This window comes from Thunnus maccoyii, chromosome 16 (assembly GCF_910596095.1).
Source record: "Thunnus maccoyii chromosome 16, fThuMac1.1, whole genome shotgun sequence".
NCBI lineage: Eukaryota > Metazoa > Chordata > Actinopteri > Scombriformes > Scombridae > Thunnus > Thunnus maccoyii.
Window position 1 is genome coordinate 17,289,540 of NC_056548.1, and position 67,287 is coordinate 17,356,826.

Sequence of the window (67,287 nt, forward strand, 5' to 3'; positions counted from 1 at the left end):
ACGGCAAGGTCAGTGTACAGGTTCTACTTCAGGGCTCATCACAGTGGTGTAAATGTTACTAGGAAGGTTTCTTGTTATCTAAATAGCTGCAGGGAACATGTTGCAGATGTTGAGTGTTGGAGAGGCATGCAGCAGGAAACTGCAGTGGGAAACAGCCTCAACAAGGAGTACAGTAGTGTCAAGATGTAACATGAACAACAGTGGTCAGTTCAACCACCGACAAGTTTCCTTCTTCTGTCCTTACGCCCCTGTGTTTGTACGTATTGGCGTCTTTATGTGTCTGAATGTGTATGCAAGAGCTGCTCAAACTGACGAGTAAGAGAGGACAGTCTTATCCAGCTCTCCAGTGTTGACAGTATTACTAATCCCCTCCACCTGCTCAAACACCCACCCCAAAAAACACATCCCTCCCCCTCTTCCATGTGCGTGCGCTGGGAGTCCCTGGGGCCAGGCTGTGCCTCTGCCTTCGTCTCCACACCAGTTATCGTCCCTGGCCCGGCTTCGCCCCCCCCCAACCCCTTCCTGCGCCGCGCACATTAATCGCCGCAAAAACAAATAGTTTTCAAATGTTTGGAAAAGACCCACTGTTTGCATCAGGGCCTAACAAAATAATTTTTACAAGCTATCCAGTTGTGATTAGGGCTGAGAGAATTGAATTTATGTGGCATTGATAATATTAATATTAGCCTAATTAATTATGTTGTTTGAACTTGCACAGCACTGTGTGTACCTTCTACACAACACTAACCAGCCGGAGCTGGAACTGAGCTCTCAGGCGTCTCTATCTCCCCGGCTCTCCCCAGTCCATGACTACTGCACACAATTCATCAACTCCTAGATATCTAATCCCCTCTGGCTCTGCTCACTTCCTGAAGTCTAAGAAAGAACTTTACTCTGGTGGCAAGAATTCCCATGAATACTTGATGACTTCTATAGAAAGGAAGACTGTTTCATCTCACTTTGAAAGTGACATTCACAGAGAGAGCTGGCCTAACTTTTGATTCACAGCTAAAGGATATTCATAGGAGGGACAATGATAAAATGCAACATCTTTTTAATGAGTCACAACAGCAGTACAGTGGGAGCAGCTTTGCGTAGCAGACATTTTCAGGCATCGGGAACAAGATCCGTCTTTTGTCTTAAGAGGAGAAGACAGTGACTGTGAACTTCCAATAAGCCCTGTGTGAAGAAGTCCCCGCTAGTTTGTTTCCTTAATCAGCAGAGGTCAACATTTCAATGTCCCCTGACCCAGAAACACAGCAGATCCAGCCAACAATGTCTTTGGACTGTGTGTGTCGCTGGATGAGCAAGTGTTGATCTGTGCAATTACAGTGACACATATTCACTGACCCATTACACCAATCATCTGAGCCTAAGAGGGACCACCCAAATCTCCAGAGAGGTTCTCAGACCTGTTTATAGTTCAGATCACACTTCTCTGCGATGGCCTCTTGACCTCTACTTTGTGGTCAGAGGTCAAAGGTTAGAGAGGTGGTCATGTGTCTCTCTTATCCAGACAGAGCTCTATCTCATGCTTGGTCGGGCTGTCTCTGTTGAGTCCTCTACAGTTCATTACAAAGGGATAGCTGTTCCCAATACAGTGCTACTGCAGGCCTGATGTCTAACTTTACAGTGTGATTGTTGACAATCTCCCTTTACAGCAGCTTTAGGGTATATTCCTGTGCAGCCACAGAATGTATATATATTTGGCACAATCAAAAAAAGTTTTTCTTTTCCTTACATAAGCACAGAAATCAATGTTGTCCATTTACTTATGTCTGAAATCTTAGCCATGTATACTGGTGATAGATTAGTATTTAAAAACAAATTAAATCTTAAGTCAATACACATTTAAACTTCTTCAGCTTGGAGAAATCAACATGAAGAAAAAAAAAGAAGGTAAACTGCACATTTCCCACATTCAAAGAGCAGTGGCCTTTATGTCCATGATGTACAAAGCAACCCTGGAAAGTCTGTATGCTGGGGACAGACAGACGCATTCTCTGAATGAAGCAGGGGTGGCCATCTCCAAGGTGCATCATCTTATGAAAGCATGGGCATGGGAGGGAGAGGGGAAGGGGGGGGAACTGCGTTACTGGACGGAGGGCAGCCAGGTATTGAATCAGTCATTAACTGAAGTGTCGGCCCAATCTGGCTGAACGGTAGTCCACTCTGAGCTGGACGAAGGCATGCAGGAGGTTCCGGTCCAGATTGGTGAGCTGCTCACCTGAACAAACCTGCTTCAGGTTGTCAGGGGCAACGACCAGGAGGTTACAGAGGGCGTGGAGTGTGTCGAAGAGCTGCAGCACGAGAGGGACCTGGAGGAAAGAGGCACAAAAACATTTACACCTTGTAAAGTAACACATTTATTCCCTGCATATATGGAAGCCTCTTATGACAAACGCTCCACATGATAAATCGCAGATTTCTAAGGAAAACTTGTATTGCTTTTAAATGCACCGTTATATCTAACATCCACAAAAAAAAAAAAAACTACCCTCATCTCTTTTATGAGTCCATTCACACTTTTATGTATTGCTTAAAGTATTAGTTGATTCATTGATTGGTCGATCAACAGAAAATGTATCACATATCAAATAAATATGTAAAAAAAAAATCTAACTTCCAGCTTCTCCAATATGAGAATTTACGGCTTTTCTCACATATCATATCATTATAAACTAATTCCCTTTAGGTCTTTTAAAAGCTGTTGTGATAAAATAGGATGATGAAACCTAAGGCTCTGGGATACGTGTATGTCCTTATTTTCTAACGTTTTATGCACTAAACATTTAATTAAAAAAAAAAAATTATGAAAATAAATACTTAGGTGCAGCCCTTCAAGTATGCAAGGATTAGAGCATTCAGCTGACCAGTTTATTTAATAAAATCACAGGCAGAGCCTTTGTAGGCAGAGCCATGTTTTGCCCTGTGACCAGTGTATCCTGGACCTATGCCCCCCGCTCACCCTGAAGTCCTTGGCGCATCGTCGGTATTCAGCCACGTCGCAGATGGCCAGCATGCCTCCCATTGAGCTGTAGCTGTACTGCTGTAGGTGCTCGTGGATGAGTCGGTGGAAACGAACGCCCAACTCAGTCAGCACTGTATCCACATTTTTCCCATCCATGGACTTCCGAACATGCTCCACCTGCCGACTGACGTAGGCACAAACCTTGGAGCAAGCCTGCCAGACGGGGGGAAACACAGGGAAATTAGATTAACAAGAGATACCGCTTTGTGGTTGCATGCGTCCGCCAACCAGTCAAGTTGCAGTTTACATCCGTGTCTTTCCAGACTCATAATATTTGTAGTGAAGACTTTGAAGAAATTTAATAAAAAGGTATTAATTGTATTTTCTTTGTATGTGTTCACATATTTGGCCAATAAAGCTGATTCTGATAGAACACAAAATTGTGGAAATGACAGTAGACAGACATTGCTGCAAAGAAGCTACAAATTCTAAAATGTGGATGCTTCACACACATTTTCAACCCAGAAGCACAGATGATCAATACAGTCAGCACAGTTTCAAAGTGGGCACCCAAGATTAGTGTCACCAATTCAGTATCTGACTAAATGTGAATTATGGTCACAATCTCCCCTTTTGTTCCTGAGTTATGGGGATGAATGATGGCCAGAAAAGTGTTTTTGCAGAACATTATGATGTCACAGTGACGTTGACCTTTGACCTTTTGGATATAAAATGTCATCACTTCATGATTTTATGCTTTTAGACATTTGTGTGAAACTTTGTCATAATTAGCGTATGAATTCTTGATTTATGGCCAAAAACGTGTTTTGTGAGGTCACAGTGACCTTGACCTTTGACCACCAAAATCTAATCAGTTCATCCTTGAGTCCAAGTGGACGTTTGTGCCAAATTTGAAGAAATTACCTCAATGTGTTCCTGAGATAAAGAATGGGACGGACAGACAACCCAAAAACATAGCTCCTCTGGCCATGCCTGTCACCAGCGCAGAGGCATAAAAACAACAAACAAAAACTAAAAGCCAACTTTAGTCAAAGAACAAGCAAGTTATTTGCCAGTTGACTCTGCAGATTTGTTTGTTTTGCATGTGAGCTCAGCGGCAGAGGCTGAATCTCTTACTGTAGTGTACTGGATCATGACGTTGTTCTCGTCCTCAGGCCTGAAATCAGTCTTCTTCTGCTCTGTTGCCAAGATGTGCTTCATTTGCCCCACCATGCAGTTTAGTGTTCTGAGTGTAACAGAAAAGACATGAATTAGAGAATGAATGAGTCATGACTCATTAATGAACATTTATTGTTCCATTATGTCGTTTTGCTTGCACATAGTATAAATGATAAAACACATCATATGTAAGAGTAGCTTGTTAGTTATAAACATACTAACCTGTCGATTCCTGTGTCCAGTTTCACTTCCATCTGTTCAATCACCTCTTTCTTCTTGTGCAAGCACTCTGCTAACTTTGGGGATGAGCTGGAGACACAGATTTTAAAACAGTAAATTCAGAGGTCTCCCTTTGATCTGAAAATGAAGCTATTTAATAACTGAATATCGTGGAATATGGAGGATTTTGACCTTTAACTGACCTTATAAGAGGCATGAGTTGGTCATTGAACTGCTTGTCAAACAAGTGAAAGATAGAGTTTGCCTGCTGAACCACATCCAGGAAGTACAGGTTGGCATTCTTGGCATCTGATGAGGGAATTGCTGTAGATCAAAGAGGGAGAGAAAAAGTCCAGACCATAAACTAAAAGATAGATGAAAAGATAAATCAACATGTTCACACATGGAGGAAAACTGCTGCCACCCGCTCTTCATGGATCGAAACCACATAAACACAAAATATAAAACAGATTCTCATTCACAGCAACACTCTACTTCAGCATCAGACAGTGAGGACAAAGTAAGTCTCCGAGGTCAGCTCAACACAGGAAAGAGAAGTTGTGGTTACAATGAGCTGAGTTGAATATACCTGAAAGGCCAATCTCCAAAGCATAGTCAATGTGCTCCACACACAGATGTTCAACCAGCAGCAGGAAGATTGAGAAGGCATTCTTGGGCAGGTCAGAAGGATCTGAAAGCTGAGTCACCCCAAACAAAAAGACAGGGAACATGTTTAACTCATTTAACCCAGCAGGAGTTTTCTCTCACAACAGAACGAAAATTAGTTCTTTCTATTTGTAGCTGCCGTTACCACACGCCCCTCCAGTCTATAGAAAGCACAAAAGGCTCACCCTGTGGCATCTCTCAAAGGCATGACGTGTCTCCTGCAGCAGGTTGACAACCAGCTCAGGGGACAGAAAGGTCTCCCCATGGGTGTCAATGATGGGGCCCAGGGGAAGGTTGGTGCGCTGTCGGATCCGCTCCTTCAGCTCTTGGATACTGTAGAAAGACATAAATAACGATTGTTTGTACTACATTTTATCTTTGTGCATAACATGTTCAAATAATCAAAACAGTAGGAGAACTACAATCTGACCTGCCAGTGCCAATTGGACGTTTCTGGTGGTTCTTGGAATCATAGTAGCGCTGTAGAATCATAGCGCCTCGAGTGCGAAGGTATTCCCTCTCCATGTCAATGTAACTCTCCAGGTAGGAGGAGAAGATGCTCTTTATCAGCTTGGACAGGAAGGTGTGCTTGTCTGAGCCCAGGTTGAACTCTGTCAGCTTGGTGGCCAACGCTGTGGTCCTGGAGAAGTCACAATACACCCAAAATGTAAGGGTGAAGGGTACTGTGTATACAGAAGGTCAATCAAAAGTGAACAAGCTAATTACCTGGTGTAAAGGTCATAGAGGTTCTTGAGGTACTGTTCCACATCAGAGTGTCGGGTCTCATCCAGTTTTTCCCTTACATGTGCCTGTGGACATAAAGTCAATCAAATATAACGTGACAGCTGAGGCCGGTCTTGATAAGCCTAAACAAATGGGAAACAGTAGAAATACCTGTAATTTGTTTTCAAAGATGTTCTGGATGAGTTTGGCCATGACAGTCTCTGGGCTGCTGAAGACTTCGCCCACTTGTTTGTTGACCCTCTGACAGAGGACTGCCGTGTCCTCAAACACGTCATTCCTCAGGTAGGCCCCCTAGGAAGACCAACGAAGGGTTAATCCAGAAGCTAAAGGTGATATAGTCTTATAAAAAAGTGTAACATTAAGTAAAAAAGAAACTTAATACACTTACTTCCTGACACTGCTTGATATAGACGTCCACACAGTGTGCATAGCCCTATTACAAACAGACAGAGGTGTTACTTTCCTGCAAACATTCATTCAAAGAGCAGATTTAATCCAGCATTTAAAGACAGAAGAAAACTTCAGTGATACTGAACTTCTATGTTATTACATCATGTATGAATTGAGTGGCAATTCTAATTATAACATAACTGTATATAAACAAAAGATTAAGATTAAATGTAGACATCAAACATGACTACTTTCCGTCACCTTGAAATGTAACAGAACTGCTGCCACCTCCCGCATACGTCCAATCTCACCCCTGCGCTGGGCAGCAGTGAACTCCTGGATTAACTGCCGCTCCAGGTCATGGTACTTACCTGCAAACACAAACAAAAACACACAAAATATTATCGTTTGTAGCTAACTGTTATTGTATTTGTATTGGGGATTACTGTATCTAGTACAGATTATCATAGGTGATGAGTTTCGTCACAAACTTACTTGCAATTTTTGCTTTGACATCTGCAAATCTGTCAGAGAAAAACATAATTAACCATCGAGGAGACAACTACTAATGATATGCCACTTTAAATTCTAAAAGTTAATGTGTTTTATTTCTTGAAACCTTGTAATATACAGACTTCAAATACTTAATATGTTCTTCGATGGGCTTACACTGTGAGGAATAGTCTACATCACTAATACACTACCTTCCCCTTGTTTGTCAGTGCTCTTGTCTAAAGCTGCCTCCAGGATGCCTGACTTACCTGTCAAATGGCAGCTCCTGGGCAATGAGATGCAGCTTCTGAATGATATCAGCAGCCTCCTTAATCTGAAGGAGAGAGAGAAAGTGTGTGTGTGTGAGAGAGAGAGAGAGAGAGAGAAAGATGTCAAGAGAGGGAAAAAGAGAGAGCACGACAGGACCATGAGAGGTGGACATCCAGACAGAAAAGTGGGCAGGCCACCGGCAGTGTCTCCACTTGGGGGATCATCACCTTAAAGCAGCCCTCCTCCACCTCCCCGTGTTGAACAGGGAGCTGATAACAGACAGGCTGCGCTCACCTGGGCATCGGCAGCAGCAACAGCAGCAGTCCTGACTTAGCAGCACATCCAACTCTTTATTGGCATGCCTTTTCTGAATGGGCTGTAATCCCACAGGAGTCTAAATCGCCTTCAATAATCTGTCCGGCCAGGGATATCTGTCTAAAAAAAGGGGGCCCTGTCGAGAACCCCCCTCCCGCCCCCCCCGCCCCTCCTGACATACACGCTGGCTGAAAAAAAAAACCCAGACCTACGAAAGGCCCGCCGTCCGCAACTCCTCTGTTCCCGCAGATGCCTGCCTCAGCTAACATCATTACTCTGCTCCCGTGAGGAGGATCCAGCCTTTCTGCTCGGCGAAGGTTTTCTAAGTATCTGTCCCCCAGCTAAGATTAGCTAAATCCCATGTAAGTAATGTAGCCGTCTCCCTGCAGTCAGGGTTTAGCAGCACTTGTCTCCACGCTGGCGGCCCAGCCCTCCCTTTCAGAAGGATTAGCAAAGCCATCCCCCTTCAGCTATTCACTTGCAGCTTTCCTCTTTCCCCCTCATCTGGAGGTATGCTCAGGAAAGGGAATCTGGCCATATATTTCTGCATGCCTCTCCGGAAAAACTAGCTCCATCTCCAGCTCCCGTCTCTGGGATTGACCCCGAGACTCACTGCTCTGCATCCACTAATGATGTTCCTACTAACAGGAATTAATCTAAAGCATCCCAATCTGTTACTGTACTTACAAAACTGCAAAATCAAACTTTCAGGGGTCACTTGTCTAACATCATCATGGCCTCTTTGTAGGCAGGGAACTAAGTCAAATGGGCTTTTCATCTACTCGCCTGTGTGTTATCACCTCCCTTACATGTACCATCATGCCACAAGCTCTTTCCTGTTGTAATGCCACACAAAGCTGAGGACCAACCAAATTCTCCCTCCCAGACAACATACTGTAAATGCAATTAGAGTTGACATGAGCATGTTGACATCCATGCTAGTCAATCAGCCAGCTATTGTGAGACAGCAAATGACAGTTTATTAATCCAAATTAGCCGAGGGATCCAACTAAAGGGATAAACTTGACAAATTAATATGGATGGTTTACCTCATAATCCTGTTCATTCTCACCTCCAGCAATATCACAGCTGGGGTCCTTGTCAATGGTCTCTCACACACACACACAAACACACACACACCTCTCCACTGAAGTGAATGGAGGGAACATGTGCAGCATGCTCACCTTGTCTGGGTTATTGAAGACATCACTGCGTAGATCTCCATCCAAGAACTCATTGAAGTAGGTCATCAGACGCTGAGCTTCCACCGCCCTCTGCCGAGGTGTGTTCACCCCCTCCAGCTGGTCGCCAAGGTGACAAACCTTGGTTGCCACGTAGCTGATATGCTCATCAAGCTCCTGGAAATGCTGAAAGGCCACCTGAATTGATAAAGAACAGAGGGGATGTGAAGAATTCATGTAATGTGACGAATAAATCATCTTTTAAAGCTCAAAGACATTCAAGTGGGTGTCTTTGGGTGAATTTGACCATACAACACACCTGGTTGCTCCTCTGCAAGTCCTGCACTTTGTGGGCAAATTCCTTGGCCTCACGATGACACTGATGTTCAAGTTTCTCCACCCGCCGTTGGATCTTCTCATCTAGTTGCTTCAGTTCCTCTATGTGGTTCTCAAACTCTTCCAACAACCTATCACAGCAGAAAGAAGGTATGTAGATGCAGAACTTCACATACTGATCTAAATAACAACAATCCGCAACATACAACAGGTAAAACACGCAAAAAATAGCTGGAGTAATTAGGTACCACAAGGTTAAATGTGTCCCACTGACCTCACAGTTATACAGTAGTTAATAGTAACAGAATAGTGCCGGATGCTTAATTCCTGGGTCCCCAGACTTAAGAAGCTCTGAAAACTAGCAGCTTCGTCAGCTGCATTTTAAGTGCCATCAGGACTGCAGAGCAAATGTTCTAAGTCAGCAGCACATTTCATAGAGTAGGAAACATCCCAAAATGATGAGTGTATAATCTCTTGACTAATTCCCTCAGCACTGGCTAGAGCTTAAAGACATCTCCCAGCCCTTCCCAATAGACACTCATTCCCTGGCTGGTGACTCACAGTATGGTGGCCTCCAAAGATATGTTGTCTCCGACTCCTCACTAAGAGCTTCCGAGGAGGTGGTGGCAACAGTTTTGTGGAGGAAATAGATAAGGCAGGATGGATCTACAGTATAGTTAAACTGTTATGGCATTTTTGCTTACGAGAAATAACTTGGTCCCCAAGTGTAAACATAGCTACAAACACTGAAAATGCCATGATGAGTTATATACTTATACCCTCCAACCAAACCATCAGAAAACACCTCAATAACCGCGTGAGAGTGAGATGAAGTTTGGTACATGCACAACTTTATTTAACTCGAACAGTATTCAGCAAGTTAATATTGACAGTTGTAGATAAATGTATAAATAATGTATCTTCAAAAATGTCTAATAAATTTAAAATGTTTGGTTTCTGAAGCCAAAGCTGATTTGAAAGAGGGCATCCTTGCTCTTGACCATATCGGCAGTTCCCACAATGTATACAACAACAGCTGCAGTAAGAGAAAAGAAAATGCAATGTTGGGAACATAAGGGCTGACATTTTTCTGGCTTACTAGGATATCTTGATTAAATAGAGAAAAAAAAAATCTTAAAAACATGAGGGGTGAATTGTGGAACGGGCAATGAAGCAAGACTGAATTCTAGTGAGGAGGTTGCATTGTTATACAGCCGAACAACTGAGTTACATTCACACTGAATATGAGTTTAAAAGCTGCATTGCACATATAAAAAGTAATATTTATGTGGAAAATATACAATTTGTATCAGAACCAAACTTTTCATTGTCAAAAAGTGATTCCCATACCAGAATTTAAAGTTCAATTAATACGAGAGTATTTTAAACAGTATAATCTGTTTGTTGTCAATTTAATGGTGTGAAAAATCTTACTCTTTTTTTATATGTATATAAGACTGCAAAAATGCATTCAGGAGCTAAGTGACCCACTGGTAGTGTTACATTTTGTCGTCGAAGTTAAGGTTAAAACCCGGAGCTCTGGACTCTACTGGATTTCTTTGGTTCTTCAGTTTATGATAATATCTATTCTAACCCTAATGATAAGGGGGAGGAAGATGTGTGTGTACTGTAAATGTGAATGACAAGCTCCTACAGTACCGTTTAGGGTCAAATGCTTCAGCTCCTCCTTTGGAGCCTCCTCCAGGAGTCCTCCATGCCAACCTTTCAATGTACTCATCTGCGTCAAAGGGCTCCTGTGGGTAACGTTAGAGCAAATAATGAGGGTAGTGAAGATCACCACACACACACACACACACATCAGCAAAACACCAGCTAATAAATAAACACCGTTAAGATACAAGAACAGACTTAGTATGTTGACGCTATGCTGTACTTGTGTTGACGTTACTGCACATTAACATTCAATAACATTGACGTTTCCCCCGAATGACTCAGATAAAGTACACAAGTCCACCTTTAATTGTAGCTAATAACATGAAGCAAGCATATTCCCAGCTGTTTGAGCCATTACTGATTAACAATTACACACAGATGATCAATTAAGCAAGAACAGGACCGTTAATGATAGTTAGCCGCCTAGCTAGCCTGACAGCTATCATCGAGTCATTTTACCTCGAACAGCTGAGCAGTTGTCGCCATGTTCAACATTCAGCTGGCGGAGTAGTGAGATGCAGTTTACACGATGGAGCTCAGAGTCGGCAAAACCGCCGACTCCCACATGGATTTGCTAGATTTCAAGCAGTTAAGCCCCTTTGTTGACAGCTAGCTGGTTAGCAGCCCAGCTTCCTGTATGGGAAAGAAGGGTGGAGATAGTTGTTTGCAAGTGCGCATGCGCGTGTGTCGGCTGATCGGCGGCTGTTGTCACATGAAACAGTAGCAGGAAGCTCAGCTGCTGCGTTAGTGAAACAAATGCATGACAAAATGTTAATATGTTGTAAGTCACAGAATTTTCTGTAAATTGAGAGACTGAAGTGCGCCTGGACAAATGAGTGTGCGTGCTGTGTGGATTATTTCTCAGGAGAAGGGAGAAAATGTGTCAATACGCTTTTCGAGGTTTGTAACCGACTTGTAATTGTTTTCATAAATACACTTCCCGTTTATGTAAGTGTAGATGACTGCAGCAGCGTTATTATATCATGAAACATCTGCTGGCACATTGCTTTGAGCACACTGTGTTTACTAATGTCTTGTGTCTCCCCACAATAGGAGGTTTTCTACTGTGGAGCACCGTGCAAAGAGCCTGGCAGGTTCCTCATATGTAGCAGTCCCAGAAGAAAGCACTGTGCTGCAGCTCCTGCTCTCTGAGCTGGGGCTGTCAGACTCACACAAGTCATATGTAGCACTCAGAGATGATTGCCTCCACCGTCAGCGGTCACCAGCCCTGGAGCTGCGTGTGGATGGTCCTGGAAAGGGAGCACTTTGGCCAGTGTTGGCCATCTCTCAAGGGCCTCTTATCCTAGCTTGCCTGCCTTTAGTGGATGCCCCTGCTGAGCCACGGCCACCTCTGGCCAGCCTGTTGTCAGTCTCCCAGGGCCTCACGCTTCTGGCAGGCCTACAGACTTTTCTACTCGGCTCTGCGAGTAAGCCTGATAGTGAGGGGCTGGCCTCTCGCCTGGCAATGCTGCCCTCTGTGCTCCTGCAGGTTTGTCCACTTGGCACACCATTGGATGTGCCACTACTGGGGCCACCAGCTACATCCACAGCACCCACGCCTGCTGGGAACCAGAAGCAGGCAGCCTGGAAGACGGGGCTACACCGGGGTCGGGCTGTGGTGAACGTAGTGCTGATAGAGACAGTACGTTCCATGCAGTATGGTAACCGGAGTAGACAGGACCTGTGGGATGTCTACGGCACTGTGACATGCAAAGTAAGTGCAGTTTAAAGTAAAGAAAGAGTTATAATTCTTTGTCTTTTGTTCTACTTACTATGTTTGTCCTTCTGTCAACAGTGTGAAGTGGAGGGGGTGCTCCCAAATGTGACAGTGACCCTCACTCTGCCACCAAATGGTTCTCCACTGCAGGACATACTGGTCCATCCCTGTGTCACCTCACTGGATTCCAGTATCCTGACTGCCAGCAGCGTTGATAACTGTGATGGCTCAGCTTTCTCTGGGCCATACAAGTTCCCCTTCTCTCCTCCCCTGGAGCCTTTCAGACTATGCAGCTATACATCTCAGGTAAAAACATACAACACATACTAACATACCCACATATTAGTCTGAATATCTCCAATGATTCCTGTTGAAATATTACTCCTTCATCAGGTCCCTGTTCCCCCCATCCTTGGGTCATATCAACTGAAGGAAGAAGCAAACCAGCTGCGTGTGTCAGTAACTCTCAAACTTCATGAGAGTGTAAAGAATAGCTTTGAGTACTGTGAAGCACGCCTGCCCTTCTTTAACAGGTAAAGAGCACAAGATGACATAAACAGTTTAAGTGTTCACAACATTGAGAAATCTGTCTCATTATGACCAAAACTAAATACATGCAAATTGTCAAGTTGGCTACAGTGTCCTAGTCTTGCCAAAACGTATTCTAGCAGCAATCAAGTAAAGGTATCTGTAAGATAACTGTTTTAAAAAAAGGTTTTAAATTATTGAACAGTGACATTAAAAACACCAGTTATTAGAGTAGCACAGTATTCTAAAAATAAATGTTTTTTGGTCTCTTGCATTGGACTTTTGTAATATGAAACAGATCCCTCCTGTATCTTTAGTTGGAAAAAAGCAATAGGCCTTTTTTGCAGAGTATCTGCGCTGGTCTCATGACAGAACACCGAATAACTCATTAATCTGAATAAATGAAGCCTCTGACAGCCAAGTAATAACCTATCCTCCAAATCTCAAACTTTACTCATCATGCGCAACTGTGTGGTAAAACACTCCTCTCACACAATTTGCACAAATGTCCCATAAATGTTGTTTTAAAAACCCTTTAACATATTTTTTTTATCAGCAGACTGTTCTGCTGTGAGGTTCCCACATGAAATACACTGACAGTTCATTGTCCCTGTGGGTGTTCTTGTGGAGCAGAGATGATAAAATTCTCTCATTTTGATAATGATCCAATATAGATAAACAGTTCTCCTGTGTCAAATCTGCTTTCATCATTTGCCTCTGTGTTGATAAATCTTTTTGGAACACCAATTAAAATGGCTGAACCAATGAAAGCTTTCAAAAGAATTTAATATAAATTATTTCAGTTCAAGTTTGCACTAACAAACTTGCTTGTGGACTCTTTTTTGTGTGTGCAGGGATCAGATGGGTGTTGTGGATATGAAGGTGAGCTCTGGACAACTGGATGTTTCAAAGGAGAAGAACCTGCTGGTTTGGGTCCTCGGTAAGCTTTGTACTCCAGAGACTTAAGCTGCTTTTCCACTGCATGTTACAGCTCAGCTCAACTCGACTCGACTCTACTCACCTTTTATGGTTTTCCATCAGACAAAAGTTGTAGATAGTACCTGGTACCCAGTACTTTTTTTGGTATCACCTCCGTCGAGGTTCCAAGCAAGTTGAGTCAGGACTATTAGGTGATGTGAAAACACTGCAGACCACTGATTGGTCAGAGAATCGTCCCTAGAATCATCACTTGCTTGACACGGGACATCCTGCAGTGGAAAAGCAGTAAAAGAGCCTATGTTTCCACAGTAAATTAAGTAAGCTATTTGTTTGTGCTTTAGAATGTAACCGCCATTAAACAATCAGAAAGTTATGTTTTATCTCTCTCATTCACTGCTACTTTGTTCTCTCTACCGCTGCTCCCTCTCCTTGACCACCGCTATGTTGTCTCTCTCTTTCTTTCACTCCTACTATGTCTCTTTTTCTCTCATCTCCTTTAAAATGAGTCAGGAAGCCAACAACAAAGCCTAATTTTACTTTTAACATTATCAAACAAAGAGAAATGTCCTTCCCTCATCCTAAACTGGTCCTAAATCAATACTAAAGCACTTCCTTGTTTTATGAATGAAGTAGTATGCAAGTTGAAGCAGCCATACTGTGTGTGTCCAACCAATCTGTGACAGTCATCCCTGCAAACTGCACCCCTATTGAGGGGGTACTATCTGCAGTGTGTAGAGTCGAGTAGAGTAGAGTTGGGCCGAGCTGGAACCATTTAGATGAAACACAGCTTCACTGTAAAGAATAATGTTTACTGCAGCTCTGTATCTGAAAAAAAAACAATGACTACTTTTCACTTCACTTGATATTCAGGACAAAAGTTCCCTAAATGTCGTGAGGTCACGATGGAAGGCAGGATCAGCTTTTCAGGGCCAACACCAGGACCTACTGACCCCCTCTGCACAGAGCTCACAGCCTATATTAAAGTAAGTCAATATAAGTGGTGATAATCATTATCCAGTTACAATCAATACATCACAGTTGTTTCTTACTCTCACTCTTGGCCATCAAACTTTTGGGACAGAATTGTAAAGTGATTAACAATTCCAACATTATATTCACAGTTGTATTTCAAAGTGCCTGACATGACGCTATCCGGATGTTGTGTGGACCAGCATTCAGTGCAGGTTTATTCCTCTGCCAAACCACGGATTGTAACATGTGAGTTCACAATATTCTTTGAAGCAATGTTGGATGCATAAACATTTGCTGAAACTGAAAGCATTTTTTCTGTCCTATCCTCAGCCCGAGAACTTCAATCCAAAGAGTACTTCATATGGAATTCAACAGGCACTGCTCCAGTATCCTCTGGACAGATGATGCTGTAGCATGGAGAGGAACGCAGTGGAAATGTGCACCGTGTACAGTTTTGGGACTGAAGAGGCTGTAAAGAATATATAATATAGTAGAGTGATCTAGATCCGATAGTTGACCCCATGAAAACACTTTGTTACTATTCTGTTGTTACTGGAGAGCTCACAAATGATCGAAAATTCTGCCTTTCAAAATAGTTTGTAGAGTTTATAGCTGCTGGTGATAAAGCAAGAGCTGATGGGAAAGTGGTATTGTTGGCCCTAACATGTTATTTAACATTCACATGTAAAATACTAGAATAATTTTACCATCACTCAACACAGATCACATTGCACAAAGTTAAAGGAAATAGTTTGACTGGCAGAAGTATTAGTTTTGTTAATGGATGGCTACTACTAAAATAGCCGCTCCTGTTGTCCAACTTCTTTTATCCCCCAACCTTCACCCTCCCTCAGATTTATCCCATCGCAGACACAAGGGCCACCCCTTGCTCTGACAGTCCCACTTCAGTGACTCTCCATCAGCCGGATAATTAGCAGCTGGGGCCTTGTCATCAGCTGTTGTGGGCTTGGAGGAGAGGGGCGGCTGGGCTGTGAAAGACCAGGCTGCTCTGGCCAGTGTCTTGGCTACAAAAGGCTCCTCTTTAGAGCTGGCAGGAGGCCTAGCCCCCCCCCACCTCCTCGCCTCCCATCACCACCACTTACCCCTACCCCTTTTGACCCCGTCCCCGCCCTGTCAACTAGTGGCTAGTTTGAACACAACCTCTCCAACCAGACTGTGATTGAGCGCTGACCCTCAGAGACTTTAAAGTAGCCGGTCCCATTCAGCTTGCAGGACCCGCCTAATTGGTGAAAAAGTCACAAGGATGGTAATTGTTGTGTCGCCTCTTGAGGTTGCATTGGTGCTTTAACTCAATTAATGTAGATCTTTAAGTATATGTTTTTTATCTTTGTTGTAGTAACACAATTGTCAGGTTAGACCTCTCTTTATTGTCAACACTTAATTATAAAAACATCATTTAAAAAGTTTTAGATGTTTCTCTGACCTGAAATATGACGAGGTACATATACTAACTCTGTTACATTTCTACTATAAAAGCAGCATCTCAGTGTATTAAGTTGAATGAATAACAAGCTGATGAAGGGTTAAATCAGAGGAGATTGTGCCCTGCTATTCCACAGCGGCCAGACTCCTCTGAGTGCCCTCATTGTCTGCTGTTGGCCTCTTGTGCCCCTTGCTGGTCCAAATGCTACATTCTCACGTGGATTTCCACTCAGAAGGCTGACCATGACCAATCCTCTGTCAATTGGAACCAATTGCTCACACGGCATCCTTCACCTTCTTTTTATGTAGCTGTACGGAGTGGCAGACACCGAGACCTCTCGGCTCTCCCCCTCCACGATGATTTGGCTTTAAGGCCCAGTGTGTGTGGCTAGCGAACTGGAAAAGGAGAAGTTTTTTTTGAAGAGTTGGGCCACTCTAAATCTCCTCAGTATCCCAATATGTGGTCAGTCTGGCTCCTCAAGTCTGCAGTCACCGACCTCTCACTGGCAGACTTTGCTTTGTTGATTGAATGGCTTGCTAAGTAGATGGACTCGTTTTAATGTGTTGCTCTGCTCCAGTGCCTTCAGCCCAAACCTCAGGGCATTAAATTCTATTGTGTTTTTAAAAATCATTCATTTATTTCATCATTGTTTACTTGTATATACATGCATACAGGAAAGGGATTTTTGTTTTTACAGTATTCATCAAAATGACGATCACATGGGCCAAAAATAAATTGTGAAAAAAACAGAAGTTTCGATTGTCATAAATCATGTTGGGACAATATAAAGTTGTGCTCAGAATTTCCTTTCATACCAAAGGGTTCAACATACCTAAGCATTTATTACACTTTTTTAAATATTGGAACTGTTATTCACTGAACTGTGGGAGTGGAGTTTACTTTGTCCCTTAGCCCAATAATGACACCCAGTGGTAGACTTCAATAAATCATGTTGATTTTTAAAAAAATACAGTTTAATCACCATTCTACTATTGAACTAGTTCTACTTAATCATTGCCAGATCATCTTTGCTGATTTAATTCCTGACCAGCCCCCCTGCTGTATGATGTGATCCCAGCAATGTTCATCTGATGCAGCGTGCCTGAGGACCAGGCTTTTGTTGGCAACTGTGGCCTCAGGTGTTTGGTAGGAGTCCAGTTACTCTCAGACTCTCACAGCCTGCTAAGAGCTGGCTTTGGGGAGACCACTTGAAAAATGATGGTGCAATTAGCAGTTTCCTGTTTGCATTCTAATTATTCTTCAAGAGCCACAGATCTTTACGGATATCTTTGGATACTGAAGGATTCTTTTGTACTAATTTCTATACCTTTTGCCCAAACAGACAAGAGTCTTCAAAGCTGGCTGATTTGAATCCCAACTCTTTGAACTGAATATGAGGTTTATTTTTGGATGTTTTGCTATCAATATTGTAGGAAGGCTAGATGAGCTTTATAGACTCAATGCCTTTACAGCACATTTACTCATTTTGTTCACCATTTTCACCCATAGAGGGCACCATAAGCTCAGCCATGCAGGGAATATCTCCTTTACAAAGTTCTATTTAGTTATTTTGCAAACTGTTTCTAACCCTGTGAGAAGGTGACTGAAAATGACCACCTGTGCAAATGTGATGCTTTGGATTAAAGCATCTAGTGACCAAGATGCTACAGAAGCTGTTTTAGTAATTAATTTGCATTAACAGACCCCATGTTTAAGATCTGTTCTGATCCAGATTACAAAATGAAAAAAGTGCTCTTAGTTGAGCTTATGGTCCCAGATCCCTCTTGCACCTCTTATCCTCCCTGTCTGGCAGCCTCTGGCAGACCACATCCAACTATCCCTCTGTGTTTTACCCTTATTCTCTGTTCTCTCTATGTCCCTTTCACTTGTCCATGATAAGTTTTTGTCAAGAGACACCCCTTCATGTTCATTTTGTTGAACAGTCCTTTTATCTCTGTCTTTGGGGCCTCGAGCTTGATTTCTCTGGTTAGACTCTTCGGCTTTGCGCAGGAGGTTTTGCTGTGTCTCTTCAATGACGAGGGTCAGAGATTTTGGTTCCAGAAGGCAGCTGAGGTCCAGCCTTTCTCCTGTAGTCTCATCCCAGAAGATGTCCCTCTCTGTTGGTCTTCTCACAAGTTTCAACCTTTGGATCCCTTCTTTATTTGGACCTCCAGCTGAAGGAACCAGTGAGAGGATGGAATTCATCAAAAGGCTAAATTCAATTAGTCTTTGGATTAAATTACTCATTAAGATTATAAATTGCAGTCCTACCATCAAATGTGTAGACAACTTTATGTCTTCTCTGCTCTCTGGCCTGTCGGAGATGAGCTCGTCGATACCGATGAGCCTGTTGTGCAAGAGCTGTCTGGGCCTCCAGAAACCCTCCCTAAAGCCCACAAGAACACATGTTCACACATAAATTACAACAATGGCAGAATGGACTGTGACTGATATATTATTATATATGACATAATAGATAGTTAATGAATCAGTGTGTAAGTAGCATTTTCCTGTTATGGTTGTAAAAAGAAAGTAGGATAGACATATATTAGCATAATGCTTCTGCCTGTGCCTTTTCAGTCATTACTTAATACATAGACTGTTGACTTTGTCTATACTGTCTAGACTGTTTATACTAATTGTATATTAGATTTTATATTTTATATACTGTTTATACTGTTTATAAATATTAGATCAAATCAACTGTTATAAAATGACACAATAACTTCACAATGTCACCTAGCTCACATACACCTATTTGGCACAACCAAGATTTTCTTGTTAACAAATCACCCATGACAGGCATCAAATGGAAGGAAAAAGGCATAACACATCTACATCTAATACTTTACTTACCTTCCAACAGTTAATGGAATGGGGGGGGGGGGGGGGGGGGGGGGGGCATACTTACAATACACTCAATTAAAGCTTGCAATCAGGGCAAAAACCAACACATCAAATAACAAGCTTCAACCACTGCCCCTATTAGACAACATCAAAAAATTTGCTAACTCAAACAAACCTTTGTCAAAATTATACAAACTTTTATATCCTCCACTGATTCCACCACACCTCTTCCAATAAATAAATGGGGAAAAAAAACTGGACTTCTGGACTCAAATATGCAAAAATACCTTCAACATGTCCATGAACACTAACACAAGACTAATTCAATACAAAGTCATTCACAGAATACATATTACACAATACAAGATGCACATAATGGGACTTACTAGATCAGACATATGCACTCACTGTACCCACCAGTACAACACTTCTGGAAAGAAATAACTACTAAACTATCACTGTTTCTTGGGTGCAGCATCCCCCCATCCCTGTCACTGTGCATATTAGGAGACTTGGACATACTTCACACATCACAAAAACAAATCAAAACACCTCTACCGGTAGCTCTAACTATCACCAAGAAAACTATTTTACTAAATTGGAAAAACAGAAAACAATTCACTATCTCAGAGTGATTAAATATTTAACAGAACAGGTAACGCTTGAACAAAACTCAGCTCTTCAAAAAAAACCCCAAAAAAACCCCAATCTGACCAATTCAGTGAAAAGTACCCAAAACTTCTTAAATCTCTTGAGTTGCTGGTAAGTTGGTGCCACAACAAACTCAAAAAAATAACATCCATGTACATTCACATATATATACAAACACTAATAGGACCATACATACACATACACTCTTACAAACACATATACACTCTTTAGAGGCAGACATACAATTGAAAACACACTTACAGGCATAAACACATTACATTGAAACTGCTAAAGAAGAATAGAAAAAAGAAAAATTTTGCCCTTTTTTGTCATCATCATCATCATTATTAATATTATTATTGTCACATAATGATTTATTGACATTTCTTTCTCTCCTCATTCATTTCTATTTTTTTTATTTATTTACTCATTCATCCACTTTTTCCTCCATTTTTCTACCAACCGTCCCTTTGTTTGTTTCTACTATTACTGCTGCTAAAATATCATTAATGATTCAAATACTTTTATGCCCAAACTCACTCCACACAGCTGCTTCCCCACAACAATCATTCACTGCACATCTTCTCCATGCACATCTGTAGTTAATCTCTCCATTTTAATATTCTAAATGTTGTTAACCTGTATCCACCTCTACCTTCCTACTGTATGTCATTCCTGTATCCTTGTTGTAAATAAATAAAAAAAAACTAATAGAAATTTGAAACAAGACAAATACAAATTTTATACATGAGCTCACAAGACAAAAAGACTGTAAACCTCCAGTTTACTCCTTAACATTGTTTTGTATTTTACAAGCCTATTATATTAACCTCTTGTGGAAAATCTTAATCTGAAAAGCAACTAGTAACTAAAGCTGTCAAATAACTGTTGTGAAGTGAAAAGTTGCAGAAAATGAAAGTTATCATGTACAGTACAGGTACCTCAAAATTGTAAAGTATAGCACCTGAGTAAACGTACTTAGTTATGTCCACCACTGAATGACACAGCATTTGTATATTTTATTTTTAAAGCTGTGTTATTGTTGCTTTTACAAAGGTGATAATCAAATATAATTAGTGTCTTGAGTGGCCTCCTTGCCACTTTTTGTTTTTTTATTGTTCTGGGATTTAAGTGCGTCAAAAGCTTTAAGGGCTGTTTCCCTCACAAATCTTCCAATTATCAAGACTGTCCATGTTTACATTTGTTCATTTGTCATACGCTTTGTCCACAAGATCAGAGTATCGAAAATGTTTGCAGAATGTAGTTGTTACTGAGACCTGGTGTAATAGTCATGTCTCAGTAAAATCTGAAGTCCTCATTTCTGTCTGAATATGTGCCAAATTAAACATCATCCATACTGCTTGCCTTAAACCAACAAACGAGGCCTATTTTAAATTCTGTATTTTTCTAGGGGAGCTTGGTATGAGCGTTCAGTTAGGCTGTGCTTTCAGTCCCTCCAGCAGACACGCTGTCAGCATTTCAGAGCAGAGAATACTGCTTATTTTTTGAAGATTTTGAAACCCAATTTTATATACTTTTTTTTAATCATTCAAATTTGGCTGGGTGGTTAATTATACATTTTTCTGTGGCGTGACAAACTCAGAACACATATTTATTGTTGCTTTACATGGACTGTAATATTTTATGCATGGCTTATGTGAATTTGTGTCACAGGTTTTCTTCCTGTCAAAAAGGAGTTCAAGCACTCTTGCTTGCTATCAAGACAAAGTGGCCATTTTAATAACAATCAAACATCAGACATCTGTTTTTATTATTCATATTATTGTGAAGCTACATTTTGCCAGCTGGCTCAGTCACCATGACGACCTGAGAGAAGGCCCATCATAAGTCATGATGCATTTCAGAACTTCCAGAACTCAGCAAACTGTTCATAAATTAGAATCTTCTCCACATCAGTTCAACTTTGTGAGTGCAGAACACAAGACCGATTTCTAACCATCTTATCTACAAGAGTTTGGAAAAACAGTTTGGAAAAAGAGTTTCATTCAATAGGATTCCTGTTGTAAAATGGCTGAGAAATCCAGCTCCTTTGTCACTTCTGACATGGACCTCCAAGTCTTCAGAGGAAGCCAGCTCTCCTCCATGTCCTCGAACTACACAGTTCAGGACACACTTGGAAAAGGAGCATTTGCAACAGTCGCCAGATGTATCAAGATCAAGCCTCTGGAGAGAAGAAAGAGGGCCTATGCTCAAATTTCCCAAAAAAACAACGGGAACTCTGACAGCACCTCACCTGAAAGGAAGAGGAGGAAGATCTGTGGAATCTGTGGAAGATCTCCAGTGAAAAGGCCCTACAGTGAAATTTCACCGGGCAGCCACAGAATCGCAGAACTCTCTTCCCCTGAAAGGAAGAAGAGGAAGATCTGTGGAGGAGGATCTCCAGTGAAAATACCCTATGGAGAAATTTCACAGGGCAGCCACAGAATTGCAGAGATCTGCTCCTCTGAAAGGAAGGAGAGGAAGATCTGTGGAGGAAGATCTCCAGTGAAAAGGCCCTACTGGGAAATTTCACAGGGCAGCCAAAGAATCCCAGAGGACTCGTCCCCAGAGAGAAAGAGGAGGAGGATGACAACGGACACTGAGGAGAAAGTCATAGAACTACCAAGCACGTCTAAAGAGGTTTCTTGCACCGTGGTCAAGATCATATCTACGATGAGGAGAGAGGTGGCTTCAAGTGGCACCAGAAACCCAGACACCATGTCCCATCGATCATCGGCGACAGTTATGTTCGTCGAGGGGAGGAAGCATCGCATGAGTTTGGCAAGAATTTCGGACTTAATGCCAATGTTCAGTGGTTTGGCAAAGGAGGAATGCGTTGGAGTGGTGTCCTTCCCCGTTTTTATGCTGAGTTGGCCACACAGAGTCCTCCAGATATTTTGGTGCTCCATGCCGGTGGCAATGACCTAGGACTGATGTCAAGTCAGGAACTTGTATCTGTAATGCAGAGGGACTTGATGCAGCTGCATGCAGAGTTTCCCTCAATGAAGATTGCATTTTCCTGCATCAATGAACGGCAGGAGTGGAGAAATGGAAAGCCATGGAAGGTCAATAATGACAGGAAGATCATCAACAGTTGCATGAGGAATAATATTGGCAGCCTTGGCGGTGAAGTAATTGAACACCCCTTCTTGAGATATTACGACAAGAAAATATTTCTGCCAGATCGAGTACACTTCACAAAACATGGGAACCAAGTCTTTTTGACGAGCATCCACTGCAGGTTGAAGAAGATTCTTCAGAGGTCTTCTCCAAAACAGCCATTCTGAACTGACCATAACTGTGAATATAAATGTGATTGTTGTTTGTATATGTGTATTAAATAAATACACATATACAAAATACAAATTTTGAAAAGTGAATTAAAAACGGATCCTGTATGGTGGTGTGATGTCTGTAGGGACAAAGCAGAGCAATAAATCTGAACAACAAATTCTAAAGTTCATAATTGGCAGTAGTGTTCAAATTTTCATGTTATTGACTTTAGCTAATCTTCTGTCATTTAATTTCAGCTAATCTTCTGTCATTTAATTTCAGCTAATCTTCTGTCATTTAATTTCAGCTCAAAATATATATCACATATATCAACCTCTCACATACTAATTAAAGAAACATTACATTGTCAATTATTCTATATGACATTATTGTAAATGCATCAGTGTGTAAACAGAATTTTCCTGTTGTAGCTGCTCGAGGCGGAGTCAGTATGAACTACTTTATATAAAGTTAGCTAGATAGTCCGGTGGGGTTAGATGATTAATCAATGATGAGATGAAAGAGATGAAAGAAGTTCTGATACATAAATCAGTTTTCAGTTTTTGGACTTTTTCTCTAATCTGTGATTTTTGGTGAAAAATTGGATCATTTGAACAGTTTCTGAAATTAAACCATGTAAGATGTTTAGAGGGGAAATGTCTCTTTGGTGGACCTGCTAACAACTCATAGACATCTGAAACATGACAGAGACACAACTATACACTTTTATGATACAAGAGACACAACCACACATTGATTTGATACCTGAGTTCACAAGACAAAGAGAGTGGAAACCACTGGTGTAATCTTTAACAATGTGGTGTATTTTATAAGCTTACTATATTAACCATTGTGTAAAATCTTAATCTGAAAACTAACTAAAGCTTTCAAATAAATATAGTGGGGTAAAAAGTACAATGTTTCCTACTGTGGAAATGTAGTGGGGTAGAAATATAAAGTAGCAGAAAATGGAAATACTCAAGTAAAGCACTCAGTATTGTCCTCAAAATTTTCCGCCACTGAATTACAATGCATACCTCATGTGATTTATAGCTTAGTAAGCGTATTCCTATGAACGGTAGTTAATCTTAAAGTAAACCATTCTATAGAAAAAATCATGTGACAGTCAAGACTATTCTTTTCTTTGTGTCGAGTGTGTGCTTAATAGTGAGGGCCTTTCTGTTCCCTGTACCCTGAAAATAGATCCCATTAAGGGCCAGTCATGGCTGTAGACCACCCCACTTTCCACTCCACCGGCACTTTAATCAGATCCACTGGGACAGGAAGGGCCCACACTCACAGCTCACAGTTGTCTCTCTCTCCCCGCTCCATCTTCCCTCCCTCTCTCTCTCTCTTTCTTAAGCACGACTGCACACTTTAATTTTCCCGCAATATAAAAATATATTATCTGAATTATTGATGTTATAGATGCACTTCAGCGCTTCTATACTTTGACAACATGCTTTACCTGAATCATTCTGCCGGTGCCGGAGTGTCCTGTCTGGCCGATTGTAGAAAACTGGCGGACACCCCCATCTCTGCAGTCCCTGCCCTACAACAAACATCAAATTCCTTATTGGGTTTCAAAATGGAACGAGGGTAGTGATGCTGGGACAGTCAGCAGGGATATTTCACTTTGATTTCTTTTTTTTATTACCATGGCAATTTGACTGGCAGTGCCTGTGTGGCCAATTTGAAGGGCCAATGGTTGCAGTGCCTGAGGAGAGATAATGGTGGGATGTCTGGGTAAAAAATCACAACCAGTCAGAAACAATAATGCAAAATGTTGTCTCCCTGAATCCCAGCACAGGACTGAACACATGAGCAACTTCTCATATGACTCAGGACACAAGAATAGCCTGTTATAGTTAAAAAAAACTACATTAGGGAGCTGATTTTGCCATGCTAACCTGGGGTCTTCGGGGTGGATGAGAATGAATGATGCTTGAGTTGTTGCTTTGCTTTGGTGGGAGGTTTCCTGCAAAGCATGATTCTTATGGCACACACATGCATACACTGTTATCTATCATCAAAACCAGTATCACAATGAGATGGTGTTAAAAGAAAAAAGCCTGAATTAAAAACTACTAACCTGAGAGTGTGGAAAGACTTATTTCCTGTTTCAATGGAGGCAAAGTTGTTTTCCTCTGTCCCAAAGATCCTGATGGCTGCTCCAGAGTGATCGGCAGAGTGGGGAGAGTCCACTGTGGTTTGGACTGGCTGACTCGTTGTTTCCCCTCTTTTGGTGGACTTTTACATGGGGCCACTTTATGAAGCCTGGGTCTGGAGCCTGTGGAGCCCATTGTCGTGCTCCCTGTCCTAAAGACTGACACGCAGAAACACTAAATTCTCCTCAGGTACAAATGAATTATGGAAAGTTTTAAAGTTAGAATATCTTTCCTCCAGTTTGTAAGGGTAAGGGTTAGGGCTAGGGATTTAAAATTGATTCTCCAACTTGCCCCATTTGTTCCAGCTACTTCCAAACAAACCTGGTGGTCCTCAGATCTCCCAAGCTAGCAAACTAAATGTTTATCTTAAAGCATCTCTGCCTCATGCCAAAGTACAAATGTAATAAACACTTTTGGTTGTGGTTAAAAGAGTAAGTGTGCAATCCATCTCTCCTTCGTACTTGACTTTCTCATTATAATGAGCTTGGTTTCTATGGCAACTCTCCCCACAGGTTACTTTGTAACTCATAAGTTAATGCTTGAAAGAACCTGTTATTTTCCTGCACCCTGTCCTTATTGGAAAGCCCAGAAGGGGGGAAGAAAGAGGCAGGTTGTTTGAGAAATTGTTAACTAACTAAAAAATGTGGCTCAGTAGTGCCCAGAAAAACCCAGGGCTGTAGACGAGCACTGTTACAAAGGTGGGTCATATTAGGCTGCTAGTTGGGTAGTAGTTTATCAGCCGACTTTATACTGTACAGCATGCTGCTTAGTTTAAAATGTGTTCTCTGTTCCTCTTTGTCGATGCATTTTTTATTTATTTAAGTGGTAAATACATATATATATATATATATATATACACACACACACACACATATATCACATATATACGTGTGTGTGTTATATTATTTTGATTATTATTATATACATTTTTTAGTTCTTTTCAGTGATGCATCTGCAATTTGTGCACAGCATTTCAGCGTCTGTGGACCACTATTAGTTGTCTCATGTTGCATTAAAATTGCTGATTTATGGGCCATTTCTAGCAAATGTAGCAAATGCTACTGACCTGGCATTTGACCTGAAATATGAGCAGATCTTGTAGCAGCTGTGTTGTGTAATTTTTTATCTCTTTTTATGTTTTGTCCAGCCCATATCTAAATATTCAATAAGATTGTATACAAAAATCTGTTATTATGTCTGTAAAGCAGTATTTTACATTAAGGTCTCTTATCAGTATCAGACTGGGTAGCAGCAGCCATCACAGAGGGAGGATCTGAACATTACACATTCCTTTGTTTCTTCTAGCTGCACTTATTTTTACATGTTTAAATGCCACTTGCAACTGTTAAGCTCAAACTGACTGCACTCCAGCAACCATAATGACACTGGTGGTGCTAGACTCTTGAGAGTGTGTATGTATGTGTGTGTGAGACAGAGAGCGATGTAGAAAGGCTGAGAAATTATTCAACTGACACATTCATCACCTCAATAGAACCATTTGGACTAAAATTTAATTTCACCACCATGTTATGTGACACTAGGAAGTAATTTTGACAAGTGCCTATCACAGTGTTATGCTCTACAGGCAAAACATGTCCCATGGTCTTTTTCCATTGCCAGGCAGATAAGCATGCATTATTACCACAGATTTTGTGTATCTGTGAAAGAGGATAAATTATATTAGAAACAATTATTCTCAATCTTCCTCAGTGTGTGTGTGTGTGTGTGTCAGCACATGACAGGTAAGTGCAGCACAGAGAAGCATTGCATAATATATTATAGCAAGGAGAATTCTGCAAAGTCATTCCTACTAAATCAATGCAATGCACTCTACAGATTACTAATATTGTATATACCATTCCACTTAGGTCTGATAAAAAACACTTAGCCATGGTACAAGTATGATTGACACAACAATGGTTTGGCTCTTATACCTTATTCTAGAGGGTTGTTCCCACATTTTCAGTGAAAAAAAATAGTGAAAACACCTTAAACCTACACTTAAACATCAAAATCTGTGTCTTGGCAAGCATTAAGTCATATGGTCAAGAAGTATTTGTTATGTTTCCATGTTTAGGTGGGAGAGCAAATTCATATGGAAAAGGGAAAGCAGTGCTGTAGCCAAGATTTTTGAAATATTGAGTCCACCCTGACAATATGAATGATATCATAAAAATATTTATTGTTGTATGTATTAACTCTTCCATTATATTGTCTGTAAATTGTCCTGCCCAGCATGAAGCTGTCTCAAAGCTTTCTCCACACCACTAGGAATTCAATTCTGGTGAGGAAATAGTTTACCTTTTTATTTAATCAATTGTGTAAAAATAGTAATATTTAAATATATAAGGTCTAAAAAATACTATAAAGCCTATAAAATATGCTGAAAAACTAGAGTTAGTCTATGTAAAAACTATAATTTGTTTTAACACTCTGCTTGAAATGTTTTCAGTTCTTAAGAAACAGAATGATAATATAGTGATGTTGTAATTTTACTTTGGCTATTTTTGTCGACTAAACAATGTATATATGACACCTATTGCATGTGTGTCTATCCTGGAAGACAGATCCCTGTACTGTTGAGGTTTCCTTTCTTTTTTTTTCTTATGGACCATCTTTGCAGAGCTACAGTGTGTAGATGACAGGAAGTCAATCTAGTTTAATAGGAAGAACCTGTAAAGCTTTACCAACATCATCAGCATTGCTTGCATCCTTGTTGATGCTGATTTGGGCAACAGAGCAATGACTGAGAAATCTAAGGATGTTCCAATATTTTGATAAATAACTTAGGAATTAGCTGCATTCATGTGTGCATCAGTTAAACTGGTAACATACTGTGATAAATGTGGGTTTTAAGTCTTTTATTACAAAACCAAAAGAACCTGTACATTACGCATAGTATAATTATCATTCTTGTATATAATACTATTCAATAAGACTTGAAATTAATACTCTTATTGATACAACTCTAAATAAATATCATAAATACATATAAGGTTGAACCAAACTGGCCCTGCCAATATTTATATTCACAGAATACAGTCCACAGAGCAGGTCAGGGGAGGCCAGTCAGCTCTTGGTTTGGGTGCGTGCGAGGGACAGGACTGAGCATGGTAAGTATTTCAAGAAAGTAAATAACACTTTCCACCCTTTCAATCTGCAAAATCCATAAAAGTTCTCTATTTCCCTCCTGTAGTGAACTGATGGAGACAGTGTTGAGTCTCCATTAAAGGTCTGTGTTTAAAAGTTCAAGACAATCCTTCCTGTCTTCCTGATAGAGAGTCCATGTGGACCGGTCATCCCGCCTCACCTCCTGGGTTGGCAGTAGAGGAATATGAGCAGACAGGGCTTCAAGACTGGTTAACAGAGGCTTACATAGGAGTTCAGTATTGTCACGCCAAGGGAATGGAGACAGTGCCATTGGCTCGACTGCGGCTTCGAGTGTGGACACTGGACTCTGTGAGCTCCTCGCCATGTTCCTCGGACTTCTTGTCTGCTATGTTGGCCAGAAAGCGCAGGGTGACTGAGTCCCACTCCTCTGGCAGCAGCAGGAGCAAGAAGCCCAGGCAGATGATGCAGGTGGCTGCCAGGCGCACCACACTGAAGATCACCTCATGTTTCAAAACATCTACGGCTACAGGAACAAAGGAAGAGAGGAACAAAAGAGGGAGCCAGGCAGCAGGACAGGGAATGAGAGTGGGGTAGAAACAAAAACAAATTGAGATTAATTACAGAAAGTAAGATAAACCACAGGACACTGCAGCTGTAGGGGATGAGTGAAGCAAATGCGGCTTATAATCAGCACAAGCGATCCACTTTATCCTCTGTGTCTTTGAGGTCTGCAGCTCTGGGGCAGGTTGCTGTAACCCACTGACCTTCATACAGTCCATCATGGTTAAAGAAAAGAACTCGTCTGCAGGCATTTAGTGTCGCCTTGGCAACCTGATCCTCCCTCAGCGAGAGAATAGTTGCAGGGACTGTTGAGGCACATTGATGATTGGGTTTCCAGGACGAGAGAGGCAGACTTGCTGCGTAATCTGTTTGCCACAGTGGTCCTAAGTGCTGACCTCTCAATACAAAACCACAGTATGTGTGGCCATTTACTCGCATTTTCACAATCCTATTAATTTACACTGTAATCATCAAGAAATAATAATCAGTAAATGGCAGGCAATACTTGAACCACATAAAGAAACCCCACCTGCATTGCCCGGCACACTGAGCAGTGTTCCTATGGAGATGAGAATGGGGTACGTCAGCACCACACCAACATGAACCAGGATGTTGAACACTGTAAAAGGCATGAAAGAGGTTTAAAAGTACAAATGAATTAGAGCTGAAATTATTAGTTGATTAATTGACTAGGTGACCGACAAAAATTAATCAGCAACAAAAATAAATAAATCATTTTCTTCATCAAAAATGCCAAAATGTACCTGCTTCTCAAATGTTCGTTTTTTTTCAGGTTTTTAGGCATACTAGTGGAGCAGCTGTAGGAATGGCAACGTTGGTTGAATGGTCCCAATTGTCATGAAATTCAGTGGAAACATTCATGTCCCCCTCAGGATGAATTGGAATAACTTTGGTGGTGCTAATTAGCAAATGTTAGCATGCTAATACACTAAACTGAGATGTTGAACATGGTAAATGTTATACCTGCTATTCATCAGCATGTTAGCATTGTCTCTGTAAGCATGTTAGCCTGCTGACGTTAGTATTGAACTCAAAGCACCTCTGTGCCTAAGTACACAGCCTCACAGAGTCACTAGCATGGCTGTAGACTCTTGCTCTTGTTTTAATAGTCAACTAAATCAGTCTACTATATCTTTGGGTTTTAGACTGTTGGTCAGACAAAACAAGCAATTTAAACAAGTCATCTTGGGCTCTGGGAAATTGCGACAGGTGTTTCTCAGTGTTTTCTTGTGTTTTATAGACCAAAAAAATCCATTAATCAATAAAATAATTGGCAAATTGATCAATAGTTGAAATAACGAAATAGATGCAGCCGTAAAATGAATTCAAAAAATGGTGTAATCATGATCCTCGCTCTCACCCAGCCACAGTCCTGCCAGTCCACACATGTATCCCCAAGGCAGTGAGGAGAGTGAGCCCCAGTACTCCACCTTGGTGAAGTAGAGGATGAGGGGCACACATGAGATGAAAATGAGGTTGAAGAAGCCCATGGTGGAAAGGAAATGAGCCACTTCTCCAAGGTTGGCACTGCCCAGGAACATCTTGAACAGTACCTGCATGCCAAGGAGACAAAATTAAACTCCCAATTTACACAAGTGACCTAAATCCAAAGCAAATGCAATCACACGAGTCAAACTTTAATATGGTCTAACCTTATAAAGAGCCGATGTTGAGGCTGAGCCCACAGCTAATGCTACACCCACAAAGGAATCACCATGGAAACCGTCAGCATAAGCCATCATGACAATACCCGTGATGGCCATTATGGCTGCCACAATCTAAAACAAGAGATTAAGAGCCAACAGTTCCCAACAGAAGTAAGAAAAACTATGATCTGCATCATTTAGTAATGTTCTCATACAGACCCGAACACCCATGAACCGGTCCTTGAGGACAATCCAGGACAAGAGAAAGACAAAGGCCTTGTGGCAGCAGTAAAGGGCAGAGACATCAGTGGCGGTCAGCTTCTTCAAGGCCAAAAGGTACAGGTAGCTTGTCAGCGTCCACAGGATTGAGAAGGGTGCTGTCCTCTTGACAAAAAGCTTGAGCGTCATTCCATCCTCCCCAAAGAGCTTGCTACACTCCCTGTTAGAGAGAACAAACCATGGATGTCAAGTCAACCTGTTTTTTACTTGGAAAAATGTCTTGTAGCCTTGCCATCATGAGAACAATGCTCTAAAGATGGACATGTTGATTGCTTAGTTGTTTGGTTCCTCTTGGATGGTTTGAACTTTTTCTGATTGAGTGTAAAGAGCAGCATGGGCTCTCAGGGCCATTTGTAGGACTTTTACAGTAAATTTGTAACCTGATTGACAGAGTTAATATTAAGTCTTTTTCTACTTGAGCTACAGAGTTTAGAGTGGGGAGAACCTTGATCTAAGTGTGGTTCTCTTCTCTGATGTTCTGTCTGTCTTAATTTTTCCTAACATAAACACAACTACACAACCACATGAATGTCAATTTATTATTTTGTTTTTATTCCACCATGGTAAAATAAATATGGAAAAGATTTATATATCTTCTCACTGTTTTAGCCCTTCCTTGACATGTATTCATATTCTATTGGAAAAAGCTTGAAGGGTCCAATCCAATTGGTCAGATATTTTACTTTTCTTACAAAGCAACTTCACAGCAGTTGTAAATCTTGTTTTTGCTGACCTCCAGTGGTTAAATGTCTCACATTGCTCCTTGTACACCATGACCTCACTGTCGGGTGTGGTTAAAGGTGCAACAGACTTGAAATTTTCAACCAGAGAGGGCAATGAAACACCACTTTTCAGTTTGGTGTTTGGTTATGATACTATAGATCTTTCACCTTTTCTTGAAATCAAATATATTCAGTGGGAAAGCTACCTGAATTTCTGGATGGGCGTCTGCTTCTCCCTTGTGGTGACCACATGTCCCGAGTAGTAGATAGGGAAGAAGAGGATGTTCCAGTTGCTGCTGAACCAAGAGATAAAGAAAGGACAAGAGAACGACTGGAAGGTCAGCTTGACCACCTGAGTGGTACCCACCCAGGAGGAGGAGACACACAGCACCATCAGCAGACCACCCAGCACCTTCAGAGCTGTGTTGGTGCATGTCTGGTAGGACCGGCTCTCTCCGCTGGTCTCGCTGCCTGGTGTCTCTGCATGAGACTCTGAACCATCCTCTCCTGGTGGGAGACAAGAATAAGAAAGAAAATGCAAAGCTAATGAGAACAGAAAGCCATAAATGTAAAACTATTTGCCTCTAAAATTTTACTTTACTTAGATTTTAACTTCAAATGTCTTTTCTTTAAACATCTGATGTCCACACTTTACATACTTGCTGTGTATACACTACAATGTAGCCTATGATTTCCTGGCTAAGATCCATCAGATAAGCATTTATTGATCAATCGTCCTCAGTGTTCACTACCACAGCTGGTGTTTCTTGCTGTAAAGGCACTAATGCATAAGGTAAGGCTTTGTTAAAAATGTGTTGGGTTAGCATTGTGGCTGTGCATGTCATAAATAGCTTTGCCACCCCATGAAGTGGCACGCACTGTACACCCGTTGTATTCAGGTGCGCACAGAAACCTGATGCCTCGAAAGCAAGAGTAAACCTAACCACATGACATTCCACAAGAAAGTCATGTCAACCTTGGTGCTCATGGCAGCCTCTGTTTTGACTGTTTGCACAATCCTGCAATAGAAATGGTTCCTTTGGGATTTAATGGAACATGAAATGAGACTTTTATGGAGTAACTGGGTAAGATTATCACCAAACTAATTGTACTGTCACCAAAATTACACACATACAGTATAACTGACATAGATAGATAGACAGATGGACAGATAGATAGATAGATAGATAGATAGATAGATAGATAGATAGATAGATAGATAGATAGATAGATAGATAGATAGATTTAGAAAATCTGGCCCAGTGCCTTAATGGACTTCGGTAGTGAACGGCCTCTGAACCTTAACTGTGCTGTATAATATGAAAAGTGCTGTGTGTGTGTGAGCATTTCCGGAGAGAGCTTAGATCCGTTCTTTACCTTTCAACAGTGTGATCAATTTACACCAGGACAGGAATAAAAGATGACATGTGCTGGGTGTTTGCTGCCTGTGCACTCTTTGCTAGCTCAGCACGTGAAGCTCTGCCATTTCCACCATGGCTACAGCCACTAGCGCTTAAGTTGTACCAGTAGTATCTCCCTCTACAATAGCAAGGCATCTCATTATTGCATCTAATGGTGCATCTAAGGGACCTCAGCAGGAAGTCAAGCAATCAATGGGAGTAAGTAACCTCACTGACATGTCTAATTTAGATGGATTGCACTTACAGTTCAAGTAAATAACCCTTTCTTCTCTTCAAAAAACCTTTTTGGTGTAGTGAGATGCCACGTTGAACCATCTCATGAACAAACACATACAGACACATCTACTGTGTGTGTATCCACCCTGTTTACTGGACACAGAGAGGAGAAATGCTACCAAACTTTTCATCAAGTTAAATGGTTTCCCTAACAGGAGGGTCACTTTAATCCTTCAAGACAATTTCATGCAGAATTGAACTCAACAGTCCAGTCAAACATACTTTATAAGCTTAATGAATGCATGAGATCATTGCTGGCACCCAGTAAAAGTATTAAAGTTAAGTGTTGGCCATGTCTATTATACCCGAGTAAGAATGATGAATATAAAGTCACAGATTGGAGAGTCAAACACAAGTACTTGGCCCATGTGAGTATTATATATTACATTACTTGATTGGTGATACTGATGCATCAATGCATAAGTACCATTTTACTGCTGTAGCTTGAGCAGGAAGTATTTTTAACTTCTTTATATACAATTAGGTAGATTAGTCCATTTCTTGCCAACCTCTGGCCCCCTCCAAAGGGTCACAAGATAAATCTGAAGGGTTGTCAGATGATTAATGAGGTTGTAGAAATGAAAACAGCAAACTTCTGCCACAAACATTTATATTCATATCTTTGGACTTCTCTAAAAAATTTTTTTAAAAAATCTACTTTTGAGGGACCTCAAACACTTATTCTGAGAAGTTTAGAGGGAAAAGTCCGGTGGGGTTAGATGATTAATGAATGATGAGATGAAAGAGATGAAAGAAGTTCTGATACATAAATCTTGATGTAGATTTTTGGTGAAAAATTGGATCGTTTGAACAGTTTCTGAAATGAAACCATGTGCGATGTTTAGAGGGGAAATGTCTCTTTGGGGAACTGCTAACACCTCATAGGCATTTGAAGCAGACACTGCTTTCTTGTAACAATCCAAAAAGTTTGGAAACCACTGGTTTAATTATTAATATGTTGTATTTTAAGTGTGTCATATTTTTTAAAATGTAAAATCTTAATCTGAAAAGTGACCAATAACTATAACTAAAAAGTCAAATAGTAGTTGAGAAGAAGTATAAAGTAGAATAAAATGGAAATACTCAAGTAATGTACAAGCACCTCAAAACTGTACTTATTTAGAGTATTTATGTAAATATACTTTACTTTCCACCACTGTGTTAGTGTAGCACTGGCCTTGAGTCTGCCCACACTGCACAGCTTCAGTTCACACCTACAGTGTTTGAAACAAAAGCCAAAGATCCCTCAGACTATAAATGACAATAAAAACCTTTAGTGTCCTTAAAGTGTAAAAGTGACAATGACTCCCACCGATTAAGTCAAAGTTCTGTTTCAGTTCAGTAGAGTGCATTACAGACTGTGAATATCACCTCAAACATCTCTCAGATGAAAATCTCAGATAAAATCTTTCACCTTACATTATATCCCAGCTGGGAGTAGATCTATTCTAAGTAGTGAAAGCAAAATGTTCAACACGATACCGTTTCTTTTCTACAGGATCACCGAGGGATTTGGTTTAATTACATCCTGTCACAGCCAGGATTCTTAATCAACCTAATGAGCTGGGTGGTTGCTAGCTGGAAAACTGAGATCTTATATTTCTTTCAGAGAGAAGCACCTTTTTTTTTAAATTCATTTAAGGTAATTCATTTTCTTTCTTCATGTCTGCTTCTCTTCATCCACAGAGCAAGATGGTTCCTGTTTCATAGCACAGACAAAACCTTTTAGTTTTGGATATCGGCACTTCTGTCTGGAGGTAAAAGCCTCTACAGGCTGATCTAATGCCAAGATGCAGTAATATTATAACTCTACTATTCCCCTGCCTCAAAAAAGCAGCTCTTGTGGCCAAAATTGTATTCCCATAGCAGACATTGTTATTGCTGACAAACATTCTTGCTAAAAAAGTTGCAGACAAAAAAATAATCCCTGCTATAGACAGCATAACAGCACAGTATTGCACTAAAATACTTCAATGAAGCAGAAAAAGTACTATTTGAGGTCCATTTCAGTCATCTCAGAGTAACCAAAGATTAGTAGTCTTCAAGTATTTAGACTTCTTCATTGAGCACCAGCTGTCACAAATGATTTGGAGCATATTTATTTTCCTCTTAAATAAAGATGATCTGTTTTGGTAGGTAACATTCAGGATTACTGCTTAACTTTACAGTAGATTTTGGACTTAAAATGTCATTACATTAAAGAATAAATGCCTGAGAGTTTAAATGTAGACTTCCAACGAATACATCAAAATGTTTAGTTAGAAAATCAGCTCAAGAATCAGCTCAAGTATATGACTAAATTTGTGTCACCGCCACCAAACAACAATCCATAGTCATGATATGAAGAAGCTTTTTAAGGTTACATTTAGGCTATATAATATTATATTTAGCACTTAAGAACTGAATAGAAATGTTTATATTCATACAAGCAGTAGCTGACTCACTCACAATGGCTTAAAAAGGAATATTTCAAAGCGCTAGCATTGTGCCATTTCATTACAGAAATCACAGCGCTGCATAGCATCATTCACAACTGGCACCCATTAAAGGAGCTTATCCACTCTGTGTGACGCAGTATGCTGCTCAAACCTCACATTTCAATCCATCCTGTGTTTTATCCCCGCCACTGACGCTGCATGCCAGTGACATTGATGGATGGACCCCTGCTGAATCCAATACGAAGCTCACAGACCCGTCAGCAATGTTAGGCAGGCTTACTATAGGTCAAACAGCTTTAAGTCTTTATCTAAATTAGGTCAGAAGACGTGGCATGGTGATGATGATACTGATGAAAAGGTGATTAGCGGTATCTCACTTAAATCTCTGTTACAGACATAAAAGGTGGAGGGATTTAGATGAAGTTCAAGGTTCTTATAGATTAATATGTTGAAGAGTTGAGAGTAGAAATACCCAATCAGATGAGGGAAGGACAGGTGAACAGAATGAACAGATGTGGAAGCAGCTGACTTGGGCCTGTTTTTTCTCTGACATCAGTGCTGGGCCACACAGGGCAGCCAGAAACAACCAAGCATATGCTGCTGCTACTACACTTCCTGTCAACACATTTAGCTTCTCAACTCTGCCTGCAGGAATCTCTGAATGCAGTGCAGAATGATACAAATTAGTTTACATCATCCAGAGTTTAACTGTCACATAGTCCTGAGGAAAACTAGTCCGTTGCTGATTTTTCTGAGATCATATTTTTCTGATTTTACATGTTCAAAGTCAATGCAGCACACAGACCTAATTAGCACATACCTCCTACATATTATCTGTATTTCATATGAGTACCTGCACACTCTTTATGACACTTCAGTGCACATGATGCCTTATGGGAAATAATATGTTGTCACTTGTAAATGCTGGCAATAAAAATAAATGTACTGAATAGTTTCAAACAACCTATCGCTGTTAGTTTAGCGTTATAAAGGCCAATACATCAGTTCATGCAAAAACAGACATATAAAGTATAAAACATATAATATAAATGGCGTCTTGGCCCTCTCTGGTTCTTGTAGTTTACCTTCAGAGATGGGGCAGGTCAGGACCTGAGTGCTGTACGAGCTGAGAGGAGCCACTCGGGCTGAGTGCTTCTTCATCCTCCACTGGGTGCACAACACACTGTCCTTCCCTGGGAAGTGTGTGTATGTGTGTGTGTGTGTGTGTGTGTGTGTGTATATATGTGTGTGTGTGTGTCAGTATGTGTGCCTGGGCTGCTGCTGCTGCTGCTGCACGCTCAGCAGCTCCTCCTGCTAGCTCCGTGCATCCTGACTCCTCCGCTTCTTCTCCACGCTCTTGATTGCTCCCCTCCTCTTAGATCTCTGTCAACTCTTCTGTCTTCTTCCCAGCACTCCAGTTCTGACTCTCCGTTCCTCTCCAGCCCAGCGTTTTCGCTGTACTGGTGCTTACGCTTTGCTTCTCTCTCACTCTCTCACTCTCTCTCTCTCTCTCTCTCTCTCTTAGTCTCTCTCTGTCTGTCTGGATAGTGACACAGCTCAGTGGAGATAGCTCAGTGGAAGTGCAGTGAAGTGGAGACTTTACTGTTGCACTGTCATGCCGTGATCCAGCACTGCCACTGTCTCCAAGGGAGACTGAGCTTCAAGTGTGTGTGGCATGGCGCAATCACACCCCTCATCTCTTTCTATCCTCCCCCTCCTCTTTTCTCTCTGTCTCACTCGCTTTTCCCCTCCTCTTCTTTTGCTCCACAAATCAGCAGCTTTGTTTGGAAGGTAACCAAGCAGCCCTGGCTAATTATGCTGCATCAGCTGCTGCCCTCTCGTTTCCTCCTCCCTCTTACCTCCTACCTCTCCTCCCCTTTCTACCTGACCAGGCTTCTCACTCTATCCTTTCCCTGTCTCTCACTATATACTCTCATCCTCTGTCTTCCAATGACTCTCTCTCTTCTTGGCACATCTCCTGCTCTTCACTACTCCTTGAGAATCAGATTATTTGTAGAGCTCTCTCCTGTTGCCTTTACCACTGCAACATCAATCAGTTGAGCTGTGAAAAATACATAAATATCCCAAAGACATGACAGTCCTATGTATGTAGCGCTCTCAGTGTTTAGAGGAGAGATAAGGAGATCTCTGCCCACATGGTCCTCACATCGCTATTACACATCCACACTTCACTACTACAATATGCTTCTGACACTGTATTTCCATCTTCCACAGATGGCATATACAGTACAAGACAGTGATACAACGAATATTTAAAAAGATTAGTGTGAGGTTTACACCTCACACACTACATGTTCAACTTTTAAATCAATAATCCATCCCCTGGAACCTGGTTATCTGTTACTGACAGGGACTCACTTTTCTTGGTACAAAAACCAAGAAACACAGTCTATGATTGTTTCCCCCTGGTTTCATCATGTGCTTTGCCACAGGACATATCAATATATATATATATTTTGCACCAGAGATCTCCCCCTCACAGCAGAGGTACAAAGACGCATTTACTCAATACAAGTACTGTACTTCAGTAAAATTTAAGATGTTTGTACAAAACTGGACTATTTTCACTGTATGAGGTTTTATATCATTACTCTCATTACTTGTTTAAAAGCTGCATTGTTATAGTTTAAACTAGCCAACAGTAGTAGACCTATCAGCACCTGCAACATAACAATAAAGAACTGTGAAATAAATTAATAACTTGATACTTAGAAATGTGACATGCTTGTAGGAAGTCCTACATTCATTCATCCATAATAACATGGAAGTTACAGAGCTTCCATCCTAATCAACCATCACTGATTACCAAAACCCTAGTGTGACATTTTGGGAACTATGCTTATTTCTTTTCTTGCCAAGAATTAGATGAGAATATAAACACCGCTCTCACTTGTATCAATCCTCTCATCTAACTCTTGACAAGAACAAATATTGTGATGATGCTACTTGAATGAAATTTCAATACTTTTTCCATCACTTTTACAGCATACCCTCCCACCAGCAGCCAGTGTAGACATGAGAAGGGTCCGTCTGGCCCGTGTGATTCACCCTTGGGACTGTGGTCAGGACTTTCCGTCGAAAGGAAAGCCCTCTGGTCATTCTATCTCTAGCTGTGGTTTATCTTCCTGAAGTTTTAATGGACCTAAATATTGCTTGGGCCTTTATATCAGCGATGTATCAGTGTTCAGTGTATACAGTCAGACATACAAGGCTTTGTAGTCTGTAATATAATCTTAATATAACTTATGCTATGCTATGCTTATTCTTACACCACTGATGTTAATACAAGCCAACTGAAAAGACAATAGTGACCTCACAAAGAGAAACCAAGTAAACAAGCAGTACAGTAAGTGCAAAGTCCCTTTGTCTAAGTTAGTCAATTAAGAATATAGTTAGCTATAAATGAGCTGCGGGTCTATTTTATAGTCATATTTGCTCCAGGATCTCTCTCATTATATCAGTATCACCCTGAATTCTTCCCTTTTCATCTCTCTCTTCACTCTTATGGTCATCAGCCAAAGTTCTGGCACTGCAATAGAGAGCATTGCAGGTCAGAGTACTTCTCTGTGCATTCTTCAGGCTGAGAGAGAAGAGAAAACACAGTTATTGTTTGGCTGGTTGTTAAAATGGAAAAAATGCAGGGCCATGTTCCAATAATACCATGATGATTTATTTGTTTAGCATGCAGAATTCAATACTGGGGACACACTCTGTTGTCATTTTTTAGGACATTGCCACGGTGCAAGCACACTTATTTCCCATGGTCACTCAATGTGACTGAATGAGCGCAGCACTAATGCAAATGCATAAAATAATGTCATGAGAATGAGCCTTGTTTAAAGTGTTTGTTCATTAAGTGTGTGATGCAAGCTTGGCATGAAACTAATGTTTGGTCAGGTGTAAGTAGGGGATGAGCTGGGGGTATGGATCCCTTGAGACTAGGAGGGTTAAACTTAAAAATAGCCCTGCTGATGAGTGGAGCCAAAAGCTAGACAGGGAGGGGACAGAAAAACAATGCAGTCAGCAGAGCCCAGGATGCTAATCACTATCAGATTAAGAGAAATACCTTGAGCAAAGGCACCACAGGAGGCCTCAGTTCAATTTCAAATATTGGACCAAGCACTGAAAGTTTGCAGGAGATTGTTTCTCTCTTTTTATACTAGTTTAAGTTTACTTGCATGCATTGTTTGGTTTCTTTCACATCAGTATTCATCACTCAGTTTTCTGTTTTGCAGCCCAACACCATGACATCCAACACAAAGAACTGTGCACCTCCCAGTATAACATTAAAATTCAACAGCACCAGAAACTACAGCCTCCATCAACAGCTCTCCAACAAAAGTTTAAACAAAAACTGCCCATTATAACCCTCTATAACCTAGCTAGGTGACCAATTAAACTGGCAACCAAGTGTACATCAGACAATCATGCTGTTGCATCACAGATCAAAGCACAAAATAGTAAAGTGTCCCCCCTCTTTACCTCCATAGCAACAGCTGTTCTCCCGTGCACTGACGCACTAAACCCATTCAGGCTCTTTTGTCATTTAGATTTGCCAATACTCCTCAGTTATATGGTGCCTGGTTCTTTGTGTTTAGCGCCTCTCTGTCACTCATCAAATCTCGACAAGGACCAGGAGCAAAGAAGAGGGATGAGGGATGAGAGAAAGGCGTATGAATGATACCTGCAGCTAATTTTAGCTGTAAAAGGGACTAGATAGCCACTGAGTGAAGTGCTGACTGTCAGATGTGTCTCTGCTCACTTGACCTCATGTCATCAAAGGAGTTGGAACAATGGAAGATGGGGACACCTAGTGGTGAATAGGATGGACTGCATTACAGTAGCATGGACACGGACATAGGCACAGATTTCCCTTTAAAAAGAAAAAGACCCTTTAGGGGTCAATTCACTCAAATTCAAAAGAAAACATTTCTCATTTATTCCTTTGGTGTTTTGCCATGTAGGCACCATTTTCTAGCAAGACATCTGCTGCTCTTTGGCCATCACCACAAAACAATAGAAGCAAATGGAATTTTATTTGTGGTACTCAAAGTCAAAACATGTAAAAACAGCAATGAATCAGGAATATTGTTCCAGTTTCTAAGGATAAAATCACAGACGTCACTCTAGACAGTTTTCATGGGGTCTGTTTCTTCTGTAGAAAGTGGTTCTGTCCACAGTGTGGCCTGAGGATCATCCTCAGTGATTGGGACATCACTGGAAAGACCATGGCCAGATTTACCTGTTAGGGGGCCCAGGGCAAAAATTTGCTGTTGGGCCCTTATTGTACAACAGAGTATAAATGGCAGCATCATTTATATAAGTGAGGTGACAATGTGGATCTGTTGCTTTTGACATGTGAAGCATTTTTGATACATAAATTAAAAACGCTATTGGCCCATGCACTGAGTGAAGAGCTGGACTTGAGGTGTTTCCTTACAAGCTAATTTACAGCCATTATTTATCTTTGATGATATTATAATAATATAATGACTTGATGACAGAATCATGTAACTATCCTATAGGAAGCTTTATGTGTTGTTTGAAAATGTATAAAAAGTTGTTTTCAACCCATTATTCCGTTGGCCCTGATGAAGGCGTAAGATGAAATGAAATGCTTTGATTCAGCATTGAATAAAGTCTAGAGTCTGTGTGTAGTCCTCCTCCTTCAAGCTTTACTATTTACTCCTATGCTGAAGTACTACCTGGCCTTACCTGTGTCCAAAAAAAAAAAAGTTTTAAATCTAGATTTTGATACATAATAATGCAAGACCTATCTTAGTTTATACTGTGATTTAGAGGTCAAAATTCTTTAACACATTTGCAATTAATCAAAAAAACAAAAACTATTGACACAAAGTCAACCTGGGGCTTTTCAAGCTCTTTCGTTTCTTGTGTACCAGTGCAGTTGCCCACTTTGCCCAGTTGGTAATCCAGCATCAAAAAAGACAAGTTGTTACTGAGTTCTTCAAGTGCCATTTTTAATATATTTGAGCACTATAACTTAAATTCCTGTCACCCCCATTTGATTTAGGGAGGCAGGAGAAATCTGAGGGACACACATATCAAAGTCTGAGTAAGTGAAAAAAAATTATTCGTATTGATTTGGATTAAATGACCCTTCAACTTAGCCCAGATATGTAGAGGATTATAAGTACTTTTTATGGGGGAATGGCAGTTGAACAAGTTCAAAATGACCATTTTTCATGGGTACTAAATTGAAACAATTATATTTTCGATGCTCTGTCTTGTCTTGACCTGCAAGACACAATGAGTTGAGGTGTAAAAATGTTTGATTTACACATGGAGGTAGTGATTATAGATAAAGTAATAAGTAGTGACATTTACTGTCTGGCATTTTACTGGTGGCTATGGAAGGTCAGTTTATTGTTGATGTTGCATTTACAGACCACATGAGGGCACTGCTAGGCAGCTGACAAGACAGTTGCTGCTGATCAGTGTCCAGTATAATGGAAAAACCATTACAAACCTTACACATGTTGTGCTGTTATATTATGTAACATTACTTTTGGATTACAGAAGTTTCCTCACAGGAAAAATCCCTCAACCGTGAGACAAATTGCTGGGGCCAGCCAAAATATTTAGTCATCTGACACACAGTACTACAAAATGTGGCCAACAGCACAGTGGCACGAGTACAAGTCAGCAGTTCTGTAACTCCTGTGAAGAAATATTGCACCCATTAGACTACATGGAGAGTGTTTTTGCCGATTCCCAGGAGAATGTAGCACTCCAGGAGTCATTCAGGCAAAGCTCATATCCCATTAGATGCTAGGCTAGTTAAAAATAGCTCCGAGTGAGCAGGCATGGGAACCGGACAGTCCAAAATAAGTACAGCCACATACTGAATGTTCTGAGGAAGGAAGTGAAATTTCACCTGGTGTTAACACTGGCTATGAGTGGTGAATTACTAATAAGTACAAGAATGAATTAAAAGGCATGTCTATATTCTTTGTATATCTCTCCATACTTTCTCTGTGGATTGAAGTGCACACAACAAACTGCATGGTTATAAATGTTTGCCTTTATTGCCCTTCCTTCATAATTTTCCTCTGAGTGCCTGTGTCTGATGTTGTCTTGCTGTGATGCCAGCGGTGAACACCACAGGCACAACTCTGAGTGGAACTGCCACTACAAGTACCTGTCATTTCTCCTACACCATATCTATTTACCCAGCGGGGACAGTGCCAGCACAAGAGACTTGCCCTTTTCTAAATTAGCTATTCAAAGCAAGATACCCAACATCATCGTAATGGTTTTCTGGGAGATGCTGAGGAAGCATTTAGTGCACACTATTGTTGTCTGCTCCTGCAGAAGCCAAGTGGTTAGAATGTGCTGTCCATTCTTCTTCTGATTTAAAGTCAATTTCATTTCAATTTTTTTTCCCTTGTGCACATTTTTGTATCTACCTAAAGTGGTGCAACAGGAAAAAGACCATTATATCATAACCATACTGTATGTATGTATTACAGCCTAAACCTTGTCACCAAATGTAGTCCACAATCCCCCTCAGAGGCATTTTCTAATTCTACACAGATGGCAAATGGCAATAACAAACTGGCAACACGATCTTACTAAATATATCATTACCCCATAGGCTTGGCAGGATGAGCCCAGTGTTCTATTTACGTGCTCCTTTGTCCTACACTTTATGGAAAATGATACTCGCCAGCTTGAGGGACATGTGACTCCCAACTCAAAGTTTACAATTGTGTGAACAAAACTGAGTAAATGAATGTGACAGTTTCAGGAATCAAGGAAGTGACTTTTCACATTCCTGTTCCCAAGAATTAGCAAAGTTCATTTAATTTGACAGGAAGTCTTGTGTGTACATAAGCAATTTAGTCAGACTCCTTCTCTCTGACAGCACCAGCAACAGCATATTTAATAGCTGTGCGAGCAGGAAAAACTGTGACATGTGCGCTGCCCTGAGCAATACCTTCTGTTGACTGTGGCATGCACAAAAATTAGTTGATGGATAGACACAGAACGAGAGACACAGAGTTGTATAGATGGCATATTTCATCAGAAAAATGGGAAATGTCTCTCAAATCAAATAACCTCTCAGCTCACAGGTACACTGGCTTTTATAGGCTTTTACAATCCACACCTGCTCCTTATAGCTGAAATTACAGCACAGATGACATCCCATCTTTCATTTTCCTCTGCTACAATATACAGCAGGCAATGAGATGGGAGAGAGACAGGCCTGTGGATTGGCAAGAAGATGAATATGTTGATAGTCACATACAACATCTTGCCATTCAAGTGTCACTAAAAGAATGAGATATTTAAGCCAGATTTACTATGTCCATATGCCTGCTGAAATTATTTGTTCAATCCCAATTTGTGGCTATTGTTAACAGGCTTCTATATTTCACCTAATAAGCTAAAATGAAGGCACAAGATGATACTAGAACCCTTAATTTGCCTGATTATCACTTTTGGTATCAAAGACAAAGATCCTGTATTGGATACACTCTGCGAGAGATTCAATACTGATGTTGTTTCAAAGGTCCTGGAATTGTTAAAGTTTTTCAATCTGTTTTCAATTTGAAGTTTTGGGTGCTCTTCGTTAATCAGGTATTCTTTCTACAGATTAATCTGGACTAGTAGATATATTCTCAAATGAAAGTGTGTGATTGCATTCACGGTTAATCTACTGCAACTGACACCTCTGATAAACAGGAGGCAGTTAATGAGACAGGCTCATTTCCTTTTGCTCAGCTTCTATCTAAAAATCCATTGCGGTGATCTCAGCTCATCCCAAAGAGAGCATTCGAAAAAGCCTCAGTTGGAATTGTCCTTGATTGAATAATCTGCACAGTCACATTTCCTTTGAGATTTAAAACTGGATTGTTACTCAGCCGTAATAATGCGTAGTGCCAGCTTTCAGTAGTAGATTTGGGTGGGAACACCATAACTTTGAGAGTACATCGTCTTCTAGACATGTAAGTCATGAATTTGCAGTTGAGCTTTTATGTAACAGCCGGAGGGAGACATTGGGGAGCTTGCGTGACAAGTCGAATTCATTTGGGAGGAAGTGTATCACCATCTGAATCACAAGAGGCTTACAGATAGATGACCGGTTACCTTTAGGGAGAGAAAAGCTCCTTCTCATCACTCTTTAGTAAAGAGTGATGATACAATACAGCGAGCAGGCCAATTATGTAACAGAGGAATGAGACTCTGAGAGCACAACAGGCCTTGTGAAAAAGCTCTGCACATCTTGTTTTAATACCTTAAAGCTATTTGTAAAACCACTGATTGGCTGTTCGCAGAGGATTGCAATGGTTGTTCTTTTCTCCTGTTATAACCCCATTGGCACTTTAAAAATCATCACTGAACAAAGTGTATCATCAGCTCTCTCTCCTCCAATCCCAGTCATTGTCTCTGTGTCAAAATTCAGAGGATTGCTCCACCAATCAAAAGCCACATTGACAAAATAATAAAAATTATAGAGAAACTTAATGTGTTGAAGTACTGCCATAGCTCAAGTATGTCTGGAGATAACTGCCGATCGTCACATGCATCACATAAAGAGAGCTGCAGCCTGCTGTATTTGTCAATTGGATTTTTTTTAAATTAAACTTTAAACAAGGTAATGTGAGGCTGCCATGTAATTGATTATCTGCAGACTTCACCAACATGAGTAGGCTATTTGATCTGGTAAACATCAGGCTACAGTTGAGATTAGGGTTGGGCAATATATCAATATTATATCGATATTGTGATATGAAACTAGATATCGTATTCGATTTTGGATATTGTAATATCGTAATATGGCGTGAGTGTTGTCTTTTCCTGGTTTTAAAGGCTGCATTACAGTAAAGTGATGTAATTTTCTGAACTTACCAGGCTGTTCTAGCTGTTCTATTATTTGCCTTTATCCACTTGGTAATTATATCCAAATGACTGATGATCATTTATCAGAAATCTCATTGTGTAAATATTTTGCGAAAGCACCAATAGTCATCCCTACAATGTTATCGCAATATCGATATTGAGGTATTTGCTCAAAAGTATCGTGATATTTGATTTTGTCCACATCGCCCAGCCCTTGTCGAGACATTCGACTTTGAAATTGAATGTGAGAATGGCACCATCATTTGTGCAGGACACTTGCTTGAGTGTTTTGTTTTTGCATTTCTTCGCTCTCTCTCTCTCTCTCTCTCTCTCTCTCATATTGTGTCTCAGAGATGGATGGACCGGCGCATCCACCCTGCCTCCAGCTGATAGTGGCAGTGATTGACATCATTCTGCTCCATAATAGCCATAATTAAAACCCAGTTAGCTGAGTTTGCAATAGCGGATTTCGCAATGGCCTAATTAAAATTAAAAACTAATTTGCAAGAGAAGAAGATTTGTGTTTCTTCCACAAACCACTGCAACCGCATTAACAATATTAATGGGGTTTTTTTTCTGCATCAGTAGGCTATAAAATTCCCTGATAGGCTACACGTGTTTTTCATCATCTATTTACATAAAACTGAATTTCTTTCATTCACTGGTGATCCTATCACTCTACTTTGTTTTTGCATCTTCTCACTTACTTCTATGACTGGAGTATCCCGGGTTGTAGCCGTAGTAGCCGGTGATCCTCAGAATCCGGTCCTCTATGTCGTGCACCCCGTTGGCTGTCACTTTGGGGCTGCCGGTGTCCATGAAGACAGCGGTCGGCGTCGCCTTGCCCGGCAGATGTGAGTTATTGAGGGGCTGCAGCGGGATGTAAGGCTGGTCTCCACTCTCCAAAACACTCTCGGTGCTTATCATTGTAGGTCCGAGCGGACAGAGATCAGAAGAGAGACGGGATGGACCCTGATCACCATGGGCTGCATCAACAATCAAGCAGCAAGAGGCGGACATCCAAATCCACATTCACATTCCTCCAGTGATGCTCCTGGACGCAGAGCAAGGGTATCAAACTCCAGGAGGCTGGCGGACATGAAACACTAGGGGGCGTGTCACTACTACCACATGCTTTGAATTCAATTAAATAAAGAAGGAAAAAAAAACTTGGCCGTAGTCAGCAGTGGGGAGCAGAAGAGCCAACAATAATTAACAGCAGCTACGAAAACAAATTCATCAAAATCACCATCAATGCCACAAATAAAAGAGTCTCTATGGCCTTTTCTCACTATGCATGGCAGGCTATCTCTATTATTTTCATAAAGTGCCTCTGTGGTTCTCATTAATTCTTTGTAAGTGTATTTTTAATCTTTTTAATGTGCCTCTATGACTTTCCCTATAATAATGTAATGACTCAGGCAATCCTTTGACTTTAATGTTACCTCTGGCATCACCGATGTTCCTGTAATATCCGGTCTGGGACTTGAATTTGGTGTTTGAGGAGTTGCTTTTGAAAATGAGCCCTATTGATCTCTCGAGGCTATTTTTTGATTTTCAGCATCAATCAATGACAGGCATGCTATTCAGTCTAAAATAACCATATGTGTCTACAGCTGTTTTTAGAATAGAAAACTATAATAGAAGACAAACTCAATCTAACAGATTGCATAAATGTTAGCCTCTCATTTAAACCCAAACGAAAATAGATTAAAAAGATCACAAAAAGTTTATTTTAAGGATATTATTTTCAGCATCCATTCACTGTTCCCTCTTGGTTTATTTGTGCCTTTTCTGCTGCATCATCCTGCTGGACCTCTCGGTGATGTGATGTCTCCATTTGTTGTTCACAATAAAATATGCATGTGCTTTTTTGAGAAACAAGTGTGGTACAGGTTTGTCTCACACACTGTGACAAACCTGTAAACCAAACCTGGTTCACAGTTATCGACTACGCTTGAATGTGGGCCACAAGTGTTATTTTTATTTTCAGCACTTGTTTGAAGTGTTTTCCTGTAAGTATAACAGCTCACAGATTATAAAGTTTGTGCACATTACTGTATGCCATGCTAAATAAAGTTCTTTTTTTCTTATTATTTTCAAGCACTCATTATAACATGAATTGTATTCTAAGGTAAACCCCCAGAACAATCTCTTTTCCTCAGCTGGCCACAGGTTTTCAGGCTGGCTCCTCACAACTGGATCCCCCAGCTTGCAGACACTGCGCAAAGAAAAAAAAAAAATCTGAAAACTGGGCTCCAAATCCAATAACACAAGATGCAGTATTTAAGTGTCTTTCGGTTACGCCTCTCTCCAAGTCCTCCACTCTCTGTGTGAAATTGATTCCCAGTGTGTGGAGAATTTGCGCCCCTGTTGGCATTGTTGTGCAGACACATGTTTGGGTTTATGATGCCCTTGGACGCCAGAAGTGCTTCCTCCCCCTCTCTTACTTACTAAACCAATCTCCACCTCATGTTCTTTTGTTTCAGTTTGTTTGTGCTCCAAAAGCACTTATCTCACACATTCAGTTTAGGGACAGCTTTGTGGCTGCAACAATGATATGCCAATGCCCAGAAAGTTTCTCCACGCCTTTTGAAAATTGCTAATTTATTATTGGACACTTTCTTACAAGTCTTTGCAGCTGCAGTCCAAAAAAAGTTTTCTTCAATCACCTACTTTTGTCGTGGCGCTTTACAATTCTGTATAGTTTATGCAATACAAAATGTAAACAACTAAATTAGAAGATTATGCGTCGGTTGTTCTCTTCAAAGTCCAAGGTGCTTGTTTAAGTTATTATTGTCTATCAGCAACTAATGTATTAAAAAAGAATTCAGTTCAAAGGGGGAAATTGCTCTCTGACAGCAACGGGCTCATTAAAAGCCTTTGCAGTCATAACCTACATTAAGAAAACCCTTTATGCATGAGCAGTGACAGTGCAAGTTCTGCCTTTTTAGAATTTTAATAGTGTGAGAACGTGCGATTGTCAAGTGATCTCTAAAGAAATCATACAATCCTCGGAGCCATATCTTAAAAGCTATCATTAAATCCTGACATCTTCTTTAATATCATCTCTAATTGTCCCCCAGCAATGAGGATGGATTGAGGCTGACTTCAATCTCAACATGATTAGCATTCAGAGCATCCCAAGACACGAATCCTGTGCATGATGAACATTGTCTTACCTTCCTCTCCTCTCACCTCTAGTATTTCAAGAGAATAAATCAAAGGAGCTGAGCTTGAAACACCGCAATGTGGCTCATTTGAACTCTAAACATTTCCCTTTACTGTACCTGTTTTAGTGTAACAAGATTTTTTGCTTCTTCAATTCTGTGCAGCTTGTGTGTGCAAATAGTGTGGCTTCTATTTTTAGATCCTGGTCCTGATTTTTATGCTGGGAGTTGTGTTTTTTGACCACAACTCACTGTAATAGCTCATTGACTCTTTTCCTCAGCGCTTGCGGTAGGCATTCAACCATAAAACACAATCCTTTGCCTAAGTGGAATAAAAAGACTGAGGAGACAATATGTCCCATGTGACTTCATCGCAGGCCAACCCTCACGCACCAGCACCCCCCACGGAGGCTCAGCAAGTCACCTTAGAGATCAGTGACCGACTCCCCAGCCACCTGCTGTATAAATATTCAATGTGCACTAAAGATAACCTGGCTCCTGCGGCAGGGAGAGAGAAAGAGGGCTGTTCGGCAGAAGAAGGGGGTTGTCATTTGAATATACACTAGTGAGCTCAACTGTGGCTGCATGGCGTGTTGGCCTGCAAAGGTCACGTTTGAAAGCGTGATAAATATTTAATAACTTTGATCACCAGGTCTCTGTGGTAATGTACGGCTTTAATTAGAGAGCGAAAGGAGTGAGTACATTGAAGAATAAATCGCATCAAAGTAGATTTATAGGATGAATAAACACATTTTTAGGCAATGAATGTACAATCATGCCAGAAAAAAATAGCTGATGCATCTCTACTTACAGTAGAGGCAACAGTGAGTGTTGATTTTACTGTCTCTCTTTATCTATTGGGACAGCGCACAGGATAAAATACCATAATGTCCTTTGAAGCCTGTTGTGACCTTTCTTTGTTGTCTCCATCTGCAAAGAAAAACCCAGTCACCTGCTTATGAAGTCTCACAGAGCACTAAGCAGCCTATAGGATTTCCTCCTCTCCTCTCTTCAGCAATAAAAGTTGATTTGCTTCTAGGAGGCAATTGAATCTGCTTGCTCTCTTTTAAGGATGCCAATCCACATATAAATAAAATATACAATGACCAGACTGCATTTTTAAAAATAGAAGATCCACAGTGCTTAGCCTCTCCATCATGCCAATACACTCCCTGTCATGTTTCATGCCCGTTTGAACATGCTGTTAAAGGAAGACACTTAAATACTGTATGTTCTCCATCGTCACATGTACTGTACATCAGACCCAGCTGGCAATTAGCCTCGATACCACATACCTGCTGCATCTAACTAGAAGTGTTTTTGCGCATGAAAATTTCATCAGCAACTGTCTGGGTATCAATTCCTCTGAAGGTCAACAGCAACTCCATATGTCTCCATGCATTGTTAAAGCATGTACACATGATTTATTGTTGCCTGACAGGGGATGCTGGAAGCACGTCACTGAACCGTCAGCAAAATGGAAATCACATTATGTCTTGAACATATGGCTTGTACACGAGAAGGCACTTAGCCTTTGACCTTTTTACTAAAGGACAATCAATATACCAATCCAAATAACTGTGAATGTTGCAGTAAGTCCCTCAATCTAATCAGCAGAAGATATGGAATAGTATGTGAACTTTTTTAAACTAATGTAGCTCAAAGTTGGACTTATTTCTGTGTTTTTTGTGCCTTATTGCATTGTGTCATAGTGTGTGTCCATGAAATGCAAGAGTACATAGAAAAATTAAATATTAAACATGTTGGGTACAGCAGATAATTCTTTCATTTTGTGAGGATGTAATTTATCTTTCAGATATCTTAAGGGCTTACATCAACCTAAATCTCTAAGTGAGGAATGGAAGTTTCTTCACATCCTGGTATGTTGTTGCCTCATCACAGCAGCCTCATGCACATGTGCAGCATTCTCACCAGACTCACTCAAGATATTGTTATTTTTCTCAGTGATGTCTATGAATTCCCATATGTCATGTGTTTAATCATAGTGGTATGATGTACTGTATTTCTGTTCTCCTTTTGTAAAAGTGGACAAGGGCTCCTCTGGGTGAAGTTTAACTTGATCTCACCTGCTGAGGCTGGGAGGCGATCGTTGGAGATTTATGTCCTCTGGAGGTAACAGAATTAAATCCCTCAGCAAAGCTTTTCTGCATGCTCCATCCTTCCTAACTGCAGTCAGGATGATGGATGAGGGCGCTAGTGTGAGGGGGCTGAGGAGCAAAGGCTGGACGACAACAGCAGGGATGGGGCATTTATTCTGATTGACCAGACAAGATTGTGAGTAATGTTCACATTGATATTAGCTTCGGGTCTGTCTCACTCTCAGATACTCAGAATTTAGATTATTTCAGGATGTTTCTTATAACAGATGCTGTTCAACAGATTGCATCTACATTAGATGTGTCATTTCAGTTTCACCGGTGCATTTTTGACAGGAACATGACAGTAAACAAACATACAGATTTTGTCTTGAGCTGACCAACATTCCTGTACCACTTTCTAATAAGGCACCTTTTATAAAGGGTTGTTATGTTTAATGGCCTTATGATAGTAAATTATTTATTATCTGTATAGATCACTTAAAATCTGTTAATAAGAATAACTTTTAGATTGCCAGGTTGTGAAAAATCCCATTTGGCTTTATCATTTCTGTTAAAATAACAATGCAGATATAAATGTTGGTAATCCATCAAAGGTTTTATATGTAGAATTGTGAAGCAATTTACACATATTGATTGTTTTTTATTGCCAATGAGTGAACAGGTATGTACGTCATGTAATGTAAAAAATTAGACCTTCCCTGACTTTCTCGGTTGCTGGTAACACCCTGTGGACTGATTTCTATGTGAAGGATGTGGGCCAGATTTTCCACGAAAATCCAACGGATGTGACGTTTTGCGCGCTCCCGAGTGCCTTGCCTCTCTCCCGCTAATGTCTGAACAACCACACAACACAACAACACAACAAAAACGGTGCTATCCAAGTAGAAAGACCCTACAGATATTAGCTCTCCAGCTAATTAGACAGCTCACTGCCTCCATCAACCACTACACATTTCACAACAAAACACCCCCGCAATGACAAGCAGCCCACTCCCAAGCACACACAGCTAAAACAACAATTATTTCCTCAACAAAAGAGCAGAAGACAAGCTCCAGAGCGATAGCAGAACATAAGTTACCCCTTTTGTTTTTCCTGTTGGTAGTATAAAGGTTGTAATAAGCACACATTTCACAATAAAACTACAGCCTGTTGCTCCCCTGCCACAGTTCACTGAGCCTATTTACTATTAGTAAACACAGCTGGTAGAAAAAAGTTGGCGGTTTATGCTTCGGGTCACATTCAGGTGGTAGTTTTACAGTTATTTAGTCATAAACCAAAGTACTGGACAACTTGAAATTTTAACCTGCTGATGGTGCTAGATGAAGGGTTAAGGGGTCATGAAAGTTATTACGATTCATCCTGTTGGGAACATGAATGTTTGTACCAAATTTCATGGCTCTCTATTGAATAGTTGTAGAGACATTTCACTCAAAACCACAAATATCAACCTCATGGTGGCGCTAGAGGATAAATCAAGTGATCACAAAAGTCATTTGGATTCATCCTCTGGCAACCATAAGTGTCTGTACAAAAAATCATGGCAATGCATGGGATAGATGTTGAGATATTTGGTGACACACCAGACATAAAACACTAAGGATAGAGAAAAGGGTTTGCTTGTCATCTTTAAAGAATATCCAGTCGATTTCACTTCATCTCCAGACCCTGAGAGACATTGTGCCTCTGCAGCAGTTAGTCAGATGAGCTGTAACTATACAGACAATCAATTAGGACATAAACCTGGACCCAATATGCAGCAGCTATTGAATCACAGCTGACCTCACTGTGGATGGTTAGTTTTTTGATTTTGTGATGTTAACACATTCTCCTCCATCTGCAGCACTACATCAGCTCAATTACAGTTGACTGTGGAGATGGCTGTCTCTCTTCTGCTCCATAGGCAGATTAATGGTCCCATTGAACTCTCAGCCTAAAGCTACTCTCCCCACAGCTCATTAAGTACGATCTAATAAGAGGGGTATATCAGCCAGGAGGGTCAATTCTCAGAGTCAAACTCGTTGAACTCCGGTACAAGAGAGGCATGCTGACACTGGGAATTCAAGGTCGAGATGGGTATTGACTGGGGGATCTATTAGGGGAGTTGGAAATTCTCCACAGAGCCCTCTATAGCAGCCTCTTTTCTTTTTGTCTTTTAAAGAAGAATGGTCTGAGAGGCTGTCATTGTTCCAGTAGAGTTGTCTCCTGTGGCTGGTGCCCAGGGTGAGGTGATGGAGACGTGTAGCTACGCACACGACCTAGTGGCTCAGAACCAGTGTCGTACTAAATCATCTTCTCCCAGCAGCTGTTACACTACAGTATGCCCGCTTTCATTCATTGAACTCTGATTCTTTACGGTTCCTCACACATAAAGAGTCACTGTCTAAATGTTGTCAGGAAGTGCCAGTCAGCAAATAATAATAACATAGTACTCCAAAGCAGCATTTAAGTAACATACAACCACATATTAAAAGCTATTAATGTCAACTGGTAGATGAAAATAAGTGTGATTAAAGGGCTGTTGCAGAGGGTTTTTTTTTGCTGTGATAAGCAATATGCCCTCATTATTTGGAGTGACAGAAATGAAGCTGTTACGGTTCACTATATGTGGTTTCACATACAGAATGCTGCCCCCTGATAGCTGATTCAGCTGTTCCGTGGGATTATTGTACCACAAAAACCTGAGATATCTTTTACTTGTGAGATCAATTGGTCCAAATTTTTGACATGCACATTGCAATATGACTGGTAAGTGGTCCACGGGTAGACATCTGCATGGGTATTTCTCTTTGTCCAATTCAGTTATGAAAACATCAACCCTGTGTGTCTTTTTGCATCACCTACAATGTCCCTTTCCTCCTTAAAGATCCAGCTCGATTAAACCAATTACCGAGGTGGTATAAGTGCTGGGTCACATGTTCTCTCTCATGGTCACTGTCTCAGTAGAGAGGAGTTTTCACCCAATCAATGCTCGCTAATAGCTACGATATGTCTGTTTTCTGAAACAGTAAATGGTCTCGAGCACCTGGTCTGCAGTCAACAACTCACCAATAATGCCTAATGGTGATGAGGTTATTGATAATTTGTTTTGCCTTTGCAGTTCAGTATTTCATCAACACTGACTATAAGTCAATACATCAACCACTCAGATTCTCACTCTGGCTGAATGTCTACCAGTGAGCAAAGGTGAAACTATACCTGATGATTTGGGGAATTAATGCAAAAACATGTTGTTGTTTTTGTGTTCATAGAAACAGTTTCAGTGCTGAGATACATGGCAGCAGTGCATGCTGTCATTTCAGATACAACGGCAAGTCTGAATCCTTAACAACGGCATATGCATTACATAAACATTCACTACATTTCGATTCACAATTCAAACACATTTCATATAAGAAATTGAATCTAGCACATTTCTTTCCATGAGTTCTAGTTCAACACGAACACTTCGATTCCACATTAAAATTTAAAGCAGACTCTTATGCAGCCATTACCAAGTGTCGTCACATTAACTTTAATGAATAATAGCTTGTGAGGTTTTTTTTTTCTTTCACACTGCTAAACCTCAAGCACCAGAGTATTAATACAATAGTGACCTGTTTTTTGTATCGTTGCATGAGAAGGATTATTATGTATTAAATCTTATGGTGGATTTATTACTTGTTATACTCTACAGAATACACAATATGTGTGTTTGTGTGATATGAGGCACTGAGTACTGAAACACAAGGTGATGTAACACATTGTTATCAGTGTCCAGGCACTGGTACTTAAATTCATATTATATTTATAATGTCTTGTAAATGCAGATATGATGTATTAGAAAGCAGATGTTTAGATTTTATTTAAATGCTTCCAATTTCTATTCATTTTTCAACATTTCATCCATTCAAGATTGACTATAACTGAATTTTGAATTAGTAAATTTAGGATCAAATTCCTGCTTAATTTTTTGCAAAGTGTTCTCTTGTTCCTACAGCTCCTCATGGATTAGTCAGGTGTGCGTTTTGTTCTCTGGAACCCAGTTTCTCTTATGTACCATCTATTGTGTGAATATAATGTTGGTGCTATATTTATCCTCCCTGTTTATTACAAGATATTATGTTGTTAATGCCATTTTACAGCTGTTACTAGAGTGCCACCCTCTGGTCAACCTATAAATCGCACAAGCAGGACCTTTCCCACAGGCACGTCCTACAGAGACGTTGCAGACAACTGACACAGAGAGGTTTATAGGGAAAAGGTTACAGAGTTTGTACACAAATGTATAACAAGCAGCATGAGTGTTGCTTTGTTCTGGTTTGGCAAGTTTTGCACTTTTGGACAGTTCATAAGGATGTTCTTAAGTGGGAGCTGCACATTACAGAGCGATTATCAAAGAGTGACTCTGCCAGTTGGTCTGATGTTTCTCTTAACAGCATTCATTTGCACTAATCATAGATGTTTACATTATTAAACTTCATGTTCAGTTATGTAAGGGATATTAATTCACAGATAAGGATATGTTTTACAGCTTGTGCATTGACGTCTTATTTGTAGATTAAAGCAATTATTTGAATCTATATGTTGCAGTTTCTGGAAAACAGATAACTGCCTGTAGAGGGTGTTTTCATCGGCTGCAATTAAAACTGGTTACTAACAACAGATGCCAGCACTGCCCTTCAGGGCTTCCAAACACTCACTGTCTTTTGTAAAGATTTATTTTGGTCTCATTTGATTTCCAGATTTTATTTGCTCAAAGACAACATTTTATGACTTTTACAGAATCCAGAAACCATATATGTCTTAATAATATATAGTAACGACTAAGATACTGGTCATTTTTGTATTGTACAGTTTGCTGCTCATTTGAAGTTAGTCTTAGTGGCTGAGTTCTGGGTGTATGAGTGCTTTAATTAACTCATTAACACCAGACATCCTCCTGTGTGAAAGATACTAAATGTCACCCTCATGTGGCACAATTAAAAAGCTACATTGCACTTGGTGCACAATTGCTTATAACTGGCTAGGCGAAGCTTGAGAACAACACTCAATTAAGATGTGTCACACTTGATTTTATCACTAAAGCTTCATTTATAATAATATTTTTCAGTTTCAAGCTACAGTATTCTGTTTAAATTCAATACATGCCTCACAAATTTAATATTTTAATGAACTGATGCACCTCTTGAATTAAGTGTTTCAGTGTGAACATTAAAAATACTTGCAATTATAATACAATCTCTGCTGTTGCACTATGAAAAGAATATAACTTCATACAGATGGTTTTATACAATCACCTGTACAACAATAAGATGTCAGCACTGAATACTGCACATTGCCATTTATATTCATCATGCCGCCCTAATATGTCATGAATAAAACATTCATCTTCACTGCTTTATCGCAGGCAAGTCAAGTCCAAGTAAAGATGGTCTAACTTCTTTTTAAAACAACATAACTCTGCAAGACAGAGAAGACCATGTCTAGGCTACAGAGCCTGTCTATTTATACCTCTCTTGGGGGATTTAGATTTAAAGCTTTCATTTTTTAATTTATAAACAGGAATGAGAGCTGCTTTAACTGCCATAAAGCCAGAGCACAGAGGATGCATACAACATGTTAAACATTGGATTTAAGGTAAAATCCTGGTGCTCAGGACATCCTCTCCAGACAGCTTGTGTCATACATTAAAGTTGCAAGCTGTACTCCTATTTTTCTCAGAGATTCTACAAATATTTACAACTAGCTGGCTGTTGAATCAGACTAAATTAAGTATGACCGTACGTTCAAGGGCAGATGAACCTTTATCTGACTTGCCTATCCTGAAGTCTCATGACTCAAACACCCCACTCCTCATCCTGCAGTGTCAGTGTTTAGTGTGAATTGACAAGACGTCCTCACGCTCTGCCAAAAGCTATCGCACTGGCACCTCATGAAAAACATAATTTACTGGCTGAGCGAGTCACAGCGCTCCAACTGCACTGCAAGACGGCATTTCCCAACCACTTTTCTGGGAACAGAGATTAGGAGCAATTTCAGATGTTATAGCGATTGCCAAGTCTCCCAGAGCCGAACTGAGTCCAAACCCCAGTTCATATACAGTAGTCAGTCAATGAGATATAATCTGTCTATGAAGCATGCCACATATGGAACAGACTGATCAGTTTAAAATGATCAATATTGCTTATGACAGACTGGGTCAAATTACATATAATATATCACTAAGCTAGTACAAGACAAGAGACCAGGAAAACACTAAAGTTTATAAAATGGTAATTTGAGATACTATAGATTAAATAATGGTGTAAATGTACCCTAATTAGAAGCTGCAATTATCCATGATAGCACAATTTCTTAAATCTCATTAGGTGATTTAAGTGTGACGCATTTGGACTCTGCACACATGTTGAAATCTTCATTCATTATTATATTCTGGCTTCAATGTGTACCACAAAGCTTATTTACTTGTCAAATCTTTCATCTCATTCCTGCAATCACCACAGGAAAACTGAGGTTGATTTCCCAAAACAGTGCAATACTGACAATATTTCTCTGGCCTACTGAGAGGTGAGTCTCAGGAAAAGTCTAAATGTATTTTGTGTATGTACAGTATAATAAAAAGCTCACAGAGCACAGTGCTGTGTCTGTCACTGCCCTCAGTTCTCCATAATCATAACTTTGACACAGAGCAGTCTGTTACTCATCAGTGACACTGTGGATTTAATTTAGTACTTACATACTGTAGTTTACCACTTATCAAACACGTGAGATATGCTCAAATTTGGACTTCTTGTACTCAATATAATATTATTCTCAAACACAGGGACAGTATAAATAATACCTTCAAAGTCGTATGCTTCATGTTGGTTTTTGGTTTTTCCATGTGACTGTAATCTTTAAATCAGAAAATACAATATATTATTGGCCTTTGGCAATATCTTTCATGTTTTTCTTAAATATTATTTAGAAAATATGTTTTTCTTAATTGTGTTTTATTCATTTTTATATTTGTGCTGGAACAAATTGTGTGTGAACTGTTGAACCTAGAAGTGTCGGCTGTCCCCAATGGCTCATTCTTAACTCTGTTAATTACATAGACACATATAAAGTGTTGATATCTGATCATTCTTTTTTGTTGAAAACTTTTGAAATGTGTGGAGAAAAACACTCCACCGATCTGATAAGGCAGAGTTAAGCTTTCATGACTTCCCAGCTGCTCTCTTTCAGAGGCTTTGAAGCTAGTGAATTTGTTGCACTACTGAGATCAGTAGTGTGATATCATATTTTGATTTTTATGAGAATTATAAATATGTCATTTGAGCATTTGCAGACATTTCTTCGGAATAAAAACACAAATAAAAACAAATACAATGAGATGAGCTGGACAGACAATGACTGCAGAGTTTCAGTTGTTCAAATCTCAAACATTCAGGACAGTGGATGGTGCACTGTAACAGATGTTTCTGATTATGACATCTAATACAGTGCTATACAGTCTATAGTGTTTCCCATTTTCTGCTTACCATTAAAGGTAAACCAGTTCTCATGAGATAAACACACACACACACACAAATTATGATTTCTGTTTTACAAACTGACAGCATAAAACTGACCAAAATAAGTGCCAAATTACAATATCTTGTCCTCCACGAGCCTGTCCATGGGAATGACCATTTCTTGTTAATTTGAAGCTTCTCACTTATTTCCCATTTCTCAGGAGGTTCACTCTTGGCCTGCATGCATCACATCATCTCAGATACCATCTGCTTTGGACAGGACAATGAGTGTAGTTTTTTAGCTCCTATCTGCCTGCATCTTTGAAATTACAAAGTGCTCTCATGTCTCCTGCTCCACTTTCCTCAGCTTCCATCTCATTTCCACAGCAGTGGATAAATAGGCAGTGCATCAACCACTGTGTCGTTTTCAGGTTGAGAAAATGCACAAGAAATGAAACACAGGAAAAAAAAACCCAATGAAATGAGAACCGAGAGATCAATTCCACTGTGCTTCCCCATTCAGAAATTTATTCATTTCAGTTTTATGATTCACACAGTAGCGCTCTATCTCACAGGGTATTAGATGTAAAACTCAGCAGTGTGAGCTGTATACTATATTTCATGAGTACTTATTTCCCATGCTGTAGTTCCTGATGTCTCCCAGCTGTTCAACATCTGCAGATTTGTGTTTCCTGCCCAGAGTAAAAAGGTCTGTCGATTCATGAGCACATTTCCCATGCTTGCGTGCTCAGCCTGATCCTGCTGCTTGCATGCTCTGTGCCCTGTCCTGCTCCCCTTCTCCGAGGCCTGTAATCTGATCCTGGACCTAACACAGTGCACAACACAGATCTTGTACTGAGTGCCACAAGGCACCCTGCCTAACAGTTATGAGACATGCCCCCCACCAGCCCCCCTCTAGCTGCTGCAAATACTTGTCACTGCAGACAGAAGATGAACAGCAGTGTGCAGGCTCCTCAAGTTAAGTTGGCATTTCCTCCTGTGACTTCTTCACATTGATAAGAGCCATCCCAGGGGACACAGGGAGCAGAGGGTGGGGAAGGGGGGAGCACGAGAATAATTTCCGAATCCCCCGGTATCACATGAGTGTGTAAAAACCACTTGCCAGAATCCATTTGTCAGAGTTTATCTGTTGTGTGGAAGACTGCAAGAGTTAAGACAGGTGGGTGGGGGGATCCCTTGGGATGGCAAGTTCCTTACCCTTCTAACCTCTCTCCCAGTAGAGCCATAAAGCTGCTGGGTATCTCTGTGGTGAGAGTCACGACAGAAAGGACCCAGATTGCTTCTGGTCACAGTGTGGGAATATATCCTTTCAGGAAGAAGCAGGAATAATAAGAAGAGGAGGAAAACCACGGGGAAGAGGACAAGGGGGAGGGGGGAATCACTTGTAACTGCACCATCAAAGGCTGCAGATGTGGAACTGCTTCTTCCCCTCAGTTCCCTTGGTTAAGAGACAGGGGACCCCCCCTTTGGTTTGAGTCCTGGCATTGAATTCCAAATAATGGCCCATTTAGTCTCCTGCTGTACCATTTAGTCTCCAGGCCGTCCCGCATATACATTTCTGCATGTTATGACCACACTGTCACAGTTTCCCATAAATCACCCGCATTCATCTGCCGTGTGATTAATCTCTTCATCTCCACTGTGCAGGTGCCTGTGGGCTGGTGTTTCTTTACAGCCAGGTGTAGTGGAGTGCGAATAGAGAGACCCCAGAGGTTAGACAGTGGAACATTAGAGCAGAGTGGCAATTGTTTAGTTCCAAAATATGTCAAAATGATAGATGGGTTCAGTACTAAGTGCTTGCTTTTGTATGTCGGGGGTATACAGGATCAGGTGTAAACAAAAGACTGATTATTCTCTGATCAAAGGCACAAAGACACCTGATCATTGTTAAACTTCAATTTTACATGTCATAGTTGGCTGTTTTGAGATTTAAAGTCTTGGATAAATCATTATATCCTCCTAATTATATCTGGTTAATGTCATCTTTCACAGGATCTTGCCTCAAAGCTCCAGTTTGTCACTCACCGTTTCTGCTGATGTTATACTGTAGCATCAGCTAACAACTCCAGGTGAAACCCAACCAAAGTCACTCTATGACCCATATATATTAGTAGTTAACATGCCTTTAAAAAGCACTCAAATCAAAGCTATTCCTGACATCCTCCAGCTACAATTTGAAACCACTGCCCTTAATCCAGCAAACAATTGTTGGATTGTTAGTGTGGAACTCTACTGAAATGGGCACTGCGCAGCTGCTGGTGCATAAAGTACATATCCTTATCTATTAGAGGTAACCCTCAAATTCACAGAATTCACACCACACTAGTGCATTTGAGGATGTGGGACTTTGAATATTGATGTAGGAATATATTGTCTGCAAGAAATCATCTGTAATCAGGTGTCATATCTGTGAGTATTGTGTGTGTCTGTATGTACTGCTAATAACTTAATCAGATATGAGAATAGGCAAAGTGTACTTTACTGTAAATTAGTTTAGCAAGCTAGTTTAGTTTTCACTGAGTGTTTCTTCTACTAGTTATCTGTCTTTTTAGCACTAAACTCCTGTTTTGTGTTACTTCCCTCTGCTGCAGCTCAGTAAATGAACACTGTAACACAAAGGCAGAATTTCATGTTGAGAAGACTGCAACTTTGGACTATTCCCACCTGATTTTTCTAGTGCTGTCTACTGAAGCCTCATATTGGTTGCAGCTGAAAACTGAATTCATTTTTGCAAAGAACAAGAACTGTGGATTTTGATCCCCATCAGTTACAGTGAAATCACGGTAGGATGGGATTTCTACATGGAACAATTGAGGCAAGATGGAGGAACACGCATAGCGACAAATAAGCATTTCAAATTACATATGGGTATGTCAGTATTGTTTTAAGAGAGACTTGAAAATGTGAACCTATCATTTAATATGACATCCACCAAATGATGTCTACTACTATGGGAGCAATTCTGTGGCTGATGTGGACATGCATACAACTATAGAAAGCTTCCTGAACACACCCTTCAAACCCTCATCTGCACCAGTTTGTCATCTCCATGTGAATATATATATATATATATATATATATATATATGTGTGTGTGTGTGTGTGTGTGTGTGTGTGTCTGTGTGTGTCTGCCATCAAGCCACCACTAGCCTCCTTTTAATCCCAGGTCATTCAGGTCTGCTTAAACACTGAGCCGCAGAATGTAAACACAGCCTTATTAACACTGCTGGACTCAGTAATCTTCCTCGGTAACCTTCAACCATGACTCAGGCTTCAGCCTCAGATGTGCATTGTGCTTTGCTCATTATAGCCGAGCACAGCATAGTAAAGTTTATAGTCAACATTTTTCCAGGTTTGATTTTTAATTGACGACAACATCTAGTCACTTCACCCTGCAGTGAGAAAAAAAAGTTTTAAACATGTGTATTTAGAAAGTGTTGCCAATTGGGACTCCAGCTCATAACATCAAACACTATTTCGAAAGGTTTACGCAAGAAAGTAGAGAAGCCAGATGTTCTCTGATGTTTCTGTTGAAATTGTTGACTGTTTTCCCAAAATGCTAATTTGTTGTCATGCAAGAACTGTACAGCTCCAACAACTTAATTATATCAAAAAATGTTAATTTATTATCAGGGTTTGTGCAGTTGTAGAAGATAAATAATATTACGATATCAATTTATCCTCAAGGGGTAGTTTTCTGTTGCTTGCCTCTCTCCGGCCAGACTACAAGCTCAGCTGAAGAGCAGCATCGCAGAGATTTTTAGGGATTCAGTGTTTCGCTCAAGGACACTTTGAGAGAAATTTGTGCTAAAGTGGGGGCTTTAACCTTGGTGCTTTGGTGGAGGGATGATCTCTCCAACCATTAGGCCACCCTGCAATCCTAGATGGCTAAACAATCTCATACCAAAAACCTTATCTTGGATGATGGCATGGCAACTTGGACATTTAACAGGCATCCATATAAGCCTTATATCTCGTCCCTTGGCTCTCCCGCCTCAGTTAGTCTCATCTCCACTGGGAGCTCCTGTTCCTCCTCTTGCTGATCTGTTTACAGACTACAACCAAACACCCGGTGACTGGCCCGCAGTTCGTCTCTGTCTGTTTACGCTGCGAGCCCAAGTACGCACGTCAGAACTGAGCCACAGGAGCCAAGGGGTTGGGCTCCAGGGAAGCTGGAGCAGGGCTCAGGGGAGCTGCAGGTGCATGAGGCGGAGCCAGAGACTCTGAGGATTCGTGCTGAAAGTACCAACTCCAGAGACATGATGAGAGGAGGAGGAGTCGAACAGTCTCTTACGTCTAATATCCATGATTCCTCTCTCTGCCAAGAGTCAGGGGTCACACACTGGATCAACACTGGGAACAAAACAGTAAAGTCAAAGCAGCTCCAGTCCACCTAGAAAAGCCAGCTAGCCAACGCTTGTCCATTTTAAGTGGGAATCATCAGAACATGACGTTTTTGTCAAATCGCCTTGTTTGCGTTTTTCCATGAGAAAGTTGAGAGCTCTTGGACTGGCTCCATGTGCTTGCAGCTCAGTACCTAAAGGCAGTGCCTCCCACAAAAAGGGCTCCTTCGTCACATGACTGTGCTCAGGGACAGCCACCCTTCCCATGGTGCTCATGTTCCTCTCCCGTCCCTGAGGGGACGGAGGTCCAGGTTTGACTCAATGAGGGAGTGAGACAGAAACAGAGTCGGTGCAACAGCGCGAGAGCGAGACAGAAAAAGAGAGACATCTGCTTCTCATCTCGATGGGAAAATTCCCCCGATCCTGGAGATTAGGATGGAGTCCCCCAGACAGAGCGCGCTGGCTCCTCCGAGGCTCCCCATTTGTAAGCAGGCTCCCTCAGGCCTCGTTGGCTGTAATCCAGAGTAACCCATTTAAGTGAGTGAACCTCTGCTTGCATGCAGTGACACACACAATAACATAAACAGCAATGATGAAACAGTGGTAAATACAAAATCAGAGTGGTGATAACTGGTCTAATTATGTTTCCACACATTGGAGGGAAAACAGTGATATAGCTCAGGAAACCAAACTGACAGGAACACGGGTCGACTGTGTCTCATACAGGGCTTGCTATCCTGCAGTCATTCCTCTTGTTACCACGATGCCCGGGGGTGCTGCTCTGTTTATTTTCTCCTGATTAGCACTGCGTATTTTCACTCCTTCACGGCTTGGGGTGTGGGGAGTAAGTCAGTGGTCTGCGTTCATTCAACACCAGCCCTTTACACTGTGGTTCAAAGCTTATCTCGACACCTTCAAACCCCTTCCAACACCAGATCTGCTCCCGAGCATGCTGACGAGCCCCACGTTCTGAACTTTGTTGATATTACTGCAGGGATTGTCAAACACCAGTTTTCAATCATTTTCCCCCCTGACTAATCAGAGGAGATAAAAAGCATTCTCCACAAGTCATTGCTAACACAGTTTTGTATAGTCTGAAATCAATCATGCCTGTAATCACGCTTGATGTTTCTGGGATATCATGGTCTCACAGAAAGGATTGATGTCCTGTTCTTCATCAGAGATGGATATTGGAGGGACCTCACAGTTGGTTTCTAAAGAAAAGAGTCTCTGCTCTGCTACAGATCCCTCAGCTAAGCGCAGTGGATTACTAAAATCTCTGCAAAAGTAATAAGGGAATTGAAAGGTCTTATGGTGTAATGTAAGAACTGTGAGGTACTTGTGGGGCGCCATCTTATCAGTGATCAGCTTTTACGTGGATATGGAATCCCCTCTATACTATAGTTTATCACTCCTATTTGATAATATCAAAAACTAACTTCAGTCATTTCCAAATATTTGAGAGATATATGTGGATTAGTTGAGGGTTTGTTCCTGAGCGATGTTGCTGGTTTCAGAATGAAAGAACTACAGGGCAGACAGGCTCCTCCTTTCTCACAACCCCAACCTCACCATCCTGGAACTTGTGTATTTATTTGCTTATTTTCTTTTTTAGGGTAATGGAAAATTAAACTTCAGCCAATGTCACTGAAAATGTTTCCTCACAAATGGGAAGTCATACCATTTTTGTCACAGACAACTGAAACTCATTTGATTTAGCAAATTTGAAAATATGCTGCTGTCAGGTCTCACTTTATCCATTGCATTTACTTAAACATAGTTAATGTAAAGCACGTTCATCCTCTACACACAGTGTCACTGTCGAGCTGTTTTATCCACCCTGGTGGTCCTCATTTATCTGTCCCCTCTGGGCAGATCGCCATCTGGGATTGGTTGTCTCCACCATCTCACTGGCAGCAACACTTCAAGACCAGACACTTATTCGCAGGCGCAAAAGAACAAACACGCACATTGTCTTGAGTAATGAAACCTTCTGTCCAGGCAAGTGCACAGTAGCCACGAAGCAATGAGTTCAGCCATCTTTTGAGGCAGAGTGAATAAACTGATGACAATAAATAGCACTGTTGCCAAATTCCCATCAGTCGGCTGTATTATTTATTTTTTCAAGTTATTAACTTTCCCTAGCTCTTTGACCTCCACCCACCCTCTCCCTGCTCTGCTCCCATTTCCTTGTTCCTTGTTCTACAAGCTATAGCTATTTGAGTAAATGTATTTCTCTACACATAAATAAATCTTTGTGCACAATTTTGCTTGGCTACAGTTTGTGTAAACAATTGCGCACAGATGAACTTCACCTAACACTTGCTCAGGCCACGGCCTACTTCTGTACTTTTCCTCTTAGGGGCTCCTCTTCTTACAGTCGATCGGTCATTTCTCCACCATAACTCGAAGTCTCCGCCTCTAAAATGAGTCTCTATGGGTTTATTCGAATTATTTAAGTCGTTCCAGCTTTCCCTCATTGTCGAAATTGAAAAGGTCAGATATCGTATGATTATGATTATATATCCAGCAAATTCCTTGTAATCAAGATCCAAGTATGTGTTCGGTTATGAAGAAAGCCATAAAAGTGCAGCTTTTGAATAGGACCATTTTGTAATTGTTTTCAGCAGCATGACTCATCAAGCATTAGTCAGCATCAGTTCTTGTACAGCTATAGAAACGTTTATTTGAGCTTCAACTTTAATAACATCTTTATACTAATTGCACAAGTATTACACAGCTACTGTCAGTTTACTAAGGCTTACTTTATGAATGTGGCTGACATGTGTATTTTCTGAGGAAACCTTTTAAAACTCTCACACATAGCCCCTGAGGGAGGATATACTAATTTGAGGTTCAAAAAACACTCTGTGCCCTGAAAAAATAAACAGCAGCACTCAAGTGCAATTGCAGTCCAGTAAATCTTACTGCCTGATTAAAATCCATGTTTACTTAAGTGTCTGCCACTTCTAGGAATAAATCTAATCTCATTGCCAATCAATCTCAATGCAACATTTACTATTAAAAGGTATATTCCATTAGCCTTGGCCTCAATATCTCTTTTAATAACATGTCAGAGGGCTGAAAAAAATCCTTTAAGTTTACAAGGAAGCATGTTTACAGAGTAATCTGAAGCTTGCGGCGGTACACCTGCTGGAGCCCAAAGACATGAACATTATATTTACATTAAACATAATTTTGGGGTTATTATTTGAAGATAATGTTGTAGCATGAGGGAGATGTTAAAAACATCTCATTTATCTGTTTTATGGCCCAAGCTAAACCACCACCAACAGTGTCGACCCATGAACTCGTGAATGTGCTCCACATGTGGGACCTCTTAATGGAGTTTAGAGTATCAGCACAGGCCTGAGTTATAACCTGTTCTCTGACTGTGGGAGCACTTCCGCACAGTTTGCGCCGCTCGCTCTGCATTTATAAAGCTAACAGCTTTTACAACTGGAAATGACACGAGCCATGATAACTCACTCTCAGCGGTCTTTTTCCTTTTCTATATGACCAGCCACAAGCCCTTGTCCCCGCAGCTTGTGGAGGTGATGAAATTTTATCTTAGACAAACACTCAGTTTCCTTTCAGAGGGCTGCTGCTGTGCTCCAGGTCCTCTACATAGTTAGATGGAGGTGCACAGTCTCATGAACAGACACAGAGATACTTAACTGTAGGATATGTCTGTGTATATCAGTGTTAGCAAATGTGAAACAGTCAGAAAGAAATGTGTATTACTTTGTAGGTGCCTACTAAATGTCGTGCTCTAAATGTTAAAAACATTTTGAGCACAACGCGGCTGAACTTTCATCTATCTATTAAGGGAATAGTTAGACATTTTGGCAAATACACTTATTAATTTTCTTGGCTACTAGCTTAGCGTGCAGACTGGAACCAAAGGGAAACAGCTAGCTTGGGGCTAGTTTGCTGCCAAGTTCAAAAATAGGCCTACCTGCCCAAGCTCATTAATTAAACATGTATCATGTTTCTTTTTATTCGCACAAAACCAGAAATATAAAAATGACGAGTTGTGGTTTTACAGGGAGTGAGAAGCTGTAGATAGTCTTGTCTTGACGAATAACAGCTTATTCATCCGTCCAGCCGCTGAGCCTGAAATAGTTCTAGCTCGTAACTCCCCATAAAAACATTTTTACATTTCTGTTTGTGTACAGATTAAACTAAAATACAACATGCTACTTACCAATTTTAAGACGTGCTGGGAAGAGTATTTTTGAAATTTAGACAGAGCCAGGGTAGCCGTTATACTTACCATAATTAAAGGGAAACTTCTGTATTTTTCAACCTGGACCCTATTTTCCCACATTTTTGTGTCAAAGTGACTAATGGGGACAACAATTTTTGAAATTGGACCAGTATTGAGCGAGAGCGCTGTAGCCAGCAGCCGCGAAACAGCCTGCAATGTAATCCAACGGGGCAATTGAGCACCATCAACGTACGTCCACTAAAAGTGCTTTTTTTGCCACTGACAGGCTCAGATAGTTATTATAAGAGTCTGACAAGATTAAGGAAAGGACTATACAGAGAAATAAAACATTTTTCTTTACCTTTAGCTTGATCTGATCTTTTTGTTATTGCGTCTCATCAAGTCTCGCTCAAGGAGAAGTCTCGTTCTGAAATCTTGTGAGTTAAGTTGTTGTCAAATTCAGCTAAATATTCAGCCATGACAGAGTTGGAGAGAGGAGGGGTGTGTTGAAGTAAAGAAAGCGTAGATTAATGTTATCTAAAAGATTTTCAAAATCATGGCTGAATATTTAGCTGATTTTGACAACAACTCAACTCTCGCGAGATTTCA

The 67,287-nt window shown here is 40.7% G+C and overlaps 3 protein-coding genes across 4 annotated transcripts; 1 reads left to right on the top strand and 2 right to left on the bottom strand.

Moving 5' to 3' along the window:
• Positions 1-1,037: 1,037 nt before the first annotated feature.
• On the bottom strand, positions 1,038-11,080 carry exoc5 (exocyst complex component 5). The gene is made up of 18 exons (XM_042388401.1): positions 10,897-11,080; positions 10,423-10,517; positions 8,747-8,894; positions 8,431-8,625; positions 6,931-6,995; positions 6,665-6,693; positions 6,431-6,540; positions 6,168-6,212; positions 5,930-6,070; positions 5,762-5,844; positions 5,466-5,675; positions 5,221-5,368; positions 4,959-5,067; positions 4,573-4,693; positions 4,373-4,459; positions 4,109-4,217; positions 2,969-3,184; positions 1,038-2,318 (listed from the first exon to the last, which is right to left on the bottom strand). Exons 1-18 carry the CDS (start codon positions 10,930-10,932, stop codon positions 2,130-2,132), a joined length of 2,136 nt encoding a protein of 711 aa, XP_042244335.1. The 5' UTR covers positions 10,933-11,080; the 3' UTR covers positions 1,038-2,129.
• Positions 11,081-11,145: 65 nt separating this feature from the next.
• ap5m1 (adaptor related protein complex 5 subunit mu 1) lies at positions 11,146-15,521 on the top strand. Its single transcript, XM_042388402.1, has 8 exons — positions 11,146-11,337; positions 11,491-12,151; positions 12,233-12,460; positions 12,548-12,687; positions 13,537-13,622; positions 14,492-14,604; positions 14,743-14,839; positions 14,924-15,521. The coding sequence occupies exons 1-8, from the start codon at positions 11,270-11,272 to the stop codon at positions 15,004-15,006; spliced, it is 1,476 nt and encodes a 491-aa protein (XP_042244336.1). The 5' UTR covers positions 11,146-11,269; the 3' UTR covers positions 15,007-15,521.
• A 12,299-nt stretch (positions 15,522-27,820) lies between these two features.
• slc35f4 (solute carrier family 35 member F4) lies at positions 27,821-46,371 on the bottom strand. 2 transcript variants are annotated; one of them, XM_042436795.1, is made up of 7 exons: positions 46,047-46,371; positions 31,523-31,823; positions 30,535-30,754; positions 30,322-30,447; positions 30,030-30,222; positions 29,178-29,267; positions 27,821-28,610 (listed from the first exon to the last, which is right to left on the bottom strand). In XM_042436795.1, the coding sequence occupies exons 1-7, from the start codon at positions 46,369-46,371 to the stop codon at positions 28,369-28,371; spliced, it is 1,497 nt and encodes a 498-aa protein (XP_042292729.1). In that variant the 3' UTR covers positions 27,821-28,368. The 2 variants fall into 2 exon arrangements, with proteins under 2 accessions (XP_042292729.1, XP_042292730.1); XM_042436796.1 differs by lacking the exon at positions 46,047-46,371 and adding an exon at positions 36,537-37,238.
• Positions 46,372-67,287: the final 20,916 nt, after the last annotated feature.

Bases quoted from the DNA above. Each gene is read 5' to 3' on its own strand.
- slc35f4 (XM_042436795.1), bottom strand. From the start codon at position 46,371: ATGTGGATTTGGATGTCCGCCTCTTGCTGCTTGATTGTTGATGCAGCC. The intron at 30,448-30,534 runs GTCTGTATGAGA...CTCTTGTTTTAG, and splicing joins ACCGGTTCATGGGTGTTCGG to ATTGTGGCAGCCATAATGGC. The intron at 28,611-29,177 runs GTGGGGTTTCTT...TTGTTCCTGTAG, and splicing joins CAGTGTGCCGGGCAATGCAG to CCGTAGATGTTTTGAAACAT.
- ap5m1 (XM_042388402.1), top strand. From the start codon at position 11,270: ATGAGTGTGCGTGCTGTGTGGATTATTTCTCAGGAGAAGGGAGAAAAT. The intron at 14,605-14,742 runs GTAAGTCAATAT...TTATATTCACAG, and splicing joins AGCTCACAGCCTATATTAAA to TTGTATTTCAAAGTGCCTGA. The intron at 14,840-14,923 runs GTGAGTTCACAA...TCCTATCCTCAG, and splicing joins CAAACCACGGATTGTAACAT to CCCGAGAACTTCAATCCAAA.
- exoc5 (XM_042388401.1), bottom strand. From the start codon at position 10,932: ATGTTGAACATGGCGACAACTGCTCAGCTGTTCGAG. The intron at 10,518-10,896 runs GTAAAATGACTC...CGTTACCCACAG, and splicing joins CAACTGCTCAGCTGTTCGAG to GAGCCCTTTGACGCAGATGA. The intron at 6,071-6,167 runs GTAAGTGTATTA...TGGTCTTCCTAG, and splicing joins ATATCAAGCAGTGTCAGGAA to GGGGCCTACCTGAGGAATGA.